The sequence below is a fragment of the Mya arenaria genome, chromosome 9, assembly GCF_026914265.1.
Source record: "Mya arenaria isolate MELC-2E11 chromosome 9, ASM2691426v1".
Classification (NCBI taxonomy): Eukaryota; Metazoa; Mollusca; class Bivalvia; order Myida; family Myidae; genus Mya; species Mya arenaria.
The window spans coordinates 5100627-5172715 of NC_069130.1; the positions used below are offsets into that span (position 1 = coordinate 5100627).

General features: G+C 37.1%; 4 protein-coding genes across 6 annotated transcripts in view; 1 reads left to right on the forward strand and 3 right to left on the reverse strand.

The window, feature by feature from the left end:
* Positions 1 to 16000: 16000 nt before the first annotated feature.
* LOC128245672 (uncharacterized) lies at positions 16001 to 32339 on the reverse strand. Of its 2 annotated transcripts, none has more exons than XM_052963889.1 (5): positions 32200 to 32339; positions 27950 to 28333; positions 21687 to 24186; positions 19150 to 19339; positions 16001 to 18872 (listed from the first exon to the last, which is right to left on the reverse strand). In XM_052963889.1, exons 3-5 carry the CDS (start codon positions 22452 to 22454, stop codon positions 16234 to 16236), a joined length of 3597 nt encoding a protein of 1198 aa, XP_052819849.1. In that variant the 5' UTR covers positions 22455 to 24186; positions 27950 to 28333; positions 32200 to 32339; the 3' UTR covers positions 16001 to 16233. The 2 variants fall into 2 exon arrangements, with proteins under 2 accessions (XP_052819849.1, XP_052819850.1); XM_052963890.1 differs by having other exon boundaries at positions 27943 to 28333.
* A 991-nt stretch (positions 32340 to 33330) lies between these two features.
* LOC128245595 (cadherin-99C-like) lies at positions 33331 to 43263 on the reverse strand. The gene is made up of 11 exons (XM_052963801.1): positions 43132 to 43263; positions 42377 to 42433; positions 41619 to 41824; positions 41316 to 41387; positions 40935 to 41021; positions 39906 to 40013; positions 39384 to 39503; positions 37945 to 38088; positions 34211 to 34295; positions 33753 to 33853; positions 33331 to 33533 (listed from the first exon to the last, which is right to left on the reverse strand). Exons 1-11 carry the CDS (start codon positions 43199 to 43201, stop codon positions 33426 to 33428), a joined length of 1158 nt encoding a protein of 385 aa, XP_052819761.1. The 5' UTR covers positions 43202 to 43263; the 3' UTR covers positions 33331 to 33425.
* A 2911-nt stretch (positions 43264 to 46174) lies between these two features.
* Positions 46175 to 69289, reverse strand: LOC128246759 (ER membrane protein complex subunit 1-like). The gene is made up of 22 exons (XM_052965173.1): positions 69185 to 69289; positions 67154 to 67293; positions 66679 to 66844; positions 66048 to 66173; positions 65632 to 65790; positions 63874 to 63982; positions 60968 to 61108; positions 58624 to 58695; positions 58170 to 58268; positions 57225 to 57324; positions 56521 to 56693; positions 55808 to 55960; positions 55277 to 55441; positions 53714 to 53884; positions 52897 to 53022; positions 51730 to 51817; positions 50758 to 50877; positions 50402 to 50520; positions 49731 to 49941; positions 49366 to 49450; positions 48753 to 48901; positions 46175 to 47994 (listed from the first exon to the last, which is right to left on the reverse strand). The coding sequence occupies exons 1-22, from the start codon at positions 69262 to 69264 to the stop codon at positions 47834 to 47836; spliced, it is 2913 nt and encodes a 970-aa protein (XP_052821133.1). The 5' UTR covers positions 69265 to 69289; the 3' UTR covers positions 46175 to 47833.
* Positions 69290 to 69308: 19 nt separating this feature from the next.
* The window catches only part of LOC128246758 (E3 ubiquitin-protein ligase MIB1-like), a 19668-nt gene continuing 16887 nt past the window's right edge, over positions 69309 to 72089 (forward strand). Inside the window, exons 1-4 of one of the 2 annotated variants that reach the window (XM_052965171.1) lie at positions 69309 to 69424; positions 70306 to 70429; positions 70747 to 70884; positions 71241 to 71412. In XM_052965171.1, the coding sequence (XP_052821131.1) occupies positions 70354 to 70429; positions 70747 to 70884; positions 71241 to 71412 (386 nt within the window). In that variant the 5' untranslated portion in view covers positions 69309 to 69424; positions 70306 to 70353. Of the gene's footprint in view, positions 69425 to 69780; positions 69803 to 70305; positions 70430 to 70746; positions 70885 to 71240; positions 71413 to 72089 lie in introns of those variants that run through there. The other variant, XM_052965172.1, reaches the window with a different exon arrangement.

Sequence of the window (72089 nt, forward strand, 5' to 3'; positions counted from 1 at the left end):
AAAACATAACAAAACCACCGAAATACCGAATTAAAGTTTCTCATGGCCGGGGCTAGATGTTTATGGACTGTTAAAACCTGAAGACAAATACGATTTACTCGGTCTTTTAATTCGCTGGACTCACATACAACAATCTTTACACGGTGACTTACCGGTGTCGTCAGGTCAAGACAACCAAGTGAGTTCATGTGACAATTTGAGGCTCAGACATGATAAGCATCCAATCAAGATTTAATTTAGATATACTCGTATATCCTATAACGACTGAGGACGTAACAAGATGCACAAGCCTACATGCCTAGACAAATGAGCATGAATACTTTCGACAGAATCAGAACAAAACCATACTTATAATTGTCATTTGAAGAATTTCATTAAAGCAGCAGACTTGTAGATTGTGTGATACGATATAGGCATGTTATTGCATATTTCTGTGCCTTACTGACATGGAATTCCACTTCAGAATTGTAAATGCGCTGGTTATGTTTACAAACGCCATAGCAACAAATGGTTAGGGTTAACAAGACTTCTGACTAGAAATTGTTATATTTGAGGTGAATATTCTGTTCTAAAGATGTGCAAAAGTAACAAGAGATATATACTACTAATATGGAATTCGGGCATGGAGGTGGCTTTGCTGGGGAAAGGTGAGGTGACTAGGGTAACCAGGAAGAGGTTTCCACTCTTTCACGGAGAAATATTTTTACTTTGCATTTTTAAAAACGTCTGAAATCTCGAAATGCCTAAAAAGCCTAGGCCTGAAAATTTCTGATATTTTTTACTGTAGTTATTCATATTTTCTTTTATGCTATGTTGTCACTAGGAGTGACCCCTTTCATTAAACTAAAGAAAAAATACTTTAAGGTTAAATGTCACTAAATACTTTACATGATTAAATGAGGCGTTCAGTCCCGTCAATCGACTGTGTCCAGAGATTAACAGGGTAAACATTGTTGTAATATCCTCTTACGTTTTGGGTCAGAAACTCAGACTCAGAATTGTGATGTTCTAAACATAAAAAGTCGTCTATACCCTTTGTATTGGCATATGGTTGTAATAGGTAATAGTAGCAGTAGTCATTAAGGGAATCGATACGTTAGGGTTATAAAGTGGTTGTAATACAAATAATCTACACCATGAAATGTAATTGACCGCTACTCATTGTTTTGTGAAAATTTCTCAAGTACGTTTTTTCACTTTAGATTTAGCTTTTTTTAATAATTTCAAAATGTTTTAATCAACCATTTTATTAAAAAGTACGACTTTTAAATAAAGATAAAACCTTCAAGATTCTGAATGTTATAAAATGAGTTCAGGTTCAGAAATATATTACGATCTTATATTCTAAAAACAATTCTCTTCTATATAAATGGAGTTATTTTGTGATATTTGGGTATCTCGAGTCCAAACGCCGACTGAAAGCGTAAATTGATGTGGACCATGTACTTATTCAAAGCTATTGCTTCACTTTATTCAAAGTATACTTAAAGTGCCTTTGTGGTAAATAGGATGAAGAAAGAATACAATTTGATTGAGTGAACACTTGATCAATTTAATCGTTACGTTAGCGCTGGCTGTGGATCTAGTGAAAGCAATTTCATGGCTATCTGGCTAATGTAATTTGCCAAATAAAATCCTCACCACATGCACTGTGACATTGTTTCAATATTTAATTTTGCGGCCTTCGCGGTCCCCCTATTGATTACGCTTCGTCTATATTAGGTCTCGCAGCGCATTGGGTTGCCAATACAGAACGCTAGAGACGGATTTCGGTGCACGCTGATCCTCTTTGACATCAACGACTCATGCCATGTGTTAATGATACGTTACAACAGCTTTTATATGTATGTATTACAATAGCTATATTTATGCATTCATTGTCAAAGAAATAACGTCAGAAAGTATTATGAACATTTAGATAAACTAATTTTTTTTACGTTAACTGGTTTCTTTTTTTAATATTCATTATAGCGATATTTTGGAAATAAATTAACTTAATTTTTTAAGGAATTTAACCATGATCAGCATTACGATGAAAAAAGTAATTTCATGGCCATAAATAACGTCAGCCAGACTGGCTGTACACAGAGTATACAAATAGGTTCTTGCTTATCTGTTATAGGGTACTAGCTTTAGAAGTTTATCTTTCTCATAAAGTCTGAAGATGTGAACAGTCCTTAAAGTAACACACGATAAAAGTACTAGCATAGATAGTAATACTCGTTCAGTGTTCAGCACCTCATATTGTAACAGTAACCATCGGATATCAGTTATCATGCGACTATTTACCAAGGTTAACACTTGACTCTGGAGTGTTAATATACCGCTGTTCAGTCTTTTATTAGCATCGTTTTCCCCGTAAAGCCTCGAAACATTGTTTCCATATTGTCGTTTGTCATGCCGAGGGATGGAATGTACTGACAGCTTGCAGAAAGTGTCGACTTTTCAGAAGTTGCACAACGAACAACTTTCGTATTTCTATAAGAAATTAATCTGGCATGCAAACCGGTGTTCTTTCCAATTCCAAAAAAATTTAAAGTTATAACAATGATGGCAATGATATTTCGAATGGCAAATTATTCATTATAAATTCCATTAGTTACAGGGACAAACCAAGTGAATTAATGCACCCTATTTCGAAATAGTACGCTATTGTATATAAATAGTTCATTTTATTATATCTCACGTGACCCGCCCATGTTATATTTTCATATACCAATCATGAGCAGTTTCATATTATTATACCTCACGTGACCTGCCCATGTTAATTTATCATATACCCGTCATGGGCAATTTCGTACTGTCACACACTGACCGATTGACATGATACTGTCACGTAGCACGCGCATTTTTGGTTTCCCAAGTCGGAGGTGTTAAGCGCTTATTAAAATGTGTTGTAAAGCTGGTAACTTCCGGTGTTTGCATTATTTCTTTTCGACATTTACAGCAAAATGACAACTAATGAAAATAAACAATAATTACAGAATAAATATATTAAACTTAAAAGTTGTGTAATAGTGAAACATCTTTATATATGTATATAAATGTAACTGTGTTCGGTATTATAAAATTAATATTGCATGACTTCCAGTGTGACAGTACATATTGTCAACATTCGGGTAAATACTGTTATCCTCGGCTTTGCCTCGGGAAACAGTATTTCCCTCATGTTGACAACTTGTACTGTCACACTTGAAGCCATGCAATATTTATATACTGTCACACACTGACAATACAGTTTTGCCCAGTTGACATGATACTGTCACATAGCACGCGCGTTTAAAAATAGAAAATTTTGAATTCCCAAATTTGAGTTGGAAAGCGCGTATTGAAACGTGTTCTTGACGTCACGACGCGCAGTAATTTGTAATCACTGCTTACGTTCATTCAATATAATGTCTTTAAAGAGTTATTTTGTTTTGTTTTGAATCTATATTATTTGCAAAGTAATTGTTTAAGGAAATCATCTATTGAAATATCACAATTATGCTTACTTAAAGTGTATACAAAAAGAAATGTGTGTGACTCATTTAGCATGGAGGTTGTCAGCTGGAGGTATTTCAGTTGGTGAGGAATTATGATTGGTCGTTGATAAGGGATTGTGATTGGTTGTCGGTAAAGGATTGTGATTGCTCGTTGGTGAAGTATTGTGATTGGTCGCTTGTGAAGACTTGTAACTGTTATGTGAGAGGTCGTTAATGAAGTATTGTGAGTGGCTGTTGATGAGTTATTGTGATATAACGTTGATGAGGTATGCTGAATGCTTCTTGATGGTCGTTTGTATTTTGATTTCTTCTTCATGGGGTGATGCGATTGCTTTTTGTGATCGGTTGTTGGTGAGTTATTTTGATTTGACGTCGTTGAGGTATTATGAATGCTTGTGATTGGTCGTTCGTAAAAGATTGTGAATTGTCGTTGGTGAGGTATTGTGAAAGCTTTTTGGTGATATAGCGTGATCGGTCGTTGTGAAAATTAAGCTTTTTAACGCTATCACATTTTTTCTTAGCACGTAATTTCGTGCTTGGTTTCAACTGGTGTATTTTAATACTAACAAATGTGTTTCTCATAGTTTACTTTCCAAACTATAAGACTGGTAATAAACATAAAAGACATTCAAATTCCTTCCAAATTGCTAAGAACTACATAAATTAATATTCGTAAACTCTTCATAAAGGAGTATTTTATCATGTTATTGGCTGCATCACATTCATGATAGTTGCATGTAAATACATATAATGTCTAATGAACATTGATTTACGAGCCATTCAGTCAACAAATAAACTGTGTGCTAATTATCATTTAGATAATATCTCAGAAGTCCGACCGCTGCATCTCAAAAGAGTGGCCTCGCCTCGGTAGCCTGCGAGTAGGGACTGGTGAGGACCTCTCAAGGGACCGAACTCGGAGCGGCAATGGGTAATGTTTTTCTTGTCCTGAGTCTGAGTCAGAAATTTTATTGACACTTGCTTGAATATCATAATGCAATGCAGTTGTCACATCAGTCATACTTCGCTCCGAGGGTATTTTAGGCGTACTGGTAATACTGCATGTGAGCGACTGGTCAGCACAAAAGTCAGTTTTAAATGACCAGTTTCCACGGTTAAAAGCCGTTGTTTCCTCAGACCAAGGGCTGATCACGTGACTCCGCGACATTACTTCCTGATGGCCGGAGGAGTCGCTGACATTCCCTTTCTCTAGTCCGGAAGTGAATCCAGAATCGCCGTAGTCTGCGTCCGTTGTTACGATCAAAGGGACGCATGGATGATCCGGCTTTCGCTTCAACGTGTTTGATTTAGAACTAACTGGGCTTTTAGAAAATGGATTGTCACTGAGACTGGTACAACTGGACGTCCGGGAATCTGATTTAGAACTTCTTGATATCACAGCACGAGTCTTAAATTCACCATGGCCAGACCCGTTCTCCAAAAACGGGATTGACCCGGAACTATTCAGGTCCTCTGGTTTCTATTTGATGGATTCAAAACACTGCACCATCCCACCATACACCATGGAGGCAGTATTTTCATGTAAATCTAGAGATTCTTCGAATCCTCTGTCTGTCTCCTCGTCAAATAAAGACGAGACTGGAGTTGACAAATCATCATGGAGCGATCCAGGATACTTAGTGTCGTAATTTCTTAACTCCATGCTCCGTAAATCTGCGCTGTCCAACGATGTCCGAAACGTGTCTGTGCCCGAATCCTCCACTAGAGATTCAAAATCGTCGACTGATTCATCGAAATCTTCCATCCACGGTTTTCGACGCGCTACCTCTTTGTATGGGCTGATAGTGACGCTACTTCCGGACCCGAGCTGGCGTTCTCGTCGTCAAGCGAGATATCGCCTTTGTACGGCTCGGCGTTCATAAAACTGTCGTTTTCTTGATCATCTTTACCACTACCAGCCTGCTTATAATTGTTTTGCTTTATACTATTTATACTTTTGAGCTCGTAACCCCTAGAATTGTCACTTTCCATTCTGACAATGTCTGTATTTGAGACACACCTTTCACTTGTATCTTTAACATTTGTAACCTCTGATTTTAGCACACTACTACCTGTGTATGGCAAGTTTTGATATGTAACGGTATGAACACTATTTGGGGTTGTTATACATGCATATGGGTGACCATCTTTTGTTTTCCTGTCTTCACTTTTCAAAATACGTCTATTCTTATCAAATATTGGAGTAATAAACACCTCATCGCTTGACTCAATGTCTTCTACACTGTTTTGGTGTCCGGATGTTCCCGTTTCCGGTGAAGGCTTTGGATTAAAACTTAACAACGCATGTGTCTGTGTTTCATATATCACCCGTCGAAAGCCAGACGGGTCCCTGTCTATAACAACAGTCTCGGGTTCATTACCAATTTCTTCAATCGAAATTGATTCGTTATCAAACTCATTTTACTCAGATCTTGAAAGGTCCCATACATTCCCCTGTTAACTTTTGCTAGTGTTTCACCAGAAGCTGGACTTTCTTTAAATGTCTTAAACTTAACACTGCCATCCCTCTCCATTCGTTCATCAAATTGTTCTGAAAGATTTACCTCATCAGTCTTTAAGACGTCATCAATATCTTCACAGCTGTATACGTTACGTGCAATACGTTGAATCGCTTATATATTGGTCGATCACATTGATTTGAAGTCTGTCTTATTTAGGCCTTAAGAGTCTAAATTCTATGAAGTATGTGGGTATTTTCCATAATACGGGTTCTGTTTAAAAGATTACAAATAACACAATATTTTAAATGCGAATTTCGTTTGGTTTCAAAACTGAGTCTTAATTTTATAAATGATCGACCAAAAGTAAATGTTTTGCATGATGATGTCAATGCTCATTCGTCAGTCAGAGCGCAAGTCAGCATCTATTTTGGCCTGATAGTAAAACAATGAAGAGGGTGTTGTTAACTATAAGATTCGAACCAATTATGAGTGTAGATATAATCTGTTTTTGACTACGCCACCGTGGTAGTCATGCATGAAATGCAGGCCCCTGTGAGATTTTCTTGAGAGAAAAAAACAAACAACGATATGACAATCTTAGGTAAGGTAAATCTTAATCCAAAACTGATTTCAATGACGACTTATTTGCAGCATTAAACAACAAATAGATGGAAACAGTATTTCAGAATCTAGACATGTTAAAAGGTCAAAATATATGGGTTTGGAGGGGATTCTTACCCGTACATATTTTACTGGTAAGGGCGATAACATGCTTGAATAAAAGGGCTTGCCAGGTTAGTAAACAAATATGATTTCAACCTTTATATACGTTAAAATTTATTTGGAGGTCTTTTTGAAAATCAAACGGTCTCATAGTAGCGCTAATAGTGAACGTATTGAATTGCCATATCCAAATAAGCAATAACCTACACTTCAGTTGTGAATATTTATTATTTGATTTTCAACACTTTCCATTAGCTCAAAATCACAAATTTGCGCGAGTTTCGATAAAAACACCCATAAAAGGCGAATGTTTTTGTCTGTTTCTCCAAACAAATATTCACCAGTGAAATATGGGGTCCAGGCACGAACCAATAGGCTATTGTTGTATTGATTTCATCAAGTCTTGCAAAAAGAACGCTTGCTCCTGAACGAAATAAAAATTTAATAAGCGGGTTGGCTTAGGGTGCGAAGAGAGTATAATATTGTTTAAGAAAAGTGATCAGACGATGCCATCAACTTCTGACGGCGAAAAATATTCAAAAGCTCAGAATTCATTGTTTTCAATCTCTCTTCAACTGGGGGTGTTATTATCGCGAATCTGTTATTTTTAGTTCTCGAAATAAAAGTTGTATGTATTGTTTTAGCCTTAGAGAAGAGACGGCGTGTCAAGCTTTATTCATAATAATAGAATCGTCAAATCCTATGACGTAAGTCTTGGCATATATGCTTTCAATTGCGCCGGCATTTGATCAGGCTAAATTAATTATCGTTTATACCTTTGACCGACTTAGAAAACACAGAACGAGAGTCCGATACAATAAATGATACAGGCTAGATAAGTTCATATATGGTCTTCGGCGGAAGTTATTTGGTCTTAAACAGCTCAGAAAATTTTGGTATTGGGTAAAGCAATTACAAGTCAGAGCATGACGTCATTCTGACTTCAAACTGTAAAGTTAAAGTGATGTTGAATTTCATTCTTAAAGCAAATGATATAAAACTTAGGTAGGTAGTCGACATTTTTTGGCTAGAAGACTCATTAAAGCTATTTAATAGGTATCTATATCTTTAGTTCTAATTGCATTAATGATGACCAATGAGTAAACATTTTTAATAACTTTGACCTAACCGAAAATTAAACCGTGTTCATACAATTGAATGCAGATAACGTGCAGAACACAATATATGAAAGAAACACGACGTAACCATACACCGACGGTATGCTTGGTAATGATATTTACAGTGAATGACAAATGATCCATGGCGAATGCCAAAGCTATGAAGATGGTCGAAAATTTACTCAAATCCCACGCGAATCGGAGTCGTTGTCGCCTGTCGGACACGCCACTGCCGCCGTGCAGTGTCAACTCCGGTTTGTCGGTGGGCAATCGAAAGCGGCCTGGTTCCTGGTACTCTTGGTCGGCGATGGCGGCCATGTGTTTGATAAGCACCATGGCGTGGATACAGCAGATGAGGGAGACGAGCATTGCCAATATAATAAGAACGATAAACAGCATGCAGTACCCGGTCCCCAGGGAGAAAGGAAGGAAGTGACAATTGCCGTTGTTGTTATAGTCGTCGTCTACAGCACCGATTAAAGGTAGAATACCGAATATGGCGGCGGACATCCAAACAAAGAATACAGTAAATTTTAAATATTTTGTCGACACATAACGTTTCTTCTGTGCTGAAAGTTTTAATAACGTTGACCAGTGAATGCTCATCACCAGTAAACTCAACACTTGAGCGATTCTAAATGTTAAAATTCCCACGTAAATCACAAACAAACGGACTCCACTGTAGTTCTCTGACGCCCTGGTACGCTGGAATCGGTAACGTAAGCACGACGTTCCCGATCATGGCGGAAACTACCGAGATGAGCGCAACGTCTGCTCCGTGAAAATACGGAAAGTAGTGCGATATGACAATGATGGCAAGAACATCTGTTACTACGTCCAGAGGGGAAACGACTAGCCACGTTACACCGTGACCGCTCTCAAGCATGTCTTCTTGCGCATAGCACGTGCTGTCGCTCGGGGCCACAGGTTACGTTACACTAGTTCTGCCATTGGCATTGCAACATGTCATCGGAAGATATATGCACTGTTGTTGCGAAGCGACGTTTAATAAAGCAATAACACATGCGTCGAAATATAGTGAGTATTTAACCAATATAAGCTTCCACTAAAGATGCATCGACGTGCACAATTTATGTAACAGACATGATAATTTCTCCTTTGATATTTATACTTTAGCATGGATATCTATGACGTATTTCACATGAAATAATGAAGTGAGTTTAACTCGATTTAACTATTCTCTGTGATGTGCCAGTATTTATAATCCGTGTATCTCTTTTACACTTTTCTTCATACTGTATTTTCTTTCATTAATGTTTTGTTTATTTATAACAACCTCACATGAAACTATTCTATAAGTGCCCTGACAAATATGCACTCCAACATGTTATTGTTAACAGTATCAATATCACTTCAAACTAGCCCCATACAATTTTCTCCTCCAATTCTGCCACTTAACAGTCGGACGCTGAGACAACTCGTCGAGTAAGTCACTAAAAACTATATTCAATACCATTAAAATCTCTATCCTAACCCCGGGGGACAGTAATCTGGCACAATACCAGCCACAAGTGATTCCAGGAGTTCACGACAATAGCCACCCTGCTCTGTCACAATTTCCCAATTACCCCGGCCACGCTAACACTGATTGACAAGTACCGTGTTGTTCATATTTTACTCCAGCTATTATCCCGTGACCACCAGGAACCGCGCTCCTCCGCCCAGGAAAGTAGTGCGGGGCTCGTTTTTCTCGCACAGTAATTAATAATCCATGTCATGTCTTCTTATGATTGGTTTCGATACCGTTTTCCTGGAATTACTGAAACGCTCACAGAAACAATGCCTCAGTAATCCATTTCATTATTTTGCATTCTGGTTGTGTATCCAGTTTCTCAATAAATGACATTTTTTTATAACACACGAGAAAATAACTAAGTAATTTTGGATTCTTTCTCTATGTGACCTTTAAAGTTAGCCACATATAGCCTGTTTCCACACCATCATCTTAACTTCTACTTGATAAGTATATGATTTTGAATCAATCATTAATTCTCCTTTTTTCATCTAAGAAATTTGAAACTAGATAGAGATTGTATTTCTAGCAACAACAGTTTTCCCGAGTATGTTCACCATTCTCAATTAAGGCACCGATTTTCAATTATCACCAGCGGCACGTGGCGTACGTGTGTAAGACTCTAGTGTCTCAAATGACAATATTATTCATTCCATTATTTAGCGGTCTCATATCCCGTATATATATTATGTTCTTAGAATAATCTGCTTTTCCTGAAAAACAATACAGATGCATTAAGTTGGCATTTCCGTGATGCATTGTCTAAGAGGAAAACGCATTTCAATTTTGAGATCGAAATGTTGTATCTGTTCCCTGTTTAATGTCACTTAAAGCTTCTTTTTTTAACCCACGACTTTATTTTTTAAAAAAACACGTGACGTGGCAAACTTTCTAAACGAGCTTGTATTTTACTATCATTCCGGAAAGACAACCTACAACGACTGATGTTGTTGTTTTAGAGTTATAAAGATCTGCCTGTGCACACAGGGGTTTCTCTCTCAAAAAAAAATCTTATATATATATTATATAGACAAGGGGTTGAACTCAAATTTTGCAATCCTGACGCAGGTTCGCAAACGGAAACAACGTAAGTAAATGTACCTTTTTCTTTTTTTTGTAAAAACCACCTCCGTAAACAGCCAGTCATCAGCCAATGAAATCGCTTGATACAACTGGAGTGTTGGAAATCAAAATGGCCGAGGAAAGACAAAAAGACACTCGATGTTTGTTTTTCGCCAATTATAGTGGTGTAAATCATTCAATTACAACGAACAAAGTGGTTGGTGTTCAAATTTATGATGCTTCATCGAAATGGATACATGTAATCGTACAACATTACACGCATCGTGATATTTACTGAGGTAATTTCATATATTGGATTTTTGCGAACGTGTGTCCAAATGCGATGATATATGGACTTTTACGGATAATTTAATACTCTGTTGATTTCGGTCTTTTAAAAGTCATTTGTATATTGACATTAGTCACTTTATTTACAACAAAAGCATTAATTTAACTGTAATACATTGTTTACTTCATTTTTTGGAGGATTGCAAAATTTGAGTTCAACCCCTTGTCTATATAATATATATATAAGATTTTTTTTTCGAGAGAAACCCCTGTGTGCTAAGGCATGACTATACCATTTCGTATATACAAGCAGACGCCTGCAGGCTGTAGATATTTGTGTCGATATGAACAACTCCAAACTTGTCATATACATATACTTGCCACTCCTTCCTGACGTTGACAGATATGACAAAGAATATAACAGAATCACCTAAATATCGGTAATTCCATGATCGCTTGACTCACAGACAACTTACTATTCACGGTGACCAACCGTCGACGTCAGGCAACGAAAAACAAGTAAGATCATGTGACAATTTGAGGGTCAGACATTATAAGCATCTATTCAAAATTTTATTTAGATCTACTTGTAGATTTACCATGGTATTCTGGATACCTGAACTCCCTCAAGCAGTTTAAAGGGTCAATATAAATTATTTACCAGTCAGAAACAGCTACACTTCTGCAGTGACAACATCTTAAAATAGATATTTTCAGTCTAAATTCATTGGGGCAGAGGGCGATGTGAAAAAGTTATATGGGTTGACTGCCTGTCTGCTCGGTCGTATGAAGGACAATCCACTTCCACCGCATACTGTTGATGTATCTCTTGCTAACGATATTTTGCAATTCTTGTTGACAACATTGCCCGGTTGAGAAATGACTGATAATAATCGGCACATATCTTCTCTGTATCATTAAACGGACCTCTAGCTGGCACAATTTTGACTGAGTTTACATCACTCTCAGAAAATTAGTAATGAAACGTATCCAAGGATCAAGATGAACAACTTGTGAGCTAGATGTTATTCCAACACCAAATTTGAAAGACAATTTTCATCTTTTTGTACCAGTGGGACAGAAACTGTAAATAGATCATTAGCATCTGGGGTGTTTCCAACAGAGTGGAAACGTGTCGTGAAAAAGCCTCTACTGAAGAAAAAAGGTCGCCCTCTAGAACTTAAATATTATCGGCCTGGTGTGTCAAACTTGTCGTTTTTATCAAAGATCCTTGAGAAATCTGCCTTGCAACAAATTACTCATCACATCGAAGTAAACAGTATCCGTCCGTCATATCAAAGCGTTTACAGAAAGGGTTATGGTGTAGAATCTGCAATGATGAAATTGTATTGTGTTTAATAACTTTAATTGGATGCCTCTGACAACAATAAAGTTACTTCCGTTGTTATGATTGACCTCAGTGCATCTTTTGATACAGTGGATATTCCAATTGTACTTCGAATTCTTCAGGAAGACTTTGGACTGGATAAATTCCTATTTAACTGAAAGGACCATGAATGTTATTGTTGAGAACGCATCTTCCAAGACAGAACAGCTGCAGTTCGGTGTACCACAGGGTCCTGTGCAGGCCCAGTTATATTTACCGTGTATCTTGCTGCTCTGAATAAAGTTGTACAAAAATACCCCGCTGGACTTTATGGGTATGCTGATAATCATAAAACTGCTGTCAGAATTCAAGCTTGAAATGCACAAAATGAGGCGAATGTTCTTAGACAATTAAATGAGTGCCTCAATGATATAATCTTGTGGATGACAAATTTTAAGTTGAACATGAGAATGTACAGCAGCATTAGGCAAGTGAACATGATAATGTACAGCAGCATTAGGCAAGTGAACATGATAATGTACAGCAGCATTAGAACGAATCATAACAAAACCATAATAATGTAATCTATTGAAGAATTTCATTAGAACAGCATAGATTGTCTGATACATATAGGCAATATCTATGGATCTAGTGAACTCATTTATATAGCCATTTGGCAAATGTAACTTGACAAATAAAATCCTCACAACATGCACTGTGACATTGTTTCAATATTTAATTTGTGGCCTTCGCGGTCCCCCTATTGATTACACATTGTCTATATTAGGTCTCTCAGCGCATTGGGTTGCCATGGAAATCCTACAGAACGCTAGAGACGTATTTTGGTGCACGCTGATCAACTTTGATCATCAACTACTTTATTAATATGTCATGTGTTGGTGATGTGTTACATCAACTTTCAAATAAATCTGTTACATTATATTTATATATTATTTGACAAAGAAATAACGACAGAAAGTACTATGAGCCTTTTGATAAAACTATATTTTTACGTAAACTTATGTGGTTTTTTTTTTTAATGTTAATTATTTTTATGGGGATTTTGTCTGTAAAGACAACAACTTTGCTTTCAAAAAATTAAACCATGTCCAACGTAACAGAAAATAAATAAAGACATTTTAATGCCATAAATATCATCCGTTAGAATGGCTATACACTGAATATACAAATATGTTTTTGCTTATCTGTTATAGGGTACTAGCTTTAGAAGTTTATCTTTCTCATTAAGTCTGAAGATATGAACAGTCCTTAAAGTAACCTAAAATAAAAGTACCAGCATAGATAGTAATACTCGTTCAGTGTTCAGCACCTCATATTGTAACAGTAACCATCAGTGATCTCAATTATCATGCGACTATTTACCTAGGTTAACACTTGACTCATAAGTGCTAATATACCACTGTTCAGTCTTTTATTAGAATCGTTTACCCCGTAAAGCCTCGAAACATAGTTTCCATATTGTCGCCAGAGGTTGCGCAACGAACAACTTTCCTATTTATAAAAGAAATGACCCTAGCATGGAAACTGCTGTTTTTCCAGTTCAAAAGAAATTTAAAGTTATACCAATGGTGACAATGTTGTTTAGGATGACAAATTATTCATTATAATTTCCATTTATTTCAAGGACAAACCGAGTGCATAAAAGCACCCTATTTCGAAAAAGTACGACATTGTATACAAAAAGTTTGTTATTGTACCTCACGTGACCCGCCCATGTTAAATTTTCATAAACCAATTATGAGCAATTTCATACTGCCACACACTTACAATACAGTTTTGACCAGTTGACATGATACTGTCACATAGCACATGCGCCTTAAAATAGACTATTTTGGATTCCCAAGTTTGAGTTGGAAAGCGCTTATTAAATGTCTTGTTATGTGCTAAGACATTAAAACAATGTAGGTGAATCATTAGAAAATATCATTTGCTGTATCAGTTATATGTATCATCGCCAATCCTCGTTACCGGCTACGCAGCGTACCCAAAGGTGTTTTTTTTCTATCGAGCCGGATACATAAGATTGGTATTTTTTTAGCATACCTTAAATTGCTTTTTTTATGAAATACATACATGTACGTCAAGAAGTTCATTCAATATGACGTCTTTTAAGGGTTAAGTTGTTTTGTTTTGAAACTCTTTGGTTTAGTTAATGTTAATTGAAATCATCTATTGAAATATCATAATTAAGCCTACATAAAGTGTACTGTATATGAAAAAATAAAAAGTATCGCGACACAGCTTATGAATCATCTAGCATGGAGGGTGCCAGAAAAAGTGTTTCAGCAAGGCTTAACTGACCAGAAATGACTATCTAGAAATGCCGAGTGCGAGAAAGAAATAACGACCGAGGGCACTTGTGTTGCCAGGTAACCAGGCTTGCCCGAGAGTCGGATTTATCCATCCGGACTCGACCTACATGATTGATATCTTTTCTAGCATACCTTAAATTACTTTTTTGTAAAACACACCACAGAAACACGCATTTTTCGCATTTTTCAACACTTCACGAAAAAGCGCGTGCGATGGTGTTTCCTGCCGTCATGACGCGCAGTAATTTTTAATCATTGCATACGTTCCTTCAATATAATGTCTTTAAAGAGTTATTTTGTTTTGTTTTGAAGTTAAATTATTTGCAAATTTATTGTTTAAGGAAATCATCTATTGAAATATCACAATTATGCTTAGTTAAAGTGTATACGAAAAGAAATGTGTGTGAATCATTTAGCATGAAGGTTGTCAAATAGAGTTTTCCATTTGGTGAGGAATTGTGATTGGTCGTTGGTAAGAGATTGTGATTGGTTGTCGGTAAGGAATTGTAATTGGTTGTCGGTAAAAGATTGTGATTGGTCGCTTGTGAAGATTTGTAACTGGTCGTTGGTAAGGTTTTTTGAGTTGTCGTTAGTAAAGTTATGTGAGAGGTCGCTGATGAAGTATTGTGATTGGCTGTTGATGAGATATTGTGATATATCGTTGATGAGGTATGCTGAATGCTTCTTGATGGTCGTTGGTATTCTGATTTCTTGTTCGTGGGGTGATGCGATTGCTTTTTGTGATCGGTTGTTGGTGAGTTATTTTGATTTGACGTCGTTGAGGTATTATGATTGCTTGTTATTGGTCGTTGGTGAGGTATTATGATTACTTGTTATTGGTCGTTAGTGAGGTATCATGATTGCTTGTTATTGGTCGTCGTTGAGGTATTATGATTGCTTGTTATTGGTCGTCTTTGAGGTATTATGATTGCTTGTTATTGGTCGTTGGTGAGGTATTATGATTACTTGTTATTGGTCGTTAGTGAGGTATCATGATTGCTTGTTATTGGTCGTCGTTGAGGTATCATGATTGCTTGTTATTGGTCGTCGTTGAGGTATTATGATTGTTTGTTATTGGTCGTTGGTGAGGTATAACAATTTGTCGTTTATGAAACTATTGTGATTGGTCGTTGGTGAAGTATTGTGATTGGTCGTTTGTGAAGACTTGTAACTGGTCGTTGGTAAATTTTTTTGAGTTGTCGTTGGTGAAGTAATGTGATGGTTCGTTGATGATATATTGTGATATATCGTTGATGAGGTATGCTGAATGCTTCTTGGTGGCCGTTGGTATTGTGATTTCTTGAGGTGATGCGATTGCTTTTTGATGAAGTATTTTGATCGGTTGTTGGTGTGTTATTTTGATTTGTCGTCGTTGAGGTATTATGATTGCTTCTTATTGGTCGTTGGTGAGGTATTACAATTAGACGTTTATGAACTATTGTGATTGCTTGTATGTGAGATACTGTGATTGGTCGTTCGTAAGGGATTGTGAATTGTCGTTGGTGAGGTATTGTGAAAGTTTTTTGATGAAATATCGTGATTGGTCGTTGTCAAAAATAAGCGTTTTAACACTATTGCATTTTTTTCATAGTCCGTAATTTCATGCTTGGTTTCAACTGGTGTTTTTCAATACTAACAAATGTGTTTCTCATGGTTTAATTTCCAAACTATAAGACTGGTAATAAACATAAAAGACATTCAAATTCCTTCCAAATTGCTAAGAAACTACCTTAATTAATATTAGTAAATTCTTTAAAAAGGAGTATTTTATCGTGTTTTTGGCTGCATCACATTCATGATAGTTGCACGTCAATACATATAATGTCTAATGAACATTGATTTACGGTCAGGCCATTCAGTCAACAAATAAACTGCGTGATAATTATCATTTAGATAATATCTCAGAAGTAAGCGGGTTTAAAGTCCGGCCGCTGCATCTCAAAAGAGTGGCCTCGCCTCGGTAGCCTGCGAGTGGGAACTGGTGACGACCTCTCAAGGGACCGAACTCGGAGCGGCAATGGGCGGCCGCCGGACCGGATGGCTGCCAGTGCTGGATGTACAGGTTTTCTGGTGTCAGCGCTTGGCACAACGGTTGTCGTTGAGTCGTCTGGGTATTGTTTATCTTGTCCTGACTCTGAGTCAGAAATTTTATTGGCACTTGCTTGAATATCATACTGCAATGGAGTTGTAATATCAGTCATAAACCCACCGGCATCCCCGAAGTCATTGGGAAAAGTTCGCTCCGAGGGTATTTTAGGCGTACTGGTAACACTGCGTGTGAGCGACTGGTCAGCACTAAAGTCAGATTCAAATGACCAGTTTCCACGGTTAAAAGCCGTTGTTTCCTCAGGCCAAGGGCTGACCACGTGACTCCGTGACATAACTTTCTGATGGCCGGAGGAGTCGCTTGCATTCCCTTTCTCTAGTCCGGATGTGAATCCAGAATCGCCGTAGTCTGCGTCCGTTGTTACGATCAAAGGGACGCGTGGATGATCCGGTTTCCGCTGTAATGTGTTTGATTTAGAACTAACTGGGCTACTAGAAAATGGATTGTCACTGAGGCTGGTACAACTGGACGTTCGGGAATCTGATTTAGAACTCCTTGATATCACAGCACGAGTCTTAAATTCATCATGGTCGGACCCGTTCTCCAAAAACGGGTTTGAACCGGAACTAGTCAGGTCCTCTGGTTCCTCTTTGATGGATTCAAAACACAGCCCCATCCCACCATACACCATGGTGCCGGTGTTTACATGTAAATCTAGGGCTTCTTCGAATCCTCTGTCCGTCTCCTCGTCAAATAAAGACGAGACTGGAGTTGACAAATCATCATGGAGCGATCCAGGATACTTAGTGTCGTAATTTCTTAACTCCATGCTCCGTAAATCTGCGCTGTCCAACGATGTCCGAAACGTGTCTGTGTCCGAATCCTCCACTAGAGGTTCAAAATCCTCGACCGGTTCATCGAAATCTTCCATCCACGGTTTCCGACGCGCTGCCTCTTTGTATGGGCTGATAGTGACGCTACTTCCGGACCCCGAGCTGGCGTTCTCGTCGTCAAGGGAGATATCGCCTTTGTACGGCTGGGCGTTCATAAAACTGCCGCTTTCTTGGTCATCTTTACCACTTCCAGCCTGCTTATAATTGTCTTTCTTTATACTATTTATATTTTTGAGCTCGGAAGCCCTAGAATTGTCACTATCCATTCTGACAATGTCTGTACTTGAGACACGCATTTCACTTGTATCTTTAACATTTGTTACCTCTGATTTTAGCACACTACTACCTGTGTATGGCAAGTTTTGATATGTAACGGTATGGACACTGTTTGGGGTTGTTATACATGCATAGGGGTGACCATCTTTTGTATTACTGTCTCTACTTCTCAAAATACGTCTATTCTTATCAAATATTGGAGTAATAAACACCTCATCGCTTGATTCAGTGTCTTCTACACTATTTTGGTGTTCGGATGTTCTCGTTTCCTGTGAAGGCTTCGGTTTAAAACTTAACAACGCATGTGTCTGTGTTTCATATATCACCTGTGGAAAGCCGGACGGGTCCCTGTCTATAACAACAGTCTCGGGTACATTACCAATTTCATCAATCGAAATTGATTCGTTATCAAACTCGATCTCTTCTTCGTTTTTTAAATCCATTTTACTCAGATCTTGAAAGGTCCCATACATTCCCTTGTTAACTTTTGCTCCTTTTTCACCAGAAGCTGGACTTCCTTTAAATGTCTTAAACTTAACACTGCCATTCCTCTCCATTCGTTCATCAAATTGTTCTGAAAGATTTACCTCATCAGTCTTTAAGACGTCATCAATATCTTCACAGCTGTATCTTTCTCCATTGTCGCTCTCGAACGACTGCGCGTGCGCGTTAGCCATCTTTCGGTGTGGCAGGCTGTCTGTCAGAAAGTCCGGGTGGTAATCACTGGACATGTAGAAATGGAGGGAATTTCCGCTTACATTTGATTTCATTCCCCTACGAATGGCAGTTTTTGTTGTAACAGTTTCATCCGACGGCGATTTGTCATTGGCCTCGTAACCCTCGTTTATGAATATCGGTGGTAAATGTTTTTTACGTACAATTTTTGGATTGTCTTTTGAAGCGCTTGAAACAGATCTCCGCACGTCCCCCTTGTTTCTGTCATTGTTTGAGGAGGGACGGATTTCTATGTCAGAGTTGTAGCCCCGGAAACTACCGTGTACTTGAGCAGACAAGTCGCCAACATCAATGGGACGCTCATCGTATAAGGAGGGTGGACGTTCTATGTGAACATCGCTCGTGATGACACCATTTACGGGCGTGGTAGAGAGTGAAGTCATACCGGTTGCGTCCCGCGTAACCGTCATCGGAGACTCTCGGCCATGCCCGTTTATGTGAAGCTGGGCGCGGACTAGCACTTCCGATTTGGTTGATCGGAGGGTGCCGGAGATGCTGCGTCCGGCGGCGGAAGCAGGTCTAGAGGAAGGCAATGAGAGCCGGCCCCGCTCTCGGGAGATGTAGGACTGGAGGATACAGGCTATTGGCTCTGGAAGTGTTTGATAAAATATTACAAAACTTTTACTTTATTATCATGGATAAACACCAATTTGGTATTCAGTAGGGAATAAACAAAGACAAATATAAGAAATGAACAAAACAGTAGCAACGGCTAGATAGTGAAACTGTCGTAAGATTATATCAGTAATTATGCTAGATACCATTTTATGCCTGAAAGCCGTTTGTTATATAATGAATTACTTTGGTATCGAAATTTCATTCATCCCTAATACTGGCACAAAGGAACAAAGGTCTCAACTACTTACCGAATTCCTCGGCGTTCTTGTCCCTCAGCACGTGCACGCGCCACTGGTATGCGAGCGCATGCCGGTAGCGGTTGCTTAGCAACCAGAGCACGTGCGGTAAAAGGAGAGCCTGCGCGCCGGTAAGATAAAGGGAGACGACTTCCAACAGCGCTGTGTCGGCCTTACTGAAGAGCTGTATACCCTGTATGACCTGAAATACAGCCGGAAATAGATTCATGCTCCCGGAAGTATTGAGTTTTAACCCCTTTGCTATGTTTTGCCCCCCACCCATCTGGGGCATATATGAGTCTTTAGAGAGTGGGTGGCTTCAGGCAGGCGGTTGATGTTTAAAAGGCCTGATGAGACCGCAACCTAAGCAATGGACTTGGTCGGATTTTATCTTAAATGATTTCCAATGCTGGGAACATCCCGCCCCCCAAGTCCCCAGAGTGGTTGTTACGGACCCAAGGAATCTTGATTAGGCGCATGTTATCGTTAAAATGCAAATATGCATTGCAATTTCAATTTCAGAAAGCTCAATCATGACACGTCAACACTGAAATATATAAATATTTCATAAACTTGAGGTGCGGTTCAAACAGAGAGAGAATTCACAATAATGATAAAATGGTTGAAATCATTCTTAACCAATCAGATGGCAGTAGTTTTCAAAACATGCGAATATTAAATTCCATATTGATCGATGTTTAACATGCAGTACATACTGGCTGAATCGCTTATATATTGGTCTATCACATTAATTTGAAGTCTGACTAATTAAGGACGTAGACGTCTAAATTCTATGAAGTATGTGGGTATTTGCAATAATACGGGTTCTGTTTTATATATTAGAAATTACACAATCTTTAAGTGCAAAATTCGTTTCCTTTAAAACTGACTCTTAAATCTGATCCACCAATTTGTTTTTGCAAGTTGTGCATGTAGGTGCCAGTGATCGCCCATTAGTCAAAGAGTGCAAGTCAACATCTATTTGGCCTGATAATGAAGCAATGAAGATGGTGTTGTTAGTCTTAAGATTCTTAGTAATTTTGGTAGTAGTCAATATCTGTTTTAATGAATGTACAATATCTCTCCATGAGAACAGCCAAGCCACAGTGGATGGTGTGTATGAAATGCAAGACCTTGTGAGATTTTCTTGAGAGAGAAAAAAGCACGAACAAACAACGATGTCACAATCTCAAACGCGGTGAGGTTAATCTTAGTCCAAAACTGATTTAAATGACAACTTATTTCAGCTTAAAAAATATACAAAGAAGAAAACAATATTTCAAAAATCTTGACATGTTGAAAGGTCAAAATGTAGAGGTTTGTAAGGGATTCGTACCCGTACATATTCCAGCGGTAGAGGCAATAACATTCTCGTATAAAAGGGGCTTGTCTGGTCAGTAAACAAATATGAAATTAAGCAATATATACGTTAAAATTAATTTGGAGGTCTTTGTGGCAATTAAACGTTCGCACAGAAGCGCTAAGATTGAACGCATTGAATTGACATATCCAAATAAGGAATCGTCTACACTTAATTTGTGAAATATTCATTATTTGAATTTCAACACTTTTCATTATCCCAAAATCAAAAATTTGCGCGAGCTTCGATAAAAACACCCATAAAAGGCGAATGTTTTTGTCTGTTTCCCCAAACATATATTCACCAGTGATATATGGGGTCCAGGCACGAACCAATGGGCTATTGTTGTATTGATTTCATCAAGTCTTGCAAAATGAACGCTCGAGAACGGAACGAAAATATAATACGCGGCTTTAGGATGAGGAGAGCCTTTAATATTAAGAAAAGTGAACAGACGATGCCATCAATTTTAAGTTTCTGACGGCGAAAAAAATGAGAAAAACTGTCTTCATTTTTTTGCAATCTCCACTAATATCATTGGGGGTGTTATAATGGCGTTTTTTGCTTCTCGAAATAAAAAAGCATGCGTAACGTTATAGCCTTAAAGCAGAGACGGCGTGTCCAGCTTTTTTAATAACTCCTAACCAATAAGGCCTTTGACGTTATTTTTAGCATACATGCCTTCAATGACGTCGGCATTTGATCATGCTATATAAATTATTCAATTATATCCTTGATCGACTTAAACACAGACAGAGAGATCGTTACAATAAATAATACGATCAGTCTAGATATTTAACGTATGATCTTCGTCGGAAGTTGTTTGATCTTAAAACAGCTCAGAATATTGATATGAGGTAGAACATTTGTCAAAGCATGACGTCATTCTGACGCCAAAGTGTAATATTGAAATGACGGAAAATTTTATTCAAGCAGCAAACGGTATAAATCGTTGACCACATATTTTGGCTAGTAGACTCATTAAAACGATTTGATTAGTTAGTTTAGTTATAAATGTATGAATATTGAACAATCAGTTTACATTTTAATAACTTTGGCCTAACCGTAAATTAAACAATGTTTTATACCACTGAATGCGGATAATTTGCAAAACACAATTTATGTCAACGTAAAACTAACTTTGCAAACTAGACCATACACCGACAAGGTGCTAGGTAATGACACTCACCGTAAAAGGCAAGTGATCCATAGCGAATGCCAAAGCTATGAAGATGGTCGAAAATTTACTCAGATCCCAAGCAAATTGGAGTCGCTGCTGCCTGTCGGACACGCCACTTCCGCCGTGGAGTGTCACTTCCGGTTTGTCGGTGGGCAACCGAAAGCGGCCTGGTTCCTGGTATTTCTGGTCGGCGATGGCGGCCATGTGTTTGATGAGCACCATGGCGTCAATACAGCAGATGAGGGAGACGAGCATTGCCAATAAAATAAGAACGATAAACAGCATGCAGTACCCGGTCCCCAGGGAGAAAGGAAGGAAGTGGCAATTGCCGTTGTTGTTATAAGTGTCGTCTACAGCACCGATTAAAGGTAGAATCCCGAATATGGCGGCGGACATCCACACAAAGAATACAGTAAATTTTAAATATTTTGTCGACACATAACGTTTCTTCTGTGCTGAAAGTTTTAATAACGTTGACCAGTGAATGCTCATCACCAGTAAACTCAACACTTGAGCGATTCTGAATGTAATAACTCCCCACGTAAATCCATCACAAACATACGGACTCCACTGTAGTGTTCTGACGCCCAGGTACGCTGGAATCGGTAACGTAAGCACGACGTTCCCGATCATGGCGGAAACTACCGAGATGAGCGCGACGTCTGTTCCGTGAAAATACGGAAAGTAGTGCGATATGACGATGATGGCAAGAACATCTGTAACCACGGCTAGAGGGGAAACGACTAGCCACGTGACACCGTGACCGCTCTCCAGCATGTCTGCGCGCGCATAGCACGTTCTGGCCTTCTTGTCGCTCGGGGCCGCCAGTTACGTTACACTAGTTCTGCCATTGGCATTGCAACATGTCATCGGAAGATATATGCAATGTTGTTGCGAAGCGACGTTTAATAAAGCAATAACACATGCGTTGAAATATAGTGAGTATTTAACCAATATGAGGTTCCACTAAAGATGCATCGACGTGCACAATTTATATAACTGACATGATAATGTCTCCTTTGATATTTAGACTTTAGCATGGATATATATGACGTATTTCACATGAAATAATAATGAAGTGGTTTCAAATCGATTTAACTATTCTCTGTGATGTGCCAGGATTTATAATCCGCGTATCTCTTTTACACTTGTCTTCAAACTGTATTTTCTTTCATTAATATTTTGTTTATTTATAACAACCTCAAATGAAAAGATTCAATAAGATTGCTGACCAAATGCTCTCCATATTGTCCTTACCGTATCAATATAACTTCAAACTGGCCCCAAACAATTTTCTCCCCCAATTCCTCCACTTAACAGTCGGGCGCTGAGACAACTGGTCACTAAAAACTATGTTCAGTAGCATTAAAATCTCTATCCTAACCCCGGGGGACAGTAATCTGGCACAATGACAGCCACAAGTGATTCCAGGAGTTCACGACAATAGCCACCCTGCTCTGTCACAATTTCCCAATTACCCTGGCCACGCTAACACTGATTGACAATTCTCATGTTGTTCATATTTCACTCCAGCTATTATCCCGTGACCACCAGGAACCGCGCTCCTCCGCCCAGGAAAGAAGTGCGGGACTCGTTTTTTTCGCACAGTAATTAATACTCTATGTCATGTCTTCTTATGATTGATTTCGATACCGTTTTCCTGGAATTACACAAACGCTCACAGAAACAACGCCTCAGTAATCCATTTCATTATTTTGCATTCTGGTAGTGTATCCACATTCTCAATATTTTTTATAACACACGAGAAAATAACTCAGTAATTTTGATTTGTTTTTCTCTATGTGACCTTTAAATTTAGCCACATGTAGCCTGTTTTCACACGATTCATTAGTTCATCTTAACTTCTAATTGATATGAAAATGATTCAGTTTTCCCCGAGTATGTTCACCATTCTCAATTAAGGCACCGATATTCAATTATCACCAGCGACACGTGGCGTTCGTGTGTAAGACTCTAGTGTCTCAAAAGACAATACATTTATTCCATTATTTTGCGGTCCCATATCCCGTATATATGTTGTCGTTTTGTAATCTAGAAAGACACTGGATATTTCCATTCAAGTAAAATCGACTGTGTTAATTGTTTTCCCCGACGTCCTTGTATTTACCGAGCTGGTGAAATATTGAACTCGCTCGTTTATTTCGTCACAGATGCGAGCCTGTAACATCCCATCAAGTCTAGCAGTAGTCTTTACGTGCTCGCCAAAATCGAAATTAAAAGACAGAGTAAATCGTGTTTGTCTTCATGTTTTAACAGTCCATAAAAGTCTAGCCCCCGTCCTGAGAAACTTTAATGATGTTCCGCACTAAATGTAAGAAAATTGTCCTGACGTGTGATTTAAGGATTTTAGATCCAGACATCCGTGTCTGTGGTTATCAACGTCAAGCTGTGTCTAGCTGCTGGAGTCTGGGCGTTCACTCTAGGAGGGAAACATTTCGTGCCCATGGAGTGATGTGCCAGGAGATGCGCTTAGAATAATCGGCTTTTCCTGAAAAACAATACAGATGCATTAAGTTGGCAGTTCCATGATACATTGTCTAAGTGGAAAACGCATTTCAACTCTGTTTTATCTGTTTCCTGTTTAATGTCACTTGAAGCTTTTTCTCTTTCCACCCGCGATTTTATCTAAGACAATCATGTGACGTGGCAAACATTCGAAACGAGCCTTGTATTTACACTATCATTCCGGAAAGACAAACTACAACGACTGATGTCGTTGTTATAGAGTTTGTGAAGGTCTGCCCGCGATAAGGGATGACTATACCAGAACAGTTCTTATATACTAGCAGGCCCCAGGAGACAGAAGTCATTTGTGTCGATATAAACAAGTCCAAACATGTCATATACATATACTTGCCACTCATTTCTGGCGTTGACAGATATGACAAAGAATACAACGAAATCACCTAAATACCGGTAATTCCATGATCGCTTGACTCACAGACAACTTACTATTTACGGCGACTAACCGTCGACGTCAGGCCAAGAAAAACAAGTGAGTTCATGTGACAATTTGTGGCTCAGACATGATAAGCATCAATTCAAGATTTAATTTAGATCTACTCGTATATTCAATAACGACCAAGAACGTGACTCAATCGGAAAACAGTGTCTAACAACAAGCCTTTATACCTAGGCAAGTGAACACGAGTACGTATAGCAGCATTATACAAAAATATGCGTAAGTATAGCAGGCAAGTGAGTATAAATACGAATAGCAGTATTAGGCAAGTGAACACGAGTACGTGAAGCGGCATTATGAGTATGTATAGCAGCATTAGGCAAGTGAACTTGAGTACGTGTATCACCATTAGTCAATTGGACTTGAGTACGTGAAGCAGCATTTGAAAAGTGAACTTGATTACGTATATCAGCATTAGGCAAGTGGACACCATTACGTATAGAGGCTTTAGGCAAGTGAACATGAGTACGTATGGAGGCATTAGCCAAGTGAACTTGAGTACGTATAGCAACATAAGGCAAGTGAACTTGAGTACGTATAGCAACATAAGGCAAGTGAACTTGAGTACGTATAGCAACATAAGGCAAGTGAACTTGAGTACGTATAGCAACATAAGGCAAGTGAACTTGAGTACGTATAGCAACATAAGGCAAGTGAACATGAGTACGTATAGCAACATAAGGCAAGTGAACTTGAGTACGTATAGCAACATAAGGCAAGTGAACTTGAGTACGTATAGCAGCATAAGGCAAGTGAACTTGAGTACGTATAGCAGCATAAGGCAAGTGAACTTGAGTACGTATAGCAACATAAGGCAAGTGAACTTGAGTACGTATAGCAACATAAGGCAATTGAACTTGAGTAAGTAAAGCATCATAAGGCAAGTGAGTTTGTGTACGTATAGCAACATAAGGCAATTGAACTTGAGTAAGTAAAGCATCATAAGGCAAGTGAGTTTGTGTACGTATAGCAACATAAGGCAAGTGAACTTTAGTACATACATGTATAGCAATAATAGGCAAGTGAACTTGAGTACGTATAACAGCATAAGGCAAGTGAGCTTGAGTAAGTATAGCAGCATAAGGCAAGTGAACTTGAGTACGTATAGCAACATAAGGCAAGTGAACATGAGTACGTATAGCAACATAAGGCAAGTGAGCTTGAGTAAGTATAGCAACATAAGGCAAGTGAACTTGAGTACGTATAGCAATCTTAGGCAAGTGAACTTGAGTACGTATAGCAATCTTTGGCAAGTGAAATTGAGTACGTATAGCAGCATTAGGCAAGTGAACACTAGTACGTGAAGCAGAATTAGGCAAGTGAACTTGAGTACGTATGGCAGCATTAGGCATGTGAACATGAGTACGTATGGCAGCATTAGGCAAGTGAACATGAGTACGTAGAGTAGTATTAGGCAAGTTAACATGAGTACGTATAGCAGCTTTAGGCAAGTGAACATGAGTACGTAGAGCAGTATTAGGCAAGTTAACATGAGTACGTATAGCAGCTTTAGGCAAGTGAACACGAGTACGTATAGCAGCTTTAGGCAAGTGAACATGAGTACGTAGAGCAGTATTAGGCAAGTGAACACGAGTACGTATAGCAGCTTTAGGCAAGTGAACACGAGTACGTATATCAGTATTAGGCAAGTGAACATGAGTATGTATAGCAGCATTAGACAAGTGAACTTGGGAACTTAGAGAAGCATTAGGCAAGTTAACAGGAGTACGTAGAACAGCATTACGCAAGTTAACTTGAGTGCGTGTAGCAGCATTAGGCAAGTGAACATGAGTACGTAAAGCAGCATTAGGCAAGTGAACATGAGTGCGTGTAGCAGCATAAGGCAAGTTAACATGAGTGCGTATAGCAGTATTAGGCATGTTAACATGAGAATGTTCAGCAGCATTAGTAAGAATCAGAATAAAAAACATAATAATATAATCTATTGAAGAGTTTCATTAAAACAGCATAAATTGTCTGATACATATAGGCAATGTCTGTGGATCTTGTGAATGCAAGTATATGGGCATGTGGCTTGTGTAACTTGCCAAATAAAATCCTCACCACATGCACTGTGACATTGTTTCAATATTTAATTTGCGGCCTTCGCGGTCCCCCTATTGATCACGCCTTGTTAATATTAGGTCTCTCGGCGCAAAGGGTTGCCATGGAAATCCTACAGAACGCTAGAGACGGATTTCGGTGCACGCTGATCCGCTTTGAACCTCAGCTACTCATGTCATGTGTTGGTGATGTGTTGAATCAACTTTCAAATAAATTTGTTTCACTATATTAATATGTTATTTGTCAAAGAAATAACGACAGAAAGTACTATGAGCCTTTTGATAAAACTATATTTTTTACGTTTACTAATGTGTTTTTTTTTAATATTTATTATTTTTATGCCGATTTTGTCTGTAAAGACAACAACTTTGCTTTCAAGAAATTAAACCATGTCCAACGTAACAGAATATAAATAAAAACATTTTATTGCCATAAATACCGTCAGTTAGAATGGCTGTACACTGAATATACAAATACATTCTTGCTTATCTGTTATAGGGAGCTAGCTTTAGTAGTTTATCTTTCTCGTCTGAAGATGTGAACAGTCCTTAAAGTAACCCACAATAAAAAATACTAGCATTGATAGGCATACTCGTTCAGTGTTCAGCACCTCATATTGTAACAGTAAACATATCTTAGTTATCATGCGACTATTTATCATGGTAAACACTTGACTCTGGAGTGCTAATATACAGCTGTTCAGTCTTTTATTAGCATCGTTTTCTCCTTAAAGCTTCGAAACATTGTTTCTTAGTGTCGTTTGTCATGCTGAGAGATGTCAGTACTTACAACTTGCAGAAAGTATCGATTTTTGAGAAGTTGCGCAAAGAACAACTTTCGTAATTCTATAAGAAATGAATCTGGCATGCAAACTGTGTTGTTTTTTCCAGTTCTGTAGAAACTTTGAGTTACAGCAAATATGACAATGTTATTTCGGATGACAAATTATTCATTATAAATTCCATTTCTTTCAATGGCAAACCGAATGTAGTTACAAATTAACACACCCTATTTTGACATAGTATGAAATTGAATACAAATAGTTTATGCTATTGCCTGACATTTGTGACTTTCATCGTGGTATGATTTGAATGGGGTTTTTTTTCTAAACTGATTGGAAAAATATATCTTGAAAATCTTGAATGAAGTCAGAACGAAGTCGATTTACAACTGAGATGACAAAACATACAATGTTAAAACCATAAAAAACACACTCACATCTCACCTTCTAACATGTTATCGTCCCTTGATCTGTTTAATTACAGCCGTTGTTTTATCGCACGTGTATCGTTACAGCCAGGTCGCCAGATAAGGCCAATAATCGAAGACCGTCGTGAATTATTCACGGGCACTCTAATTCAACTAGTGCTCGTGTAATTTCATTAAGCCTCCCCTATGGGACCCGGGAGTCGTGTGGTGTCCGTATGCGCTTCTCCACCCGCTACGAAGCTCCGCACGTGTTCACGCGTCGCCCTAGGCAACCAGACCACCGAATACACGCGGGATCTGCCTTTGCGCGGCTACAAGTATTTTGTTGGTGACTCGTCGGTTTATAATGTCGGCTTACAGGCAGTGTCGGCCATGTGCGCCATGGAATAGTTTAGATCTTCTGAAAACATATATACAAATGTAGCAAGTAACGACATATATTCACATTAGCAGTAGCAGTTTCTCTTGAAGCCTTCGTTCGTGACAAAACCAATTTACGGTCTCATGCAGCTGTAATGTAATAAAAATAAGTTATACTTTGGTGCAGTAGTGAGTTGTAGTTGTTCAGAGGGTTTTATTATGCAATAACACATAATTTAATCAAGACCTTTGTTCAGGTATATGAGCTGGATTACATTAATGACAATCCGCACGACAAGGACTTTACCACACAAGTATATCTGTTTTCGATATAGTCTTAGTATCCCTTATGAGTTTCGGAAATAGGCTTTAAACCCAACTGGTATGTATTCAGCATCGTTTTTGGTCAAGGATTCAAAACCCCGAGCGCGGAGCTTCAAATTACGGGGATCGCTCCATCGCGAACTCTAGGATCAAGTTCTTACCTGGGACAGCTTTTTAATAAAAGGGCCGCTTTATCACGAATTCTAGGATCGAGTTTACACATAGGACACATTTTAAACAGCGGGGGGCCCTTATCACGAATTCTAGGATCGAGTTTACACATAGGACACATTTTAAACAGCAGGGGTCGCTTTATCACGAATTCTAGGATCGAGTTTACACATAGGACACATTTTAAACAGCGGGGGCCGCTTTATCACGAATTCTAGGATCGAGTTTATACATAGGACACATTTTAAACAGCGGGGGCCGCTTTATCACGAATTCTAGGATCGAGTTTACACATAGGACACATTTTAAACAGCGGAGCCGCTTTATCACAAATTCTAGGATCGAGTTTATACCTAGGACACATTTTAAACAGCGGGGGCCGCTTTATCACGAATTCTAGGATCGAGTTTATACATAGGACACATTTTAAACAGCGGGGGCCGCTTTATCACGAATTCTAGGATCGAGTTTATACATAGGACACATTTTAAACAGCGGGGGCCGCTTTATCACGAATTCTAGGATCGAGTTTATACATAGGACACATTTTAAACAGCGGGGGCCGCTTTATCACGAATTCTAGGATCGAGTTTACACATAGGACACATTTTAAACAGCGGAGCCGCTTTATCACGAATTCTAGGATCGAGTTTACACATAGGACACATTTTAAACAGCGGGGGCCGCTTTATCACGAATTCTAGGATCGAGTTTATACAAAGGACACATTTTAAACAGCGGGGCCGCTTCATCACGAATCCTAGAATTGAGTTTATACAAAGGAGACATTTTAAACAGCGGTGGCCGCTTTATCAGGAATTCTGGGATCGAGTGTATACATAGGACACATTTTACACAGCGGGGGGCGCTCTATCAGGAATCCTGGGATCGAGTTTATACATAGGACACGTTTTAAACAGCGGGGGGCGCTCTATCAGGAATCCTAGGATCGAGTTTACACATAGGACACATTTTAAACAGCGGGGGCCGCTCTATCAGGAATCCTAGGATCGAGTTTACACATAGGACACATTTTAAACAGCGGGGGCCGCTTTATCGGGAATCCTAGGATCGAGTTTATACATAGGACACATTTTAAACAGCGGGGGCCGCTTATCAGGAATCCTAGGATCGAGTTTATATATAGGACACATTTTAAACAGCGGGGGCATCGAGTTTATACATAGGACATATTTTAAACAGCGGGGGCCGCTTTATCACGAATCCTAGGATCGAGTATATACAAAGGAGACATTTTAAACAATAGGTCCGCTAAATCAGGAATCTTAGGATCGAGTTTCACATAGGACACATTTTAAACAGTGGGAGCCGCTTTATCAAGAATCCTTGGATCGAGTTCATACATAGGAGACATTCTTAATAATAGGTCCGCTTTATCAGGAATCCTGGGATAAAGTTTATAAAAAGGAGATATTTTAAACAGCAGGTGCCGCCTTATCAAGAATCGTAGGCTCGAGTTTATAACTACGACATGTTTTCCTAGGATGAAGTTCATTTATAGGAGACATTATAAACAGCAGCCTTATCAATATCGAGATTATTCAGAGGAGATATTTTAACCAGAAGTTCTGGAGGCCGTTTCAACACGAATCATGGGAGATGATTTTTTCGACAATGCAGTGTTATGTTCTTATCTCTTATACCGTTACGAAATCGACCATAGGAAACGGCTCCCTGTGTACCGATTAAAATGAGCGTTCTGTGGTAATGTTGAATTAATGTGCTTTAAAATCAATTATGAATTATTTTCATATAGCTTCATTCAATTGGTCCTCGGTGTGTTTTAATGGACCGTGAAACATGTATGTGCAAAACGATGCCATTGGCATACACCAAACAACATGTAACAACAGATACATGTACGCATTTCGACGCAATTATGTAAATCCAACCGCTACTTACACTTTTAAGCAAAAAAAGACCATCGAGTGTCATATTATTTGATAAATATTAACAACTGAGCTATAATTTGGAGAAAGAAGTCGATGTCTTACCCTAAACGTGAACGAGTCGAGGATAATTCGCATATTTATCCTGTAAGAATTTAAAAAAAAAATCAACTGCCTTAAAACCTGTCCGACCATACTAATGTAAAGTATTAGTAATCTCGAAGTCTTTGTTTAGAAGTGCTAACGTGTTCATATCAGAATCAGAAATCTGTTTCAAATCAAAATTGTCGAAAAATAGCCTTTTAACTTTGAAATTACTGAATCGGAAAATTCGACATCGATAAAATGTTTAATCTGTTCTGAACGTTTTTTGTTTGTTTTTGTTTTTGTCAAAACTGTGAATGGAAAACGGTTAGACAATGCATTAAGTGTTTGTAAAGTTTTCAGCTTAAATTTAACAAAACAATATATGTTGGTATCTAAAACAGAACTAACGAATTTATTGAGGCCCCCAGAAAAAAACATTTTAGTACATTACATGGTCGCATATAAGTACTCAGGCAACAATATTATAAATGATATTAATGATTTCTCGCATGTAACACATGGTTTAATTGAGACAGATGAAGGATTCCCGCAGTGGTTAGACCCATAAATGACACTAATTGTATTGAATCGCCTTTATTTCAGGCAATTTGTTACAATAGCAACGCTAGCAATATTGGAGAAACGTTTGCTTTCGTGTAATAGCATCTTCTGTCGCTAGGTATTACTATGACGCTTCAATACCACTGTCAGAAATGATAAATCAAGTCAAGCTGGTTATAACCAGAAACATTATAAATAATTATATACTCTTTTTAATGGAACATGGAACGCCTTTTAACATGAAGAATTACCACACACACAGAAAATTTAAACAATTTCTAGTCCGAAATGGTGCTTTTGGGGCGTATTTTATTACTTTTCTTCTCCTTCATTGAAAAAAGAAATATAATGATATAATAGTGGACTATTTAAGTGAGCCCCCCCCCCCCCCGGAATCCGCTAGTGCACACTATCAGCTACTTATCAACTGTCAATTACGTAATAAATAAATAAAGAGTTTACATGGATTTTCCCATTTCCTTGGCAACTAGCAGGCTGTAAAACATATTTATCAGAATATTTAGCCGCTTACCATGCTAATGCTATATATAACTATAATTCTATCTTAACCAAAGATTTTGAGCGCTAGTTTACCCTTTTTATCAATTTTATTTACCTAATAAATTTTAACTATAAAAAGAAATCGAAATTCTCCATGCGACTCTGAAAGGTATTACATAATGTTTGACATTTAAATTATTGGACTTGTTGTTCTCAGCATCGATACTGCTACCAACAAATTGGCATTATATAAAATAGAATACCAGTATGACTTCATGTATTAGAATATTGTAAAGTTATATAGGAGAGACTGACTAATGTGAACAAAAATACAATAACAAAGGTGACATACCGTGGACAATGGAAGCCGGTAGCATCCACATGTATCACAGATAATCAACTTCCTGTGTCTCGGCACACACATCTGTTTTACCTGGCCAATCCAATACTACATGTAGCGCCGACAGAATCCATTCATCAAATACCGCCATCGATTTTAGCGCTGGGCAGGTGCGCGCGCAGTGAACACTAATACTGCCAATTATGGTAGCCTGCGATAGAGTTAAATAATTCATATGTACTGTCATTCGTATGCTTTATGTCGAACGGAACACAAGAAAGATGGTCGGCGATATATTATCTAGAACATCTCTGTGTCATGTTGCTTTCAAGTTAAAATCAACAGCAAGCACACGAAACTTAATAAGTACATCATAAATGTTGTTGTTGGGGTTTTTTCTTCAAATATTTCACATTTTTATCATCAGTTCAAATTTAAAAAGAAAATTGTTTATGGTTACCAGACAACGAAATTTAAAAAATCCAATGGTTTTAAAAATAACTATCTTATTTTATATATATGATGACTTCACAGAAATGTTCGTCCGTCCGTCTGTCCGTCCGTCTATCTGTCTCAAACTTCCGCTGATTGGGGATGTCCGTGGCGAGTGTAAATCGGGGAGCCTGAAACGCTAAGCTGCATATAAATAAGTATCAACGACACATCATGAATGATTTAACATGTAAACTTACTAAAAGTATAAAATATATATTTTGTAAAATGTACAAGAAGTGTTTAAAGGGAAATAACTCGTATATTAACCTTCGATTACCCATGACAAAACACTTAATTCTAAAACAGATAACAATTTACAGTGAAGAGATGTTTTTACTAATATTTTTACTACAGAGATCTTGTCATACTTACGTACCAGCTTGAATCTTGGCTGTAGGCGAAAAACGACGCGAGCTAGGTTCAGTCAGGATGTTCAAGACTTAGAGATCATATCGTTTCAAAAGAGCCAATCAGCGCCAAATATTGTGTGCACTGTATCTCGTTTATACTTAACGGAGTTTCATCGGTAATCCATAAGTTGGTCATAGTTCATGTATAACAAATTAAACGAACTTAAACATACAATCGCTTTCACTCACATGGAATATATATTAATATATACGTGTATGTATGAGCATGATTTTAAACTTTGGTAGAAGAGGTTAAGAAGCATACGTACATATTTCTATAATTATAATAAACATAAGATACGTAAGTCAATTTAACTAAAAATCAACAACAAACTAATAAAGACGCGTGCACATACTTGCGGCCGCCAGGCGCTCAGGCACGAGAATGGTGACAGTCGTCAACAGGAAGTGGCTGCTCTCGCTCGCTTCCTCCACCCGCACCTATTGACGAGTAAATTCTAACAGTGATGCTCGATATTTCTGGTCGGCAACATCATCATAATAATATGCATTTAAATAAAATATGTGCATCTTAGAGGGCTTGAAAATCAAACGCGAGCCAATAAAGTACCAGAACACAAAATACAGCGTTTTACGTGTCCTGTCCGCAACACCTACTGTAGCATCAAATATTTAACTTCAAAATCTGACGTGACCTACATTCAGAACAAAACGTGGTCCGAGCGTATCATTCTCCAGGACGGCCGTCTTGTAGAGGCGCCCCGTCCTCTCGTCCATCCGGAAGAAGTTAGCAGCCTCATCTGTCGGGTGTAACAATAGCCATTTTATCCTTTCCATTTACAACATACATTGAGGCCAATTCTTCTACAAACAGCCGGTCAGCTAACTAGACTAGTGCAAGGCGCTGAGCCTCCTCTGTCGGATTAATATACAACATGATGGTTTAACCTTAATTGATAGTAAATGGTCTATACAATCGCACAATCTGATTCGATCCATGGGCTCGTTAAACTGAACCCAACCCCACCTCAACCCTACACCCCCAACCCCACCCTCACCACCCCTCATTCGGTAGATCGGAAACCCAAATAGTATTGTTTATAACGTATATTGTGACATATTCTCATAGAAGGTGTGACCTCGAAACACATATATACCAGTGTCGAGGGTGTAAATGACAGACTCGTTTAGCGCGTCCAGATCCATGGCCGTCAGAGGAACCGGAAGGAGCGACACTTCCCCCTAAAAGACACAGAGACTTATTATATTACTTATTATATTACTGTGAGAATATGACTTTGTGTATATATAGTTTAACACTCCATGTATTGTAAGGCTGTCCTTTTCTACTCATTCCGACGAAAGTCGGGCTTTTAGTATTAAGTGCCCTAGCTAGTAACAAATTAAGTTACTTTCTTGGTACAGTGAGAAATCAAAGCGCTGATGGCACAGAAGTGCTGCGAATAATTCTGTGTTTAAGCAATATTGGAGACTGTGTTAAAAGGGACTGTACACCAGATTGGCACCAAGAAATGTTTTCCTGTTACGAATCTCAGGCCAATTATCAAATAAAATGTTTTACTCTTTGATATCATAATTGTAAAAAAAAACACACCAAAATGTAAAAAAAAATATCGAGTCGGAGACCGGGTTCGAACCGGTGTCGCCAAAATTGCAGTTTAGTGTAGTATCCACTGTGCTACGAAGGCTTACCCTAAACAGTAGGAATACTTTAGCTATATATACCTAACTTGGATATATCACGTGTTAATACACATGTTACTATATATAGTAACATTTTAACGTTGTCAGAATAGTCATTATCGGCGCGGCGGGACCATAATCATCAAAATTGATAATAGTCACGTGACGTGCAACGTGACGCAATTTCACGTTGTTGAAGATGGCTGACGGAGTAGACATGGGTGAACGTACGCTCGAAAATTTAGCCAACAGGCTACTTCAGCTGGATTCTGCCATCGAAAAAAAATGAACATTTCACTGAGGCACAAGCCCGGCAATTCATTGAAGCAAAGAAAAACAAGGCAACGGTAACAAAAACAAGGAGTGACATGAAAAAGGTGAACGATTGGCTGAATGATGACGGCGAGACCCGCCAGATCAAAGACATTCCACCAAAGGAGCTAGATATTCTTCTATCCAGATTCCTGCTCAGTGTCAAGAAGACCAAGCTTTCGGCAGAGGCGAATGGCCCCGCTGCAACCAACTTCGAGCCATCCACCCTGCGTGGCATCTTGTCAAGTGTAAAGAGACACCTGTCCGAGAATGGTAGGCGTATTTCTGTTTGTTATTATTATCTAAAACAACTAAAGTTAATATATAAACACCTTAATAGTTATATATTTTATAGTTGCCTATAATTTTATGCACAGACTTTGATTATTTTAATCATAATCAACTCGTTTTTCAGAGTACGAAGGCGATGTCATGGGCGGAAAAGAGTTTAAACTCACACGGGACACGCTAAAAGCGAAATGCGTGGACTTGAAAGAAAAGGGACTTGGCAACAAAAAACAGAGAGCCGATCCCTTCACTTCCTCAGAGATTCAACAACTCTACGCAAAGGAACTTCTTGGAGCCGGTAAGTTTGGCAGTTAATTAATTGTTTACATATCACTAAGCAACAAAGACAAGGGAGACAACTAAAGCATTAAAGAGAACGATATAAGCCAGTCCCGGGTATTCAAAAAAGCCTACCTTTATAATATGTATTGCGTGGTAATAATGAATAGTGGGTAATTATTATTGTATGACGAAATTCATGGGTTTTATGTCTGTTATTTTATATTTCTTTAACCTAATATATATTTTATAAACATTCATTACTATATTAAGGTAGAAAAAAGAAATCTATATGCATTTAGAGTGAGTTTACAGTGCAGTACATTGTTAAACAGTAGAGAACATTATACAACATAATAATCAAGCACATTTTAACTGTGTAATTGTTTCAAATGGTATAAATTTCGAATTAATTACAGCCTCTCCAATTTCCCTCACAAATACCATTTGGCTTAACAACACCATGCACCTTGGATTGCGAGGAAGACAGGAGCACTTGACCATGTTGTGGGGGGACTTGGAATTAAGCCAGACCTCCGATGGTGTGAGTTACTTGGCCTTCACGGAGAGGGCGACAAAAACAAGAAACGGAGTTGCTGGTGACCACAGGCAATATGTACCTAAGCTCTTTGAACAGCCAGGTACAAGTAAAAATAGCATTGTTATAAAAAGGTTATTTTTTCTATTGTTAACAGATGATGTTCATTTATTGCAGTTATTAGCAAAACTTTTTAAACTAAAATCCATTTAAAATAAGAATTCAAATGTTGATTTTATAAAAAAGAAATAAATATGTGATTGAGTACTCTAAATGTGTTTTAAAATTATTTGCAGGAGACCCAAACTGCCCTGTAAGGTTATATCAGCTTTACAAGGAAAAGAGAACACCTCAGATGTCCGCCCCAGAAGAAACAAGGTTTTATGTAGCCCTGAATCCAAATTTTGGAAAGGGAACAGAATCAAATGAGCTCTGGTTAATCAACCAAAACCTGGGAAAAAATAAATTGGGACAACTGGCCAAAACCATGAGTGAGCAGGCTGGATTTCAGGCTAGGCATGTTAATCACTCTGCAAGAAAAACATGCATTACAAATGTGCTGGATGCCGGTTGTTTCCCCACTGAGGTGGCACAGCTGACTGGTCACAAAAATCTGATGTCTCTAAATCATTACCATACAAACAATATAGAAAAGCAGCAAAACATGTCCAATACTCTTCACATGTGTAAGAGAAAAGAACCAGTGACAAATCCAGAACCAGAACCAGTTACTAGCATGGAGGAATTTGATGATGATGACAATCAGGAACTTGTAGCAGCATCCCAGGAAATTGAGCAAGCGCTATCCTCCATCCAAACATATGAAGAGATTCCTGTAAGAAAACCAACACATGATGAAGCTGAACAAGTTTTAGACCTTCACATTAAACAAAGCCCAGGTGGAACACTGACCCTGCAAAAAATTATGAAGGACACTCAGTCACTGTTTAATGGCTGCACCTTTCATGGGCCTATCAGCATTAATTTGAGAAATTAGGAACCATACAGTATGCATGCATAACTGGTACTGCCTCCTAAAGATGTAGGCACTGGAATGAGTGAACAAAGTTATTCTGCATACATGTTTTATTCCATTCATCCACTGTTATTATTATATTGTTTTTATTTCACTTGTTTTTGGGTTGAAAAATGTTCTTTTATCTTCACTTCCTGTGAAATAAATGTGTGCTACATGTATTTTATTTCAATTTGCTTTTCCAGTATCGGCATATCGACAGACTACTGAATACTTGAGTCAAAACATGTGTATTAAACAGTTCAATATATGGCCGCGCGGGGCCAATGAGTGATAATAGCCCCGGCATATCGATAATGGTCCTCGGGCTAAACTCATTGGCCCCGCGCGGCCATATATTAATCTCTAAATAACATCGACTAGCCAATCACGCATAAGGAATGAATTTTACTAGGTAGACATACCTAGTAATCTTTTTTAATGGAAAAATACGAAAAAACTGCGAAAAATAACTTAATTGTAAACCATGTGGTACTTCAGTAAGTACGTTTCAATGCATTGTACACATCAATGCCAAGTTTATGTCAGTTTTCGACAATTTTCTTTTTTTTCGCTATTTCATCATACGGAGTACAGCTCCTTTAAAGCTTGGACAATAAGCTAGGAGTGCATCGTTAACTGTCTCAGAATCGTGATCGGTTGTTAAACTGCACATTTATCTTTGCTTACCAAGTCTAAAAAATCGCCTACTATTCAATACGATCTTTAAAACCCCCATGCAACCAACGACTTACAATATATGAGACGTTAACATCTGCTGAGTAGTTGGCCTCCAGGCAGGGCTGAGGACACCCGGGGTAAACTAGCTCCACCCCCTGGTCGTTGGCGTCCAACACGGTCAGGTTGATAGATGTTGACGTCAGAAGACCGCCGTCATCCTGAACGTTTACACGTATAAAAACAAATATTTACACCGCCCATGTATTCTCCATTTTTCAATTTTCTCGAACCGGTCAGAATTTTTAAGATTTTTTTTCTTTCATGCTTTACGATGAAACATGGGGTTTTAACAGTGAAATAACAACAGTGAAAATATCAATTTGATATTTTCACTGCAAAATAAGGAGTGAAAATATCAAGTTTCAGAACTACTTTTAAATTCCTTTGTTGTTACATGTACTTGCCTTGATCAAAACAGAACACTGGACTTCAGTAAATTATGTCAAAAAATGTTAAAAAAAGAAAAGAAATATTTTATAAATTTAAATAAATATATAATTGGAAATTAACAACTTACCGTTTATTACCGGTTATCCCGTGTATCAAACATTTTACTGATCTTTAAAGCTGAATGTTCGAACATTTGCTTTCATACCAAACAAATTACAGACAAAACAACTGTTCGAACATAAATTAAATTTTATATCATCGTCCAAATGTATTTTGAACTGTTAACCGTTGTAGTACGTAAAATAAGCTTCCTGGAGAATTCACACAACAATTTACAGATAGAGCAGATATTTTTTACCCCACCCACACCTCAAAATACGTCAACAAACTAGCGTGGCATTTACTCTTTATCTGGAAAACAAACATTTTAAAGCGAAACAGACTGGTCTCTGACAGTAAGATGACTGAATATTAACTTACTAAAAAAAAACACGCGTACATGCAGTCTTTAACTAAGAAAAATGGTTAAAATCCAATGAGTATCCACATTTGTTTTGCTAACACATTTGACCTTCTAAATTTTCATTCTTTAAATAGCGGCGTAGTCATTTGGTTATGTATCCATGCCCATCTTAAAATAAAAAGTGTTTTCATTATTTTTTGGAACATATGTGCACTAATAATACTTTATTTTCACTCGTGATCATAAAAAACTACATTTTCACTCGTGGCTTCGCCACTCGTGAAAATATGTTTTTCTATGTCACTCGTGAAATAAAATACGATCTTACACTGAAATAAACAAATATCCTCTATTTATTTTATTGTTAAACTCTGATTGGACAAGCTTTTGGCTTTTTTTTCTAAGAAAGATTGGCATAGGAGCAGATGGGAAGAACTTGAGGAAGGAATCATTTAAGATGGTGGAAATGATAAACAGGTCAAATGATAAGGGGAGAAGGAAGGAAGAAAAAATGTACGGACGGTGGGGAGGAAGGAGGGTGAGATGGTGGGGAATGAAGCAGGCTAACGGGCAGGAGTAAGGGAGGGGAATTATACTTACTGTGACGGTCACGTTGACGAACATGTAGTTTCTGCCCACCGGAAGTAGTTCAAAGTCCAACGGCTCTAACAGAGTAACGTCACCGCTTTCACTGATTGTGACGTACCGTGATCCATCAAACTAGAACATGATGAATATATTTGGTTAAATTATCCACTATCAACGAAAATATCACATATATATATTAATGTAGGGTTGAGTGAAATACTATGGTCAGATGTAATACGAAACAGAAAAGATGTTTCGTCAACATCTACATCACAGAGAAACATTCGTTAGTAGCATGATTGGAATGACTTTGATAGTGCAAAAACATATGCAATAGTAAAAGATGTGATATTCCTCCTCATACTATAGAGTATATATTGTTGGTTTTTTTTGTTGTTGTTTTTTTTTTTCAAAAACAGAGCAAACGTTACTACGCCTGGTTGAACGGTATAGGATCCTCACTAACTTTTACCAAGGATTCATGATTTGGAAACAGAGGACACGTACGTGACCTTTCTGGACCCATTATCTTACCTGTGAGATCATGTAAGGCTTAATGGCGAAGGTGAAGTTTGAGTCCCCGGCGTCCATGTCCGTCACCAGTGACGTCAGAGAAAAAAGCTCAGCCCCCGGTTCTACAGCCTGTAAGAGAAACTCGACTTCAGATGTGAGCTTACTGCAACCCTAACAGTATACTGATGTAAAACAAAAGCCAGGGTTCGTTTCTGTAAATAGCGTAAGGCTTAATTTCGTAAATTTCAAGCTTTCGGAACTCTTTTTCTATCAAAACAACCTCGGAAGTATATGGACGATTAACAATGTCAGAAATCTGTACACTTTTACTACACTGCAAGTAGATCGCGCAGTAATTTCAATTTAGAAGTTAAACTTTATGCCATAACTCTTGGGAATCTTAATTATGTTTGAAATAATACACTTTTCTTGCAATTAATGTAAACTTAGATATACGACTACAAGCTAATACGTACATTGACTTTAATTAATAATATAATTCAAAATTTCACGAACTACTTCTACTGATGTACCGGTATACATCCGAGGTTGTTTTCGATAGAAAAGTTGCCGAGGAGTTCCAAATGAAATTTTCAGCTGAAACCTCGTTTTCGGCGAAAACTGGGTTTCAATAAAAACTACCATCAAGACATTTAACGCAAACGTCACGGGGTGTAATTTAGTTTGCAGCGTAAGATTTACGACTTGAAAATATCACGTGATTGATTCGCCCCAGACTAGTTTATGTCACTGACGTCTGTAGAAAATGTCTGAGCAAAATAATAAACAGCGCATATTATTTCTTTTTATAAGTTTTTTTTCCAGTTATCTTTGAAATTAAAGAAATAAAACTGTCTCAGTTCACACTTACATTTATTTTGAAACTGCATGACATAGGTCTATAGCAGTAAATTTTACAAATGTAAGTATACTGAGTTTTTATATAGCTTAAAGGGAGTTGAGAAAACGTTGAAAAAGACAAATCTGCCGCTGTTCGATTCACAATGTATGGAAAAAGTGTGTCATAATGTAACCATTGTGATGCGTTACCTCCGAGACTGCCATCTGGTAGGGTGCGCGGAGGAATTGTGGGTAGAACTCGTTCACGGCCAGAACCGCCACGTGCACATTGTGACGCTGATGAAGTAAACAATGGGTTAATTCAAAATGGTTAAAAAATAATAACATGAAACTACAAACGCAAATGTCAAACTGTTCGTACTCGATATCAAGTCGCAATTTGTATGTTTTTCTGTAAAACTATGCATTATCTTAGTGGCATGGGTGATTTCGAAGATTTCAAATATGAAATATATCCATGCATGTGTTAACATTTTTTTATAATTATCGAAGCGTTAGCAACGGTTTCGGATCGGTAATCGGAAATAAAGTTTTAACAAATTTAACAAATTGCATTTTGTTTTAGTTTACCCTTGGCGTGTCCTCAGCGATACACGTGATCTCAAGGTCGAAGGTCAGGTCCCCGTTGCTTCTACTGTACTCCTGTGTTGGCAAAAATGCACGTCAAAATAAAGCAAAAACATCTAGATGAAAGTATTTTATCTCCTGTGATTCATTAATAGTCAAACTGGAGTATCGGTATTCTTATTACACTTTATCAGACAAAGAAATATATGTAAGCATTCATTCAAAATTTAACAAAAATGTCATACACGTAAGCTAGATGTACTTTCAACCCATTCAATACAGAATACCCGCACTTCAGTAACTCACCCAAAAATTTGGAATCTCATATTCCAGCAGCTCCAGGTCCACTTTCCGAGCAATGGTTAGGGAGGCGGCTGCATTTTCGGGGGTGGTCATTGTCGAAAATTTTGGTGATGTAAAGAATTGGGTAAGGTAGGTGCTTCGAGAGCCTCCGAGGATGGCGGACCACTGAAGAACGCCATCACTTCCGCTCACACGGGCTACCACCGTTCCTAATGAGTAATGCAACAAATTTAATGATATTTTTTATAAACGCATAAATAAATATATTGTATCTGTCTAACTATATAGCATATAAGCTATGATATCAGCATTGGCAGTTGACGACAGGTCCCTCTTTTCGTAGACACTGAAACGACCGACCTTTAAATAATACATGTATAAGCTTTGCCACGAAAATTTTAAAATTCTTAAACGAGAATTAGATTCGCCATATACTGGCGCGTAGCTAGGACCAATTTGGGATTCTGAAGATCAATAACAGACAGCATATTAACTCCTTCAGCCCCTAACCCCCCCCCTCGCACACCCCTTCGGTTTTTAATTTAAATTCGGGATTTTTGGTATGACAAAATCGTCGACCTGTAATAATTTCACTACGCAGTCAGCTACGCGCCTGATATATCGTAATACAAGGCAAATATTGTCGAAAGGCTATTTCGAAGGGTTTAACCCACGACTTCTTATATGTAGGAGGTGGGCACCTATACCGCAGCATCATCTTATTTGCACTACTATTTGCTCATGTGCAGAGGCTAACCTACCTACAGGGTCCACCTCGCGAATCTCGAGCTCAGCCCCAGTCGTGTCCTCTGAACAATCTGTAATAGGGATAAGTTTGATGAAATGATGATGATGATGATGATGATGTTGGTGTTGTTGTTGATGCTGCTGCTGATGATGATGTTGTTGTTGTTGATGCTGATGCTGATGCTGATGATGTTGTTGTTGTTGTTGTTGTTGTTGGCTGTATGCAGTTCGCATGAGCTATATGGGGCACGCATATAGGTCACCACGAACTACTAGTATGTGCGTCACAGTGTCTCACATATAGGTCGCCGACGGTCCGTATGCGGTATTTTACGAGCCCCTATTTGCGCAATTTGCTGAAAACGTTTCTAGTCAAAATAATTATATATTACTGATTGATTTGGTAAAGAACGGGTAATCATCCTTGTTTACTAAGTGTTATATGGTTATTTTTAAGGAAAAAACAACAACCTAAAACCATCTCCAGAACACAGAAAATTTCTCATCATTTTGGGGAAAATCTTTTGATTTGATTGATTGCTTTTTTGCATGAGAAACATTTTGAAGAATAATTCCATACGTTTATGAAAATGAATTTATTCGAAAGTTTCTTTAAATCTTTTACGGTCTTAGTGAGTGACAGAACCTTTTATGTGGACGTCCGGTGAATGCCATTTGAAAACTATAAATATGTTGAAAAAATAGTGAAGTTTTATAATGATGTTCAAGTTCCATTGAGCAAAATAAACCAATGTCTAACATATCTTACCAAAAAGAAATACATCTCCGGATACAAAGGTCCACGAAGCAACTAACAGTAAATATCCAAGAAAACGCATTGTTCAAGAAAAGTTAAACATGCGTGCTTTTCCGACAACATAAACAGTTCTTTAAAGCGAAATGCCTGTTTATCAATCATTAATGTAGCATTCATGAAGTTTTTTAGTATGTTTATTTTGTTTGTTTGTGTTCCACTCTTTTTCAAACAAACTCCTTTACAACGTTATCAGTAGCTTGAAAAATGATATCTGAACTGCGAATTCCTATCTGAAATTTTCAACGGTCGGGCTTTCTTAATTTGTGCGATAGCTATATGTATTACTAATAAGTATTCGATTAACTTTTAGTCTAATGTTTGTTTTTAGAGTTAGATATGTATACAAGTACGCAGATAAATGAAGTTTTATATTCAATTATCTAAATGTATCTCAAATAAATTTAAATAGTTTTCGCCACAAGTTTCTGTAGCATTCTCTTTGACCACTAACTTCACTGAGCATTAGTCGTTGTTGTTTTAGTTCTTATGAGAATTTTTACCTATACTTAAGACAAAAGGGAGGTTAAAGTTAGATTATATTTGGAAGCATACAAATTCGAAATGTTCAGTATACTAACATCCCGAAATGATACATGCGTAGGCCAGAATCATCACAGAAGCGAATATTAAGAGATGCATGACTTAACCTTATTAATAATTTCTAAATCCGTTAAAATGTAGTTTTCACAATAGCAAGTAGGTTATTTCCTAAGGAATAGATCATGATCGTGACCGCATTGAGAAGATCATGTCGTGATATATATTAAATAAAACCATATTGCATATATATATATCACTTAAAGCCATGTGAAAGACAAAACTGTTGCAAAATTTAGATATTACGTTTGTAACGTACGAGACCAAAGACGCAACAATTCCTTTCAGAGAAAAGCATGCTCAATTCAGAAGGGGTCGACTGGTTTTGTATATATAGATCCTAAACCTTTACATGGAGAACTGGATATGCCAAGTTCGCGTCATATCACCAACCAAGTACACCAACATAATATGAACGCACTTCCGCCTACAGCGGAACGTTACACTATGAACGACGTAACAAGTCAATGTTATTCTTTTCGACTAAGTGAACAGAATCATTACAATGCTATTACAAGTTTTGATATGATTGTTTGATAGCGGGTTATACATTTAGTCGTATGTAGCCTATCCTCCCTTTGCTAATTTTACATACTTCAAATATTTAGACACTGTCAAAATCGAAATTATTATTTTTTTCACAAATTAACTACAGCCATGGCATTTATTTACAAAGCGTTGTTTTGCTGGGTTACGGTTATGGCATTTATCATACTTCTGGTTCTGAAATTGGATAATATTATAGGCCACTGGAACTGGTTTATTATTTTCATCCCTATGTGGGTACTGGACTCAGTGGTTACAGCCTACACACTGATCAATATGATTATGTACTGTAAAAACAAGTGTCAGAGTTGGTACGTGCACGAGACATCGTTCCCGAGAAAGACTTGGTGTTTATGTGCAATCCTCAGTAAACTCATCTTCCAAGTGATACTGTGTTTGAAACTTCAATACTTCAGTGTAATACGACCATACCAAGTGCTTATTCCGTTTTGGATATTTAACGCAGGATCTATTATTGAAGTGTCAATGAGTTTGTTTAAAATTGCAAGATCGCCTGAATGATGAGGACAAATATATGCCAGACAGTTGTGGATATTTCAAACAAAGTGCACATTTGTTCATTGGCGAAAGTTCATTGTTTGACTTCCAAGTCATGGATATATATTGGACTTTTGGATGAATATGCCTACCTAATAAAACTCTGCTTCTGGACAACAAGGAGATAACAAGCTCAGCTCAGCTGTAAAATGCATACAGCGCATTCTTACAAGCCTGATGAACAATTTTCATGAAACCACAGTAGGCCTCAGGAGCATGTGCTAATATCAACTAGTCACCATTGTGGACATTAAATTTGCCATTTGTTTTCACTCATTCTGACATCACATTTAACATGACATATAGATGACTTATTTGATTGAATATAAGTTGTACTTTTAACTTGCGTTGTGTCATTAGAATTTAGATTAATCATTTTGTTAATAAATTATTAAAACTGTTAACAGTCATCTTATATTTGTGTAAAATAATTCTGTGAATATGAATGACTACATATTCATGTATCGATGTAACAGACTGCACAAAATTAATGTGTGTAATCCAACACGGGGCTAGTGGAATCCTTAAATGGATCGTTATGGAGGAAAGTCTGAAGGCCCTGTTTTGTATTGTGCATCGTCAGAAATAGTACAAGCCCATTGAGTTTCTATAGACCAAAGTGGTTTGCAGCTTTTGACATTACATGTATATATCAGAAGTTTAGTGTAAACTTATTTGATTTTACAACGATTGTGAAACGAGCTATTGCAACTTATATTAATCACTCTCGTCAAGTCATTGGCATGATGTTGCACGAGTGTGTGGTCTGTGTTGTAGGGGAAACCAGAGTACCCGGAGAAAACCCACTTGTCCGGCTTGGTGACCACTAACCAAACTCACATGCGCTCAGGTCACCTTGGTGAGAAGCGAATGCGCTAACCACTGCGCTAAATCGGACAACCAATATATACTCTTAGCTATAACATATAACATTAGCCAGTTTCGGGACTAATGTCTGAAGCATGAAGGCTTTGAATCCAAATAGTTTTAACCTGTCAGTTTTATAAACAATTTTATAGTTATTGTTCAAAAAGTTAATATAATATTGTAAAGCGTGCATCTGCAACCAATTGTATTAAACCTTGGAAGTTATTTTAAGGCTAGTTTGTACATTTAAATGATCTGAGTGGTTAAAATTAATTATAGGATAAATATTGACCAATAAAATAACATTTTAATTAACTTTGACCAAACCAAAGAATTAACAATGTACATTACATGTGTACATGTAATACTATTGGCTGCAGCCATATACATCTCAATGAAATCATTTAACAGAAGAGAGATCTGATTTTTCACATTTTATTTTTTCTGGAATGAGCAATTGGTAACAGTTCAATGGCTTTCGCTTTAAATAAATATGATAAATACAAATTCCATGATTATCGACATGTACAAAAATGTGATATCATACAAAACAGATGATTTTTCATTATTAAAAATTGAAACACCCAAAACAAGCACAACATTCATTAACACTTGCTGACCAAAAAATTGAAATATATATTCATAACAATATGGAAAAACACACACAAGAATAATGGAACAATTACAATGAATATGCTATATAGGATATGGATATGAAGAAGTCTGGATACAGTTATGCTAAACATACATGTCTTTCAATCCTGAATTAGTAAGGGTATTTTTTCAATTTGATTTTAGAGGGCCACCGGTTTTTAATTTCACCCAAAGAAAAAAATAGTTTACAATTACGTACATTTACATAATAATTGACCTAGTGCGATATCTTTTGATGTGATACCAAAAATGAATATTTGAAAATGTGCGCTCTATATTGTAACATTTTATAAATAAACATGCAGCACTAAAATTAGAATTATAATTAAAGAATTACAATAGACTACCACATTTATGGTCATTCAATACGAAATTAATTAAACTTATTCAATAAAACTGGTAATCTATTGCCAATGCTTGGTTTTATAAATTTAGTTGTTTAATAAATATTGTATAGTGTTGATCTGACATGACCTAGTTTTATGCAGACAAACATCCATGTTTTATTCAGACCAAGATTGAAATGCAGCCTCAACAGTAGCTGGTCAATACAGGTAATCAAACTTGACCAAGATATCATAAAGACACACATTCTGACCAAGTTTAATAAAGACATGCATTTTGATCAAGTTTCATGAAGATCAGGAAATGTGGCCTGTACTGATAAATATTTTCTAATATTTGAATACAGGATCTACTATTTGACTGGACTTGCATCACCCATGATCAAACTGGACTTTGATTTTACGGAAACACATTCTGATAAAGTTTTAAGATCAGTAGAATTAGGCTGCTTGAGCTGGAGCAAGCAAAATGTTGACTGCAAAACTACCAAAGAATTCAGGTACTGAAAACTTCTATTATAAATGAAATCCTGCTTTATGTACAAAACTACAATACATACTAAAATGCACCACCTTGTATTGGCCGAGAAAGCATGACATAATGTTGACAGTGTATTTTCACACACCAGTAAAACATTTTCAAACTATTTTAAGGTTCCCATATTCTGCTTCAATTAAACGCCTTAATGAATCTTTAATAAACAGCCCATCATTACTTCGATGTATGTATCCATTTGAAAATATCTTCAAAACTTTCTTAATTTGAAACTATATAAGTCTCACTGTGAGTGTCCCGACCTGCACCTCAACCCAAGCCATCATATTCCCCGTTTTGAAACAGAACACGATTAATACTCATTGCACATGATACAATATTCTAGCGCTCCTCATAACACTGTGCTATATTCTTACAAAAATTTAGGTCAAGGACAGTCTCCATTATTATTATTTGATATTACAATTACTTCAGAGATTATTCAATAACTACCAAAGGAGCCTCAAAAACTGGAACTGTCCATTAGCACAATGTTATACTGAGCGCACAATACATTCAATTAAATAAACCTAAATACATGGACCTAGCGAGATCACTTCCACTGTTTATTTAATGCCTTTCTTGAGGCCAGTTTCTTTGTAATAAATGACACCAGCAACATGGAGAGAACGACGATGGCGATCACATAATGTTCAAAGTCCTCTTTTAAAACGTCAAACATCTTGGATGGCTGCACTCTCGTTTGAAATAAATCTGAAACAACATTCAGTGAACATAAATTCAATAAAATATTGCTGGTCAATTATATGAAAATGATAATGACATTTGGTTTTCGTGGATGCAATAATATTTGGAACAAAGAGAATTAATTTTTATTCAAATTTCTGTGTCACAGAATGCTTCCGAAGATACGCGAGGTTGAATAATGTAAACCTCCACATATAAGCTGGTAGTGCTGCTGAAGTCATCAGCAACATCAGAAGGTAGGTTTGAATCTCTGGGCTATTCCATTCAAACATATAGCCCTCAGAGGGAAGGCACTTTAAAATTATGTCACGCACATGAAGCAAATATACCCTTTTGGGGTTCAAATTAGCGACAAAGATACCACTCATATACTATGAAAATAATTGCATTCCCCCGGGAGCTATATGTTTTACTGGAATAGCCCTCACTAATACCACATTTTGTCAATTCCGTTTATTAAAAGAATCATTCATTCGAAACATGGAAATCATGCAATGTTGAAAGAACATTCCATGCCCATGCTTGCCACATTGAAAAAATGTTCTACAATATTCTGTAGCAGCCAAACTGCATTCTACCCAAAAAAGTCATTTTATGGAATATAACACTTTAATGGTCATCACATATAATTAAAATTAAAATTAAAACCCCCCTTTTCCGATTTTGATATTAGCTTTTTATCTTCAATAAAAAATCCAGTATGCTTGAAATGATAAATATGTCTTAGACACAATAACATAAGCCTCCACATGTGCCTAGCCTACCTAGTCCATATGCAAGAACCAGTGAGGTAGATTCAAGGCCGGTTGGTGCCGTGTGAAGACCCCGCACGTGGAACAGTGTCCGGTTGTAGTTTATAATGCCCTCAGTGTGTACTGGGAGTTCTGGGATATACGGTAACGTCCCCTCCTCTCTTCAATAAGAAATGCAAATTAGTCAATTTTATTATACTCAAATAAATCAGAAAAAGCGCATGGAAAAGTGACCTGTTACTGAATAAACTATAATGCCCTTGGTGTGTACAGGAACTACAAGAATATAGGGTAATGCTACTTTTCAAATTTAAAATTACACAGTGTCGATACATGTACATTTATTACCCTCATGGGGAGTTCAGGATGGGGAGTAATGATTCCTTATTTACTGGATTTTTTTTTTTTTAATTCTTATATATGTTCTAAATGCAACACTAAGCCCCTACACAATTATTTGACCATATTAACCACCCAGTTGTTTATATTTAACACAAACTGACTATGAAGACAAATTTCCGCTTTATATTTCTGGCAGTTTTTTACCCTACCGGGGTATTTAATGCAAATGGAAGTTTACCCTTAAAAGAAAAGTTATACCTAATTTAAAAATAAGGGTACTTACTGTGTTTCCTGTGTAGGGGCAAGGGGTCGTCTCGGGTCCAAGAAGGCTTTTGGAAGAGAAAATATTCCTCCGTTCTTCAGGGCAACTGAAATGAAAGGACATTGGATCAGCAGACATAATTATTTGATAGCTTTATCCAATCAAAACAAAGGCCAGAATTTAAGGATACATTCAAATGCCTCTTATCTTTCAAAATTTCACCTTAATGTTCCTTTGGTTAGTCACAATAGGTTGGAATTAAAATTTTAGTGATTTAACATTGCTTTGTGGTAGATTTTAAAAGGAAACGTAATTTGGACAAGCTTATAAGTTATACAATCAATCTAAAACTACCGGTAACTATCATAAACAAACACAACACTCACTGAGCAGATCCTTGGCAGTGATTCCCTTCTCAGTGACTGTGGTTGCCATGGAAGCGACAGGGAGGGGGAAGATGAACGAGTGACGCAGCACAAGGGGTGTGACCGGGGCAGACAGAGATGAGAATGCGGTCACATTAGACTGGATTTTACCCTCGTACATCTCGAGTCCAGCCATCTCATATCGGTGCTGCTTCATGTTCAGATAGCCATACTGAAAATATGTCCATAGTCATTATTAGTATTTTATTTTTTGTATTCACTAATCAACAAAACAATATCAATACAGAAATATAGTAAACATATATCTTGCAGTGATAAGAACATTTCATAGAACAAATACCATTTTTAAACTATTTTCAAAACATAATATTATTGTTTATAATGTAAAAAAACACACACCTAAATATAGATGTTTGACATTAAATTGAAACGCTTTTTTTTTTGAAGGTGGGTATGTAGAAAAAAGTTTTTGAGGGACATAAAAAAAATTATTATGGTCATTATTTTTTACTTTGTCCACTTACAGTTTAATATATGCAATCTAGTTACAGATACAAAACCCTTATAAATATATGCACATGTTATTTTCAGTGTAATTTTTGCAATAAATAAACACAAGCAACAGATCCTTGTTATCCTAACTTTCACTTTAAAGCAAATGATTTTCTTACCACGACCCAGTTCTCTGAGTGTACAACATGTAGGGGGCCGCTTGCCTTCCGGTGGTTGCCATGGAATACCATGTGACCTGTTACCACGTCAACCACATACACATTCACCACCGGGTATGCTGTAACAATGAAATAATGGGAAGTAATGACAGTTTGTCTTTATATTCTATACTGTTGCTGTTTATATAAACAAGACTGTACTGGTATTAGGCATTGCAAAAAAAACATTAGAATGATGTTGATTTATTTTAACTGGTTTCTTTGCATAACAAAATATTTTTCAGTCACACTACACTCCACCTATCAGCCTGTAAAAAAAGTTCATCGGTAACCACAATCCCCACAGTTGAACCCACCTTTCTGCTGTGAGGTAGCAGGCTCCTCTCCTTCTGTTGTTATCACCACCAGGTTAGGATTCAGGTACTTGTACAGCACACTCCTATCCCCCAGTACACGTCCCACAGAGTGGATATGCTCTGAAATCAGACAGGGTCATGTCATATTCTACAATAACAGACATTGGTATTCAGGTACTTGTACAGCACACTCCTATCCCCCAGTACACGTCCCACAGAGTGGATATGCTCTGAAATCAGACAGTGTCATGTCATATTCTACAATAACAGACATTGGTATTCCAAGTCCTTGTACAGCACACTTCTATCACCCAGTACACGTTCCGCAGAGTGGATATGCTCTGAAACCACACAGTGATATTGTCTTATTCAATAACAACAGACATGGGTATTCCAAGTCCTTGTACAGCACACTCCTATCAACCAGTACACGTTCCACAGAGTGGATATGCTCTGAAATCACACAGTGATATTGTCTTATTCAATAACAACAGACATTGGTATTCCAAGTCCTTGTACAGCACACTCATATCACCCAGTACACGTCCCACAGAGTGAGTATACTCTGAAATCACACAGTGATATTGTCTTATTCAATAACAACAGACATTGGTATTTCAAGTCCTTGTACAGCACACTTCTATCACCCAGTACACGTCCCACAGAGTGATTATCCTCTGAAATCACACAGTGATATTGTCTCATTCTACAATAACAGAGATGCTATGAAAGAATTATAATTATCATTTTAAAAGATTAATAGAGATGCCCTCGTAAACTTTATAAAGTATCCATGTCTAGTTTTTGGCTTTCTTGCATAATGAGATTGTTTGATTGATAAATGAATGGTTCTGTCCAAATGTGAACATATAAAGAAAATCTTTTTAGCTAACTGGCTAACTTTACATTAAGTTAACCATATTCCTGACCAGACCAAAGGAATATAGCCGATTCCTTGATCCTACAACTTACCATTAGCTGGCCGAGACACGATGTTGGTGATCTTCATGTTAAGTCGTGTGTTCTGCAGGTTGACCGTCCAGACAGGGTCTACTGTTATCTGTAAACAACAGTCACAAAGAGCAAAGGTAACGCCATGTTTCAACTCGGGTTTTTATCTGGGTAGATGCCATAAGGCGTCAAGAACCCTTCGGCCATATAGTGGCTTAGTATCATCTGTAATTAACCATGAAACTATTTCTCTCTATCTTAACAGCAATCAACACATGCATAGTAACACTGATCTACATGTACATCATCTAACATCTGTAGTTAGGGTCGCAAGTTGGTTCAATTTATGTAACTCCCTCATGAGCTTATACTAAGGTTTTATCTGGATTATTGTAAAGTTTTGCATGTAACTATCTAGCTGGTTTTTGAATGTATTTGTAGATGGTGCAGTTATCACTTTTGCTGGAAGGGCGTTCCACTCCAAAATTACTCATTTTGAAAAAAAGTGTTTCTGAGTGTATTTTTTGAAACTTTTCATTTTCAGTTTGTGTCCATGTCCCGGAGTTGTTTGATAATTTATTTGAAAAAACTTCATAATTTATGATATTGACTTTAAAAACCGTAACTAAAGATATAACAGTTTTGAACATGGATGTTACACATAAACATTTTTTTCTATCCAGGGGTTCTAACAGCTGGAAATTGTCAATCAAGGGTCTATTTGAGTGAGAGGGTTTCATGCCAAAAGGAGGCTAAAAACTGTGAAAAATAAATTATTTGTAAACTATGTGGTACTTCAGTTTAATAGTAAGTTTCAATGCATTGTACACATCGATACCAAGTTTATGACAGTTTTTGACAATTTTCTCTCTTTTTTCGCAATGTCATCATATGGAGTGCAGTCCCTTTAAAGATACTTCCTATTGCAAAAACGAGCTTTACAACTGTACAATATTCTGTTAATAGTTAAAAGCCTCTCAGTATTTATCATGAAATTTAGACCCCCTGTTGAAGACTTTCACTATCACTTGTTTCCAGGGGTAAGAATGAGATGTGAATTTTTCATCTGATCTCTGAAGAAAACATGCATTGTCCCAATCACTCTATGCCAATATACAATCCATGCTAATGTTTATTTTTACCGTTATTCAACAAAAACATCTCTCAAATAATGTTGTAAAACCTTACATCAGAATGTTTGGGATGAAGTCTAAATCCATTGAGTGCTCCATGCTCAATATCTGCCAAGAACATGTAGGTGGTGGAACTGTGCTCTTGTACAAAACGCTTCATTGTTTCTGGGTAAACTCGCACCTGGGATATGAGAGGGAAAATAAATAAACTATTCATCAATAATCAAATGTGACACAATCAGCAAAAAGAAGGCTACAGGTGAAAATGACATATCACATGAAATCATAATGGGTTTTTTTAAACGCCCTGAATTTTTTAGCGTGGCTTTGGTTTTATTTTGCTGTCAATTAACAAAGAGACAGCTAAAACGAAAACCAATCTCATACTTAAAAAAATCAGCATGTTAAAAAGACTTAATTTCTCATGTTATGTCATAATCACCTGTACCCAAGTTTTTGCAGATCATGTATAAAAAATACAATTTTTGTCCTATGTGTAACTTATTAAGATCTATATGCTTTTATATCAAGGTCACTAATTCATTATGTTATGTTAATTTGTACGTTTGTTATTCATGTCAGAAAATATAGCTCATTCACCTGAAGTTTTTTGTTATCATATATATGAATTTAAATATAGATGTTTGTATCTTGTTTCAAAGTTCAATTAAGTATCCTAAAATTATCGCTTTTTTAAAAGCTATTACAGGTTTGTTCATACGTGTTCATAAGACTGCATATTCATATACAACCTTTCCAAATACATTTCATCACTCTGTTATTATTGATTTTTTCCATTATCATAAGTTCATAACAATAAACCATATAAAGCATATTTAATTGATCCCCTCATAACCACTAGGCCACCCTACCATGTGTGAATCATCGAGCATGATGAAGGCCTTCATGAAGTTTTCATCCCAGGTCCCGAGAACAAACGCCTGTTTCACGCTGTACGGTAAATGTTCACCAGTGCCGGACATGCCCGAAACAGTCTCAGCTGTGATGGGGTTGAAGGCGTAGAGGTGACCCCTCCCTGATGCCTGAATAGGAAGTAACATGACTTTATTTTACAGTAAAGGTGAGATATTACACTGTGCCCATCATGCCTAGGACTGTATCATCCTTGATATGGGAACACCTTCCTTACACCTTTATAAAACTTGCTCTAGGTCAAATTAATAGAACAAGAGGCCCAAAAGGGCTTATGCTCTACTGGCATGGCTTTTGTGGTCATATTAATCCAGTGCATGTATGTATGGGTAAAAGGCAACAGACATATAGTTCACGTTTTGTGTTTGGGTTACCTGAAAATGTTGCATGTTCAACATCTGAGCCCAGAAAGTATTGTAAGCAGATTAGTCAAAAAGTCAAAGTCAAGGGCATCCGAGGACAACATTGATCCATTTGAACAAACATTCACAATCAATTGTGCTGAGATGGATGCACGAACACACAAAAAGATTTTCAAACCTTTTCCAATTTAAGTTTACCAAACCTGTGAACCCTGGGCGTGGCCAGTAATGACCCCAGGTGCATAACTTGAACAAACAATCACAACCAATTTTGTTAAGATGATTGCGCAAACTACAGACACTTAGAGCTAAAAAATGGCCTTTGGGCTTTTAACAAGAACAAGGCAGAGTAATTCACAAAATCAACTGCAGAACCAAAAAGCAAATTGTCTCCCTTAATCCTAGACTTGCAAATTGTCTCCCTTAATTCTAGACTTGAATTTACATGTACATGTCAACTTGGTTAAAAATAGAATTTGCTCATGGTTTTCGAAAGGAACCAACTCTTATTGATATCTAAATACTGTACAAGTTTCATCGAGATACAATAAAAACTGAAGACTGTATCGCGTTAACAAAAAATTGTTTACAGACGCACAGATGCACGGACGCACATACTACGTACACATATCCATTGCATAAGCTCTTCTGGCCTTTGGCCAGTAGAGCTAAAAATATGTATGTTTTAACATTGAGGGCTTTTCGAGTAAAATATATAAGCCACAGGGGGAAGGCAATTATTTAAAAAGTATTTGGTGGCGGTCTTTTTTCTCTAATTTGGACCCAAAACCGGTCAATTTGCTTCTGTAGGGGGGTGGCATAATTTAAAAGTGCCTTTCCCCCAGGAGTTATATGTTAAAATGGAATATACCTTAAGTATTATTATTATAATTATTATGTTTTATATCATTTGACCAATGAGATATCTAAATCAGGAAAGTGACTGATGTAAGCTGAAGAGATGGTTTATGGATACCAGTCCTATTGTTTATCAGAATATCTGTCCTGTTTATCATATCAACTGAAGCCTTGGTTAAAAAAAATACTTCACATGACGAAACTAAAGAAAGTGATAATGAATCTCATGTAAAAATTCATTATCATTATATAGCCTACATCTTGTCATCTGCTATTTCCTACCTTGTTTTTGCCCAGCACAACACACTGCGGATGGTGGGGAAAGTGGGCCGTCGTCCTCTGGGTGTGAAGCATGAACATCTGACGACCGAAACTCATGAATGGGGCGAGATCGGGCACCAGGTGTTGCCACACAATGTGACCTGTCTGACTACGCATGCCCAGAACCTGGGAATTATACAAGGATATATCATTATATATTCTGTCTGGCAAACAAACTTTAAAAAACACTTTAAAATGTACAAAACTTGTAAAATGAAAGCTCACAATTCAGATTTCAGAATAAATCCTGAATTTATCATCCCTAAATAAAGCTCATCCCAGCATAAAATCTAACCACTCAGAAATTTAATTTTGTAAGATATTTTCTCCTAAAGTAAATTATTGTCTTTCCATTGAAAATCGCAACCCCAGGTTATTACTTTTTATGAACAGCAAATTCACCAAGTTGTCCAGCAGTAATAGTTATATTGAACATGAAACTGACCACTTAATGAAGCTACTTGATTAAAAAATTAGAGAAACACACAGTACCTTTCCAGGTCGTGTAACGAGAATAACCATCTTATGCAGGGAGAACTCATCCCGCAGTAAATCCTCCTCATCCTCCTCCTCCTCGCCGCCCTCCATTATCGCTGTGTGGTGCTTCACGCCCTGTAGTCGCTCAACTTGCTGCATGATGAACGTCTGCAATAGGTTTACCAAATATTCTTTAACAATATATTCTGAGCTGCAGACAACTTTAGTGATCATTTGTAGTGATGAATATTCATATAAAATGTAAATATATGGATTAATCAGATATCACATACTGTCCTGTGTTCATGATGTATGAATGCAAAAGGGCAAAAGCACATAAAAAAATCGTTAAAGTGACACAATACATACACATGTGTAACAAACATAAACTTTCAGTGATAAACCTTACTGCTTACTAAATAATGCATTTATGGAAAATATTAATAACTACTAACAAGATTGTAACTGTGTACTAAATAGCTGAAAACACACAACATTAAATGACTGGTGGGTCCTAAAATATTTACGATGATCAACTATTGTCTCATAGGTAGAAATACTGTGTTTTCTGCACCTTTCTTTCAAATTAAACACAGTATCCTTCATAAGAAGAATTGTTTTTGATATTTATTTATCATTACAGTAAATTCAAACAGTTGCATAAATTGTGGTACATCTTATTTGGGAGTGAGAGTGCACATTTAAAATAATAAAGGTTATGTATTGACCTGTAGTTGTGAGAGCTGTGTGCGGACACGCTTCATGAACATGGTGACCACGTTATCCTCGTGCGAGCCAAACTCATCTTCAAACTTGGCCTGGTTCTCGGACACAGGGAGGTCAACCATCTCCACAGCATACACGTAAGCCAGGCATTCCTCACGACGCCATCCAACCTTACCTGAAGGGCAAGACAAAAGTTATGTAGTCATTAGATTGTTTTATACTATATTAATTTTAGCTCAAACACATTTTAGTCTGTTTTCTGGGAAAAGTGAGTTTTCTACTTAGATACAGGTGCCTTTTATGAGTAGTCAATGCCAGAAAGTAGACACCTAGGATTAAGGTAAGGCCAGCTAAAATTTCAGTTGCCATGTACAATACTTATCCAGTGTCTTTCCTGACACAGAAAACCAATTTTCATGCTCAGAAAAATTATATTTTCATGCAGTGTTAACCATATAATGGGACCCAATATAATAACCAGAAAACCTTTGAATCATCATGCATGAGGGTGACTGGACCTCTAGCTAAAGTCAAGGGCCATAACTCTTGAAATGTCATACTAATTACAGGTACACAGCTTTCCTATTCTAATGAACATTCCTATGTAAGTGCATTACCTTTTGAGGCATGCATGTACCATACACAATATTTTTTCTCTGGGATGCGACGGGAATGGTATACAAATCCTAGGGAAGAATGTTCATACCTGATTTATGGATGAGTTGTAGAGAGTAGTCCTGGGATACAATAGCTAGTTTGTATGCCAACTTTCCATCCTTCGCCCGCTTCGCAAGTAGGCCGTAAAACTGTGAACATAGAAATCATTATGTACAAACGCAGCTCATGTTAATGTTACACATGTAGTAGTCCTGTCAAGAACTTCCCTTTTAGATCCCTTGAATGCAACGTTTGTATATCTATGAAAATATATAAGTGCTATTCCATTTAAACATATAACCCCCGGGGGGGAAGGAACTTTTAAATTATACCACCCCCATACAGAAGCAAATTTACCCGTATGGGGTCCAAATTAGCGAAAAAAGACACCTACCCACATACTCAGAAAATAATTGCCTTCCCCCCGTAGGTAATATGTTTTACTGGAATAGCCCTAATTATTACATGAATTATCAGGGGTGCCAACACACACACTTGTCAAGAGAGGAATCCAGTAAAATAAATTATTAAGATGTTACCATTTACAGATGTTACAGATTACATAAAATGAAAGAACTTTTATTTCAATGTGTGACCAGAAAACAAGGAAATCAGCTGAAAATAGGAAGATTATCATCTCATTATGTAGAAAAACAACATCCAGCCCTCACAAATTGTAATTGTGATCTAGACTATTAAAAGTAAAACAACTACAAATCCGAAGTGGAAGACAACAGTGTATTAGATTATCTTTGACTCTCTAGGTCCATAACTTGACTTTTATTTGATATAGACCAGAGTAATGGGCATGACTGCATGTTAACATAGCACCATTGCCGGCATTGGTTAAATTGTGTTGTGTTCATGAGAATTATTATTTGATCTGGGTTTTTTTATATATATATAACATACCGGTTACCTTATAAATGCCTTGACAGGTCCCTTGACATTTTTACTTAAAAAAGCAAGAGCTATCACGCCTGTCTTCACTTACCTGTGTGGGTTTGCCGTTGTGGTGAGCGTAGTTAAAACTGTGGCCCAGCTCTCCAAGGCTTTCACCGGTCTCCAGGTCTATACCAAACACTGTCACCTCCTGCCAATATAGGAACACACTTTTACAGGGATATAATCATTATATTTAAATGACCAAAACATATGAGAGGTTTGAACTAATTATTACCATTGGTGATCAAGCCAGAGGTTGACTTCAGACAGGAGCCAAAACATCTCCATGTTTTGAAAATGGAAATGGAGTTTTTCTCTTTATAGATTAAAGAAGAATACTGGATATGGTTGACATTGATCCCTTATTTGTGTCAAACTCCTGATTTTCATAATCTAGCTAGATCCCCAGCCATTGTAAGAGTAATTTAGATTTGCGACAAGCTAGCCTTACTTCAATATGTTCATGTTCTAACATGATCAACCATAAACGAAGACAATCTCACCTCTGAACCTGTATTTTCTAGGTAAAGAAGGAACTCCCTGTCTTCAAATGTCACGGTGTTTGCAATAAGGGCCTGAAAAAGTGGAAACATTGCGTAGTAAGTTACACATAGTATATAAAATCACACAAGCATAAGTTATTTTAAGGTGTTTTTTTCTTTTAGCATAACAACTATACTAGTAAATAAATAACATAATTAAATGTAGGTTTTTTTATTGATATTTCCATAGTTGTTACATAGACGCTTGTGAGTCATTATGCAAAAAGCTTTTTAGGAAATAATATCCCAACTAAATTTTTGAAACACAACAAAAAACTTCAAATTTTAATAATGGCTGCATGTTTTTATCCAATTTGCGTTTCTAGATATTATTATTATAAATCTGTACAACTTTGATTGAACAAGAGCACTTCAAACAGGGATGTCCTGCTGTTAGCTAGAGATAGCCCTGAAACGATTCCCTATGCAAAGGAATGTTAGCAAGTTAACAGAGAGCCTTTTGTAGTTCAGAGTTGATTAAATTTTATATTCCGGTCGTTGCTCAGATGAGTAGGGCTCTTACTATTTAATACCACTCTGCCTACACATCTCACATCAGGTGCCATCCCACTCATTTTAAGTTAATCATGGAGCAAATCTCCATAATTAAGTTTTGACAACAACGACACTAACACCATCACCAACAACGCTATGACAAAATAGACCATAACAACATCAACAAGAGCTGTCACATAGACAGTGAGCTCGACTATTCCGCCGCTTTTCAGTGTAAGGATTGAAAAGTTTTGGCGAAACATGCATGGATCACTGTTAGATTAGATTTCAATGCAATACATCATGTGCTGAGATATTAACATAAATGTGGTTACAACCAGAATTATAACTAGAATTTTTAAGTGTAATAATAAAGGGCCATTATTTGCAAAAAACAGTTATCTGACTTGGTTATTCAATTAGGTTGGGTGGTTGAATGCCATAAAGTCTCAATGCAATACATCAAGTAGTTGCTGAGATATTATCCTATATCATCCTATGTGTGCTAACATGCAAGACCTTAACCAGAATATCTAGGTCGCATAATAAAGGGGCAAAAATTATATAATATGAAAGAGTTATCTTACTTGATTAAATAAGAAGGTTAAATGGTTGGGAGCCTGTGTGTAAAGTTTCAATGCAATACATGGTGTATTCGCTGGGGTATTGACTTTAAAGTGGTTACATGCAAAGCCTTAACCAGAATTTCAATGTCAAATTAATAAGGGGCCATTATTTTAATTTAATGCAAACTAGAGTTATCTTCCTTGGTTATTTAAGTAGATTGGATGATTGAGTACCATTTTATACTTACATGCAAAACCTTAACCAGAATTTCAACGTCAAATATTAAAGGCCGATAATTTGCATTATATTAAAAAAAAAGTGTTATCTTACTTCATGAATTTAGTAGGTTATATAGTTGGGAATACATATCTAAAGTTTCAATGCAATACATGATATACTTGTTAAGATATTGACTTAAATGTGGTTACATGCAAAACCTTAACCAGAATTTCTAAGTCGAATAATAAAGGGCAATTATTTTGAATTAAATGCAAACTAGAGTTATCTAACTTGGTTAATTAAGTAGGTTGGATGGTTGAGTACCATTGTATAAAGTCTCAATGCAATACCTCAAGTAGTTGCTGAGATATTAACCTACGTGTGCTTACACACAAAACCTTAACCAGAATTTCTAGGTCAAATAATAAAGGGCAATTATTTGCATAAAATGCAAACTAGAGTTATCTTACTTGGTTAATTAAGGAGGTTGGATGGCTGAGTACCATTGTGTAAAGTCTTAATGCAATACCTCAAGTAGTTGCTGAGATATTTACCAATGTGTGCTTGCAAGCAAAACCTTAACCAGAATTTCTAAGTCAAATATTAAAAGGCAATTATTTGTATTAAATGCAAACTAGAGTTATCTAACTTGGTTAATTAAGTAGGTTGGATGGTTGAGTACCATTGTATCAAGTCTCAATGCAATACCTCAAGCAGTTGCTGAGATATTAACCGATGTGTGCTTGCACGCAAAACCTTAACCAGAATTTCTTAGTCAAATAATAAAGGCCTATTATTTGCATTAAATGCAAACTAGTGTTATCTAACTTGGTTAATTAAGTAGGTTGGATGGTTGAACACCATTGTATAAAGTTTCAATGAAATACCTCAAGTAGTTGCTGAGATATAAACCTATGCGTGCTTGCACACAAAACCTTAACCAAGGGGTGACGCCGACGCTTGGGTGAGTAGTATAGCTCTCCTTATTCTTCGAATAGTCGAGCTAAAAACTGTTCTTATTTACTTTAGGCAGTTGTTTCCTGATAGAGACTTTGTTGTTGGTTGCAATGGTAACCAGTAGAACATATTTCCCCGCCGCGGACAGGACAGTTCCTCCACTGCCAGAGCTGATGATGTCCACTGTTCCCTCAGACACTCCCATGTCCTGAAAAACATGAGATTTTGGTGCACATGGAGCAAATAAAGAATCGATTCTATCAAGTAGGACCTTGTGATGCAAATTGAAGGTCATTTCTTAAGCCTGTTGTAATAAGTGAATAGTACAATATAATCAGTAGAACAGATGTACACTAACCAACACAGCTTTGACAAAGAGATCATCAAAAAGGATATTAACTTTTGTAATGAGATATAGTTCAAGTTCTATAGATTCTTTCTAATTATATTGCATCATGAAGAGTTCTGCAGCCAATTATATAAAACCTTGCTCTTGTATCAAAGGGTAATCTTTAAGCTAGTTTGCATATTTAAATGATTTGATTGGTAAATACTAATTATTGGCTAAACATTGCCCTATCAATAAACATTTTGGCTTACTAAGAATAAACCAGTTTAATACAATTAACTGGCCGCAGCTTTTTCTTTAAATGGACCTTCCAACAGTCTAAATGTAATTGAATGTAATTGATCAGAAAAATCAAGTTAAGAACAGTATATCTATAATCTACAGTCCCTCATTTTACCATCACTTACTGTAGATTGTCTTAGTTACTGACGTGAGGGTTTATTTTTTGTTATGTTTTCACTTATCCATCATTTAACACATTATAAACCTAGCAAACTTATACATATATATATATAATTCTTTTAAATAAACTTTCTCAGCTGATAATCAGATTAAGGTGTTGCAAATATTAAAATCATGCGAAATTGGCTAACACCAGAGACCCTTAACTCATAAACAAGAGGGCCAAGATGGCTTTATATCGCTCACCTCAGTAAAACTTTGTGCTATAGACTTGTTGATAATTAAAGGGCAATAACAGGGATTTGGCTTCTCTGATGTATGAAATTGTTACCTTGGGAGTGTTAACAAGGTATTTCCATATTTGGGCTCTGTGATCTAGTTTTTGACCCCAGATGACCCATATTCAAACTAAAAATCATCAAAACAACCTTTCTGCAGATTTCCAGGATATTTGGGCTGAAAATGTTGTCTCGAGAGTGATAACAAGGTATTTCCATATTTGCATGGGTGAAAATTGGAAATTTTGAAAAACCTGAAATATTTTGCTGGGGGCCGCAGGGCCCCCCGGTGGGTCCAGGGCAAAGCCCTGGCAGGAGGTCCAGGGGGCCTCTGGCCCCCGGAAGCTCCTGAGATTTAAGAATTTTAAGGGAATAAAATGCCATTCCAGAGTATAAATTGACTATGAAATGAAATTGAAGCCTGACTTAAATTACTTTAATGTATGGCTAAATAATATTTTCTACACTATCAAAAAGAAAAAATATTAATATAAGCAAATGATACCATTAGTGAATTTTATACCTAAACTGATTCGTTTGGTAGGAAATGTATCAACAGTCACAAAAATGTATACAGTAGAATTTCTTCATTTATTTATTACCGTATAATTAAGATTTGGACCAAAAAAACTTATAATATTTCAAACTGATGCTTTTGTCAACACTCTTTTAACAACCATTAATCAACCAAGTTTGATTCTTTTCCATTTATTCTGACTGTTGCTACCATTTTCATTTTTTCATTTCCTTTAAAGCACCGTCTGTTTGGCCAGTCCGTGTAATTTTGCAACCCTTTTTGCTTTTTCAGTTTTGAGAAGCTGCAGGGAAGATTCCCAAATGATTGGTTTTTACACATCATTTCATCGCCAAATGATTACGCTCCGCAGAGTGATTTCCCCATCTATCACCGTTTTTGTCAACCTCAGACAAACATTCCCACCTCCACTTTTTTTACTGCCTTTTCTAAGTCCTTCGTATTATAACCCTCTAGCAAAAACTTAATTTTCAGAACTATTTTGTTTGATAAACAATCGTCTGCATCGAATGACAGTTGCTAATAATAACAATGTCGGCCATCTTTATGTGCAGTCCTTAAGTGATAGAAGACACGCTATTTCATTGGAGGGCAAAATCGAGTAAGCCAATCAAAAGTATCCTTTCACACGAATGACGTATAGGGTTTTCCTTGACCTCCTTTGTCGGAATTACGATTCGGCAATTCCCGATGAAAGAGGATCGCACACAGAGTCTGTTTGGCCGTAATCGAACAAAAAGATCGGCTATCTCCGTAAATGAAATAAAAACGTGCACCTGTTCAAGCGGCACCTGCTGGATGGCAAAAATGGAGGTTGTGAAATCGGACTTATTGTTGACCTCTGCAAAATATGATCGAAATTCGGAAGAGGAGTTGGGTCATACCCCCTAACCCCCCTCTAAAAATCTCAACGGATTTACACGATTTGGAAAAACGACCCCTCTGGATCAGGAAAATACGGAAAATCCGGCATATGCCGGAAAACTTTCACCCATGTATTTGGGCTCTCTGACCTAGTTTTTGACCCCGGATGACCCATATTCAAACTTGAGCTAGACATCATCGAAACAGCCTTTCTGACAAATTTCCAGGTTTTTGTGGGCTGAAAATGTTACTTTTAGAGTGTTAACAAGGTTTTTCCATATTTTGGCGCTGTGACCTAGTTTTTGACCCCAGATGACCCATATTTGAAGCCGAGTAATTACTGGGACAAACATCCTGACCAAGTTTGGTGATAATTGAGGCAAAAATGTGACCCCTAGAGTGTTAACAAACTAAGTGTGGACGGACGACAGACGACGGACAATCATCGATCCTAAAAGCTCACCCTCAGCTTACGGCTAAGGTGAGCTAAAAACCAGTCCAGGATCTCGTGAAATGAAACCAATCTAGTTTCTTCAGTATCTGACCTGCAGGGAAGTGCTGGTGAAGGTCGCTGGCTGGGTGAGGCTGATGACCTGTAGGGACTCCGAGGACGGACACACACACATCAGATAGCTGTTTTCTGCAACCTCACAACTGTAACAGAAAAAAACACAACCCAAAACATTAACAAATTGCAGATTCAAAAAGTATTGATTTGCTGTTCATTTCATTTGCCCCACAACACAAGACCACACTCTCTTGCAACATCGTGCCAATGAGAGTGACCATAACTTTCTTCACAAGCATTGTAAAAATATAATTTTTAAACTGAACAAAGTTGGTAATTATCAATGGTGGTCTTAATCCAATTCAGCGTCATATCAATCATCAAAGCAACTAGACTTTTATCATGCTGAGATAACTCAGATGTAAAAGTTCAAAATGATCAACTTTTTATATCATATTCCAGTCATACATGGTCATGTATAGCAGAAAACATCATTTAATTACACTGCTAGCCTCACTGAACAGGAACACAGCAAAATTGTTGTCATTTACATTCAGTCTGATTTATAATATTTACACCTAAACTTCCATTCTATTAACGAACAGCCTTTCGACAATTGGGAATATTTTCAGATGAACGCAACATCTACATATATGTTCAGATCGCGAATCATCACATATTAATTTGAATGTAAATTGATAACAGTTTATCTTGTTATTGTTTGTGTTGTTTAAGCAGCCCCCGAAAAACTTGAATCAACATGTTAGAAAGTGTTCATTTACTTATATGTTAAATGTTTTGCTGTCATTAGTGTTTCCATTTTACTTTTAAAATTGATTTCAAGGAATTTATTTTTTTCCGTTATTGTGACTTCATTTGAAAAACTGCTTCTGGTGGGGGTCATTCTATTAACAGAATGGGTGAAAAAGAATTACTGTAAGGTTTCTTAAATGAAATGGGAGTATTTTTTTACAATTCTTGAATAAAATAACAAACTGTTGGTGCAAATATAAGGAATTAATTGCCTGATTTATGTCATAATCTGGGATATGAACACAGTTGGGCTGGTGAATGTACACCTGGAGTCCTTCACACACTTTAACCGGCACAACTGCGTTCATACCCAAACAATGACATCAATCCTGCAATAATTCAACTCATGAGTATTTATACCTCTCATCTGTTGTAATACAGAACATATGTTTTTAAAAAGTTTATGAAAGACAAAAAGCACACTAAATCTACCTTGAAAACAGACAGTAGATATTGAGGATGTTACACAAGTTCATTCATTAAGGAATTAAGTTTACCATTATTATAATTTCATATCTATATACATGACTTACATGTATACATAATAAAATTAATGTCGCTGAATCCATAAAGCATGGTTTCATAACACATACAATTTGATAGGCTGTTCATTATTTATGATGCGTCATTGAAATTTATTACACTAGTTACAGATCAAGTGATGTTATTTCGTAGTCCTGGCATCATTTATTTTATGACATTCATCAATATACTACAACAGTTCAATACATATAAATATGAATCCCACAAAAGAAATGGCATGTTTTAAACTTTGATCTTTCTTTACATAAATCAGATTAAATTTGGCACTCAAAACATAAGATATAAGTCTTGAATGGCTCATTATATCCATTATATATATTATATATATGCAAGTGTGCAAAAGAATTAACAGAATTGTTTTTATGCCATAATTGCCCTAATGTACTGATTTGTACTCTGTGTAAAAAATGAATGAGAAAAAACAGTCCAATATCCATACCTTGTATCTTTACGTATGAAAGCTGCCAGTACAGACTTAGTGGAGGTGACAGTTCCGTCTGTATCTATAGAGATGACCTTGACCTCTGCCCCCATTGTCATGCCAACCACATAAACAGTCCCATCATACACCTGCACATGCTTGTACTTCACTACATCACTAGAAAACAGGGAAAATGGTTTATGGTTTGAGATCAACAAAGTTGACAAAAAAATCTTTTTCTTCTTCAATCTGAAATTGCTTTAAAAACTTGAAATAGTCTAATTATGAAACCATGTAATAATTAATGCATTATCAACAAAATTTAACTATGTTCAATTTCAGTACATAAGAAATGATATTACCTGCTACCTGTAGGCCATGAATGAAAGATTATACTTAAGTTTCAATACAAGAAAGTCTTTCATATTCAGTACCTGTTAGGTAGCTCTACGTCCCACAGTGTAGTCCCATCCCTGATGTTGACCCCGTACACTCTCTCAGACGACAGCCCCACAGCCACCCCTCGTGAACCAGACTCCTCCGCAAATCCCACCTTGCCACTGAAATTTAAAGCCAATCATAAACCAATTATAATGTTCACCAGTGTCTTCCTATCCCTTATGATGACAATGACCCAGTGCACCCTCAGTAGACAGACTCACCCCACATAAAGCCCACCAAGCTATTGGTGGGTCAGGAAATAAACCAGGCAATGGTATAGTAATTACGTCTTACAGTATTGTCCCATCCCTAACATTAGCCTCATATACTTCCTCTAACTTAGGGACTTAGCCCCATATCCACCCAAGGTTAATTATTTAAAGGAATGGTATTGAAATAACTTGAAACTTTTTCTAGAAATATTGGTGATTGTATAAGATACTTTATATCACTCATTAAGAGAACAAAAAAATAGAAATCATTATATTATATATAACTATTAAAGTGACAATCAACTGAATTCAAAACATTTTTTACAATTCATTCATGCAGTTTAAATAATGAGATCAATTGTGCAATCGTTTGAGCAGAAATTCCGTCATTTAAGAGCATGAGCAGACATACGTGTGAGTGGTCTCCCCTTTCATGGCCACCTCCCACATGATGGTTCCTGACCCTGGCTGCCACGCCTGTAGTCTGTTACCCCCCAGCACAGTCAACAGGTAGTTCCCCGTGTAGAGCATGTCGTCCACCTCCCCTCGCCTTTCTTCCTCAAACACCCGACGCCATACTGAAAACAATTGTGACATTATCAATTTCACAAACCAAGAGCTGAAAGGGAAAAGGTGTTAGTGACTCTAGATAAAAAAGCAGATTAAAAAGTGATTGAAGCTCCATGAAAGGAATATTTCATATGTATAAAATCCTTAACATAACAATTCTACTCAATGACACTTTTAATTCAATGTATGTAACTAATTTTAACACAAAGACAGCAAAGTAGGAATTACTGCAAAATCGGTGTTTTAAATTTATGATCAATTTTGTTTTTTTAGAATACACGGTACTTGTTTACAGTTTAACAGAAATTTAAACATACCAATTTGCCCATTAACAGAGTTTAGGGCGGCTATAACGTTGCTGTCTGTGGAAACATATAGGCGTTTCCCAGCTGAGCTGCTGGAGCCAGAAGCAGATTCCCAGAACAGTTGAGTTACAAGGCCAATATGCTGCTGTCGCCTGTAAAAATAGAAGTTATTTTTACTTTGATTGTTTCGCTCTAAACAAATCCATTCCAAAGCTTGTAAGCAATGCATGGATGCACTACAAGATGACCCTGACCTTTAGTAGGAATGGGAGAATGATAAGCAGATACACGGCTGCGAAACAGTGGCTCCAGCTCTTTTAGGTGCTGTGTATAAAAAAGAGCCAATGACACTTCCGAGCTAGAGCAAAAGAACGAATATCATCATAAAACGTAAGTAGGACTCGTTATTTTATCTAATATCACAATAATGAGGGCTTATTTGAGAAATCGGGGAATGCAGTGCCATATAAATATGTTTAATCTTCACACGTATTTCGGTTACTTTGTCAACATATTGTTTATGGAGTTAAACATATTCTCGCATCAAATACATGCATGTTTACAAACAAAAGTATAACATTTTCACCAGTTTTCAGCTGAATTTCACTCAAGAAGCTTACATTTAAGATAAAACTAGTATTATCGAGAGCTTTTATTTTGTCGGGAATAAAAATGATCGTCTTTTTACCGGAATAAGCATGTTTATACTCTTTCAGTAAGAACAGTATTCTTAGCCGAGTTATTAAAGAAAATTGCGAAAACGAGACTAGTTTGAGCTTGTTGAGCCATTGCACCTTACAGATACCTTCCTTCTGAACATGTATGCGACATATACAGTTGTTTTGTTTTTTTAAATCTTGCAGATCTGTGCTGCTTTCCATACATATGTCTCAATCCAAATCTGCCAACCTTCATAACTTATGAAATATTAAGATATTTAAATATGTAAAAATATTCGGCCAAAAGTGATTATTTGTTTATTACATGTATTATAGAGTACAAGAACACATTCTTTTTATAATTCTCAGTCCAAGATATCACCCTAGGGACCTAGTCTAAATAATTGTACGTTGACGGATTTTTTTTAGATTTTTGATATGGCAAATCATTCACGTACAAATTGTTTAGTATCAAAAGTGGGTAGTTGTTCCGATCAGGATTCCGGGTTAAAGCATATAGTGTCTATAAAATATCATAAAAACAAGAAATATTACCAGAGAATGTTATTTTATATTAGTTCCGTACACAAAAAATAAATATCCAACTTATAATTAGGAGTTTGACAGCTTTTCTTCATTTCATTCTGTCAAAACATAACGATATATACATGAAGGGCACCTGCAAGGCTTCAAGGCACAGTTTTAAATCGCTCGGAACATTTCGGCCATGGCCGAGTTGTTTCGTTTGTATAACAAGGTCTATCTCGATGCTTTGTCGGAGGAGGCCGAGTAATTACGATTGTATCGAGTTGTTCCCCTTTGCATATTTGTTGTCTGTGTCAGTCAACTTTCGTTTAATTGGAAAGGTAAACAACTTGTTTTAATGCATTAAATGCTTGTTTAGTGCAAAATAACATTTCACAAGTAGTTTACATGGTAAAATATTAGTATAACTCTTTATGATCAATTTCAACCATAAAATACTTCACTTAAAACAATTTCAATATCTTTAAAACACCCCAGTTTTTTGCACATTCCCGTTTAGACGTAAGGGATTGGAAGATAACACGTCTATTATTTTAGCCTACCTAGGGACCGAACTGCTGGAATCAGATAGCTCGACTCGCCAAAAAAACAGTCCAAATACCAGGTAACTGTGCCCATAATATGATGTTGGACATTGTGAATCACTAGAAATCAGTGATATCTTACGTGCAAATTGTCTAAAGAATATATAAGAAATTTATCTAGTCGTCTCTGACCTAAATCATGATAAATAGAGTGGGTGGGGGAGGGATCTCAAATACAACAACAGGAAATTGACTTATTATCGTTTAATGTGTTCATGAAAAAAATGGTAATTCCTAATAGAAATATATATTACCAATCAAATTTTCCAATCTGATCTTCGTATAAGCCATCAACATGGGAATAAAACAAGACAAATATTAAAAGTTTCCACATTTTGCTCGAGCCGGTGGAACCTCCAAGTTGAAGAGTATTTTAATATAGAATGAACGCAATTGTGGAAATAGCTTACGGTTACACTGCACTAACTTTCAATCATTAACTTACTTCCCGGTTGGTTTCTTGGACGTGGGAAGTTGTTTCAGCGACTTTACAGGTAAAATTAAACAATTTATTTCGCTTTTTATTTTATAATCACATGATTTATAAAAGATAACTGACCTCGAAGTGTGTTCGTCAGACATGTGTATGTGTGTTTCTGGCTTTATTGAATTAGACTAACATGACATGTATACATAAATGATCAATGATCATTTGTAAAGTAAATTTTGATATACATGTAGGTCTACAGTTTACTAGTATTTGATTACTCAATGTCAAAGGCATTAAATTTGTGTGGGGTTACTATGTTTTGCACGTATACAAGCAAAGAGCAATTATACCAAGCATTTCCACACAATCCTTCATAATTATGTTTCAGTGAAGAATTGGTAAGTTGGCATGATGATTTAAATGCAGGCAGTTTCGTTTTGCGGTAAATGGATTTTCCAATTTCCCAATGATTTTATGCGTTTAAATAAATAAAAAAATCCATTAAAACTATATTATTGCACATCAATATATATATATGGTTAAGTTAGTGAACAATTAAGGGACCGAAATGCCGATTCATCGTAGAAAAGTCTGTCATTAGCAGTTCATTTTTTAATAATTTCTACACGGAAGTAAATATCGTTTATTCGATTGATAGGTCATATATTGATAAAGTTCTTGTATAATGTATGACATATTTCACATGGACATCACTGTGGCCAAGCAGCTAGGTCTTGTTTTATATACAGGATTTTGGACTGGACTACAAAAATCTGAAATCTGTAAAAAAAAAACATCACACTCGGCGATATGCGTTTTTCCACTTAGTCAACTGGTGTTTATTTGTAAGATTCATTAAAGTTTAATTCGTACAAATATATAGTTAAAATGGTTATATGACATTAAGATAATTTCAATGTACTTTCAAAATCTGTATTGGAGCAGGGCCCAGCCGTTCAGTGATCTATACTAGCCGCGCGTCAGGGAGCTGAGATGCAGGCCGGAGTCCGGGTTATTCGAGGCCCGGATTGGCAGAGTAAAAAGCAGGACGGCGGAGAAGGACACGTCGGTATGTGTAAAATAACTTCTAATGATAATTGAAGACCGACATACTTGGTCTGACTCTGGGAGTAGGACTGGGAGAAGGATTTGTTTTTGGTCCCAGGTATGACCTCATTGTTTTATGTCCATGTGTCCGCAAATATCGAAAAGTGTCATTTTAATTATATCTCTGTTTTCCTAAAACGGAGTGAAATGAGCACAGCATAATAATGTATAACCTAAACACCAAGGCTGTAGACTCCTCGTGAAAATATCATTATAATTGCTCAAACAAAATCTTTATCATAGTCGATTACTTGTTATTTCGGAACGTTTCGTTGTTAGGCACGGTGATCTACGTGCCGAAGGCTGGTTCGTCTGACGATCACGTGACGGTTGTCTGGGACAACGGGCGGGAACTGCGTTACAGGGCGGGGAAAGATGGGAAGTACGACCTCAGAGTGCTCGACAATGCGCAAGCAGGTAAGCAACCGTGCGACTTGGGGGACTTAAATTATTACTATATCACTGAATAACAAATTATAACAATATTAAATAACATGACATGCTTCATTCGTACAAGAATATTTAAAAAAAACAGCGAATGGAAAATGCTGTCTTAAAATACTGATAAGATAACTATCTTGCAGTGTAATTTATTTTCTTGATATTTGACTTTATTTCACACAGGCAGTTTTGTTTTTTGATGAGTATGCCAGTCAATAGTCTTTTAGATGACACTATGACACTTCGACACTGAACACAAGAAACATGCTAAATCCTTTTAAACCATTCGGACATGTTGACTACGTATAGTATACAGGTGTTTCCGCTTGTAGGTGTGATCCAGGACGGGATTGTGTGTGATGAGTGTCGGGAGGACCCGGTGGCCGGGATCCGCTGGAAGTGTGGGGTGTGTAACGACTACGACCTGTGTTCCGCGTGCTACATGGCAGGCAAACATGACACATCACACGCATTCATGCGCATCGCCCACCCCAAGACGCAGGCGTAAGCAATTCTTCATCGAGATGTTTTTGGATAGATAAATATTGCGTTCATAGGGTATTGAAATTGATAATCACCAGTATAATTCACTGGTGTGAAGGCCCAAAATCGTCCGATTAAACGCCAGTGAGGAAACCGCTGGCTTCTAGCCTTGCCAGCTTGGAATCACTATTTCTCGTACACTGAATACGTACATACACGTTACTTTGTGAGAACCGTGCAAAACAGTGAACTGATATCCATGTAATCACAATGAATGACAACGTACACACAACCCTTAAAGTACAGTACATGAGAGTGAATGAATGAGAGAATGAATGACAACGTACACACAACCCTTAAAAGTACAGTAAATGAGAGTGAATGAATGAGAGAATGAATGACAACGTACACACAACCCTTAAAGTACAGTACATGAGAGTGAATGAATGAGAGAATGAATGACAACGTACACACAACCCTTAAAGTACAGTACATGAGAGTGAATGAATGAGAGAATGAATGACAACGTACACACAACCCTTAAAGTACAGTACATGAGAGTGAATGAATGAGAGAATGAATGACAACGTACACACAACCCTTAAAGTACAGTACATGAGAGTGAATGAATGAGAGAATGAATGACAACGTACACACAACCCTTAAAGTACAGTACATGAGAGTGAATGAATGAGAGA

Bases quoted from the DNA above. Each gene is read 5' to 3' on its own strand.
- LOC128245595 (XM_052963801.1), bottom strand. From the start codon at position 43,201: ATGCGTTTTCTTGGATATTTACTGTTAGTTGCTTCGTGGACCTTTGTA. The intron at 42,434-43,131 runs GTAAGATATGTT...TCCCTATTACAG, and splicing joins CGGAGATGTATTTCTTTTTG to ATTGTTCAGAGGACACGACT. The intron at 38,089-39,383 runs GTAAGTATAATT...GTAAACGTTCAG, and splicing joins TCGTCAACGTGACCGTCACA to GATGACGGCGGTCTTCTGAC.
- LOC128245672 (XM_052963889.1), bottom strand. From the start codon at position 22,454: ATGCTGGAGAGCGGTCACGGTGTCACGTGGCTAGTCGTTTCCCCTCTA. The intron at 19,340-21,686 runs GTGAGTGTCATT...GCTGTATTTCAG, and splicing joins TGGATCACTTGCCTTTTACG to GTCATACAGGGTATACAGCT. The intron at 18,873-19,149 runs GTAAGTAGTTGA...AAACACTTCCAG, and splicing joins CAAGAACGCCGAGGAATTCG to AGCCAATAGCCTGTATCCTC.
- LOC128246759 (XM_052965173.1), bottom strand. From the start codon at position 69,264: ATGTGGAAACTTTTAATATTTGTCTTGTTTTATTCCCATGTTGATGGC. The intron at 61,109-63,873 runs GTCAGATACTGA...CATGTTTTTCAG, and splicing joins TCACCAGCACTTCCCTGCAG to GACATGGGAGTGTCTGAGGG. The intron at 49,942-50,401 runs GTAAGAAAATCA...ACATATTTTCAG, and splicing joins ACTCAGAGAACTGGGTCGTG to TATGGCTATCTGAACATGAA.